Raw genomic sequence first — 71,536 nt, forward strand, 5'->3', positions numbered from 1 at the left:
GATTGATAGAGAAGAGTCGACGTTTATAAAAGTGAGACCACAAGTACACCTACACATTTACTGCTCTCTTCATTTCTTCACCTACACTATTTGTCGTTACATTGTGACATAAATCAATTATCAACCTACTGTGGCCTATAGCAAAGTTAGACCATCCGCAACGTTGTCTCTTATCCGTCTCTTAACCGTCTCATCTCTTAACTATTCATGTGTCCCACTGTACTTTTCACTCCATCTCTTAACTAAGAGACAACACCTGCAACCCTCCATCTCTTAACCATCTTATCCCTTAACTATTCATTCAATTTCATTTTTTATTTTTATTTCCAACAAATTCAATTAATAAAAAACACACTTCATTAAATAAAATAAAAATACAACTTAAAATTCAAAAAACAAAAAAAAAACACATAATTAAAATCCTAAAAAAATAAAAATTACATAATTTAAAATATAATTTTATAGAAATTAAAAACACTACTCCGCCGGCGAATCATCCCCCAAAGGCGGTGGCGGTGTACTCAAGCTACCTGGAGGCGGAATACCAATTTTTCTTGCCATATACTCAATTCCGGCAAGATGGGCTTGATATTGTGGACGTCATGCGAGAAGTGTCCGCCATCGTGGCGGTCAAGTACATGGACAATAGGGTGTTCGAGCCCGAGCCCGCCTGGCTCGATTCACTTCGGCCCCTCCTCCCTCTAGCCGCCTTCGCCACCTTGGTCCCTTACGGCTGACGGCGCCCACGGGAGGACCCCCCTGCATCGGTGGCCGTGCCCTCAACCTCCCGTGAGACAAACTCTTGTACGGCACTGCCTGAACCGCCCTCACTAGACGAGTATTGGCCACCCGCCGTGTGCTTCGTGCGTTTCGAGGTCGAGCCTGTGCTGGACTGGACACCGCCAGCCCACCTTTCCTCGTCTCTGACCACCTCCCAAACATCGACATGTTTGAATTCTTTGCCGTTGTCGTAAAAAAAGACTCGCAAAGCCGCTCTCAGAATGTCGGCTCCACTGGCTCCGCTTTGGTAATTCGCCGCTTCATTCTTGTAGTTCTCGCAAAAATTTTTGACTTCTCTGTCGACTCAGTCAAAATGACTGCGGAGCATCTTCAATGTGCGACGGCGGGACCCCTTTGGCCTAATCTCGTTGTAGGCGTCGGAGGCCTTTTCCCAAACACACTTCCGGGTTTGTTGATTCCCGGCGATAGGATCGTACGAGACCCTGACCCAGGCATTGTACAGAGCCATCGTGTCCTTGCGGCTGTATGGATGACGGCCTACATCCTCTTCCTCCTCGGCCGCCCCCTCCTCTTCCTCCATGGCGTCGAATGCGCGAGCCCTGGAGCTTCCACCGCCTCATCCTCCTTCCGGATTGGGTTCATCCGGATAATCCTCCCTAATTTGGGATAATCCCTGCGAATACCTCGGGGCGGAGGGATGAGCGTATGCATCAACATCAAAATGGGGTGGTTGGTACGCCGCCGACGTCGACGAGCCTTGGGTGCCCGGCGTAGACGAACCGGAACCACCCAAGACATTGTACATGCCCCCAGTCGCCAAACGCGTTTATGTCAAAGTCACCGGAGCCATCAGAGTTTCCGTCGCCAGACATTTTGTGATGAAAATTGGAGAGGTGAGATGAAAATTGGAGAGGAAATGGAGATGATTTGAGAAAAATAGATGTGTGTTTGTGTATATAATGAGGATGAAAGAGAAGTATTTATAGAATAAAAAAAGAAAAATAAAAAAAACCGTTGAACGGTCATATGACCGTTTTTAAATTTTTTTTATTAAAATTGAATTTAAAAAAAATAATTTATTGCGTCAGCGTGACGACGTCCACTCGCGGGCCGGCGAGTGGGCGTCACGCCTAGCGCCAGCGCGCGCCAACTGTCTCGCTGGGACGAGGCGCTCGCCGAGACCGGAACGAGACGCGGGGCTGCAACGCCGTCTCGATGCCGTCTTGTCTCGCCGAGATGAGATAGAGATGGCAACGAGACGCGTTGAGGATGACCTTAGTCTTCTATTTATTTACTTTGACATGATCTATATTTGGGATAATGTATCTATTTTATTACTATAGTCTAATAGTACATGAGAAAAAGTGACTTAGTTTGCAGTAGTTTAATATATTGATGGTGAACACTAGCATTGCCTTGTATATATGAATTGTTTATAAAGATAGCGGATTCAGAAAGTAAAACTCGTAAAAATAAATATTGTAAAATAATTATCACTAATATTGGAAGAGTGAACTACATAAAATGTCTCTGACGTTTCCATTTGTTTCACTCTAGACCTCTGATAAAAAAAATATCGCCAGAAGTCTCTAGCCTTTAACATAATCACATATCGTATATTTGTAGCCATTTTTCGGACCAAAATGCCCAAATGCCTTGAAGGGCATTTCAGTCATATTACCAACACTTGCAGGCCTACTATGCACTTTTGCAGACATTAGCTCTGCACTTTTGTCAAATCAGTACATGCAGCAGTGTAGCTTGCAGATTCACAAATAAATGAAATAAATAACTATTGCAACATATATAGTTATAAAAACATGCTGCATAATTTCCGTTGCTTCATTCACCAGATCTGAAATCTCGATATGTCGGCGGGTGCGGCCGGCGACGGTTTCCACCGCGGAATATTCGAGGGATGCATCTCCGACAGAGACATGAACATCGAGCGGCGGCCGTACCATAAGAATTGCAAGTGCGCCCTTCACAAAGAGCGCGGCCACTGCAGCCACGCCTCTCGCCACAACTCGATCTCCTATCCGATCCGAAGGACGTGGAGCGAGGGCTGCTTGGCGCTGATGAATCTCTCTTCTCCGATCACCGGCGCCGCCTCTCCGTGCCACAATTCACCATCCTTCGTTGCCACCGCGGCGTAGGGAGATATGACGAGGACGCAGACGCATTTGGTCCTATACAAGGAGGAGGACGAAGAGGAAGATGTCGATTACTTTAAAAAAAAAAATTCTCTCTTTTTGTTCTTATTAACATTGATTCGTGGCATATTTTGGGGAAATTCTTTCAATTGTTAGAGACAAGAAATTATATATTTTCATATTTTTAGAAAAAAAAAACCTTATGCATAATTTATTGAACTCGCAAATTATGGTCTTCTAATTTTGAATTAGGCAAATTTTATTGTCTGAAATTCAGTAAATTATTACTAATAAATTTAATATTAAACGTTCGTTGAATAATAAGGAATAAAATTCATGGGCTCGTCATATTCTATTTGTTCACTACCCATAATTTTGAATCTTATGATAGTTGATAAAAAACTACATTAAATACTAAACATTAATAGAATAATATAACTACTCCATTAATTATGAACGGATTAAGAATAAAGTATATTACCTTAGAAAAACAATATTTCACTATTTTAAATTTTACGTGTAGATTTTTTTTTCAGTTGGGTAAACACTAACTAATTAAACAGTTACGACTTACGAATCCAAATCATATGCAGTATTGTTTTATTTTAATTTTCGTTGCTATTATTAAGTGATATGTCAAGAATCATGACTAACAAGAAAGTGGTGAAATTTTAAGAAATAATATTTGAATAATTATGCACTCCATAAAGGAGGCTGCCTTTATTTCGACAAGTGTAACATATATTTTGAATTATACAGATATTATTAACTAATTAATAAAAATTAGTAGCATATATTGTGAAATTTTTTAAATGTATTTGTTAAATCACGAATGAAGTATGGTATACGTGGCGTGTATATGTGGTGTCTCTGTACACAGACCGCCGCTGACGCACAACCAGTAAATAAAAGGAATTAAAACTTCAAACTGTTAAAACAACATTATTCGCATAAATCTAATAGACATTAGTTCAAAATTTTCAAAAGTGTTAATATTGCTACAAATAGATATCAGTAGCAAAATCGATCAACATAGTACTTATGAAAGTAGAGTAGGTATAATGTTAACCTCAAAATAATCGATAAGGTTAATTTGTTTTGGCAAGATATTGACATGTGTTTTTTAATACTATATTTTTTTTACCAGTACGTACATATGGGTGAATAGAGAACTTTAGAGGTGAATTAGTTAAAGATTGACTTTTGTATAAATTTGTCTTATTAGAAATTGCTTGTGTTACTTAATTATAACCAAATTGATGAATTGGTAAATAATACTAGCAACTTACCAAATTTGCCTAGCTAGGTAGCAAAGTTGTTCAAAAATTCAGTTTAACCTCAGCACCTTTAAATTAAAGGAGCATAGTGAAAATAAGATAAGTTAGATTCAAATTTATATCCAACAATATATTTTTATACAAACACCAACATAGGATTAGTTAATAAGAAACTCATTTTTATTGTGAAAACTAAAAATATTATGGATGGGCTGGAAAGGAATATCTAATCTGGCCCAAGGAAGTTTAATGGGCTTTGTACATGTAAAAACTCCCACTACTTACAAAACCACCCATTTCTTACGAAAAGTTGATAAAAAAAAATTATTTTTTTAAAATAGGATTAATAAAAAAATTTATTTATTCGTGATTGTGATGACTCGAAACTTCGGCCTATTACAAATTTTTCTACAACCTCACTTAAAGCTAAAGTCTAACAACTTTGTCATCCAAATAATTGTTATATGCGTTTAAATAACACACATCATAATACAACAACACATTTGACCTTTCTCGAAATTTAATTGTCTGCGAAATATAAAGATACCAAGTTACATATAGAACTGAAAGTATCATTAAATATCTGAAGCACAACTCACAAGTAATTAATGCCTTGAGATTAATTTGCAGTTATGCATCACATGAAATAACAAAGATAAATTTGTCTTATTTTTATGCATCACATGAAATAACAAAGATAAATTTGTCTTATTTCCTTTTTCTAATACCTTCACCACATCCAAAATATATGGCTGGTTAGTTGTGACCATGACACCCAATACAGTTACAAATCTAATTTATTTGATATTGGACAAACCGACAAAGTATAGATAAACTCAAACCAGAATCCAAAGATAGTAACTACACAGTGTTCACACGATATTAAACTCAAAATGGACCACAAATTATAATGTGATTGACTGATAATCCTTCGTTCTATCTCGGCCATTTTTTTTATAATTATGTATATATAATTGTGAATTTTTGTAAAATTAATTTTATATGAAAAAATAGCCCAAATCATAAAAATAGAAATTATAGTTTTTGAAATTAATTAATTTGAAAAATAGACATAACTTTTATCAGAGGAATTCTATCAAAACAATGAACTAGAACCAGCCAATTTTCTGCATTAGGTGAAGACGAAACTAACATTAAATTAATATTGTGATATTTAGTGCATATAACCCTAAAAATAATTAATATCCATTTGGTAAAGCCTAATTTTGTTTAGGTCCTTACACATTTTCATAAACCTACTAGTTTAGGACTGATTTGTGATGCCATTAAACACGGGTACATGTATATATATATTTTAATATTTTATGGCTCCAATGATATCCAGACCTACTATTTGATCTTACAAGACCCAAAATAATTGGTTTTGATCCAAATTAAAACTATTATTCGACAGATCCAATCAGTGCAATCTCTATGGTTGAGTTTTGATCCATAAAGCTAATTAATTGATTTAGACATGCAAATTGATTTATGATTAGAAGCAAATTAACCCCTAACATTAACTAAACACGTGCAAAATGACTTGTTAAATATAAGATGATCCCTAGACATGATCTAATTCGAATAATAAAAATGTAAATGTAGGAAAGGCACAAAAGATGTAACATCTAACCAATTACAAAAAATTACACAAACTAGCAAAACAATTTTAGTTGAGGAATGAGCTACCAAAGCGTGTAAAATTACCCAAATAAATTGTTTAAATCGTTATATAATTGGAAAGCAAGAATGCAAAAGAATTTTTTAAAAATGTTTCCATTAATAATCATTACTTTTGGTTCCAATGGGTTAACATCAACTACCAATTTGTGTTGCAGTTTATTTTGTCAAAATGAATTTTAAAAATAATTTATGAATGTAGACTAAGGATATGCACATAGTGAGTGACAACATATGTCATCTAAATGTCATTTATGAATTGCTAACATTTTTTAATATTTTTATAATTTATAAGCAACGGTTGCGTTATTGTTAGACTTTTTAGAACCTTGCTTGCTTACATTTTCTAAAGTACTGTATAGTATAATTTATTTTATGGCCAGAGTTGAGTCAACCGTAGTTTGAAATACTGCTGTCCATTTCTTTAAAATTTTAGGGACTGAAATTATTTTCAAATATTTTAACTTGATTTTACAAAACCATTTTTCAAATATTAGCTTTATGATTTCGAGCCCTTTTTGTATCCGTAATTAAAAACAGGTGAAAGTTTTAAAGTGAAATATGGATCCCGATAATTATATGAAATTGCATAAAATTCCGGGTAACTAATTTTATTCAAAGAACATATAGCTTTGTATATTAGAGCATCCGCAGCGGTGAGCAGGACGACGTCCGTTAGTCTGTGCCAGTGCACGGCACCGCTGTCCGCTGCTACGCTCTTGCCGCTGGTGCGGCGCTGCTCGATACAACGAGCACGTCTGTGCCAGCGTTTTTTTTTAAAAAAAATCGGATTTTAATTAAAAAATCTGATAAAAAATAAAAAAATATATTTTCCCACTTCTCAAAAAATTATATCCGTTTTCTACCCACTTTTAATTTATTTTTCAATTTTGTTCCCCAAAAATACACATTTTCATCTATAAATACCCCCACTTCCACACCCAAAAATTCACACCACACTACACAATTCTCATCTAAATTCTCTCATTTCCATTCTCAATTCTCAATCTTTCTTTCACTCTTACTCTTACAACAAAACAATGTCCGGCCACTGCGATCACCCCTCCGGCTCCCATGGTTGGAACCCCGATTAGTTCGGTTTACAACCATTTCATAGTCCGAAAATGGAATATTCGGCCCGAGCCATCCGTGCCTAGAGCGGGAGGGGGCGGCCCCTCTCAAACTCCTCCTCTTCCTACTCGCGGTGTCCGCACCCCGTACACTCCGGGAGAGATGGAGCAATTGTTCAAAGCGTTTTTGTCAATCTCCGAAGATCCGGAGGTTGGCACGAATCAATCCGATGACCATTATTGGTGGCGCATCTGTCGCCGATACAATCAAAACCGGCCGGCTGGAACAATCGAGCGCAACGAGAGTATGGTGCGCAGTGCCATATACAGAGCTAACAAAGAAATCCAAAAGTTCCAGGGGTATTACATCCAGGAAGAGCGGTCGACGGGGAGCGGCCGGAGCGAGCTTGACATCATCAGTTCCGCCTTGGCGACCTACCAATCCATGAACTACAAGTCGTTCAAGTACCTCAACATTTGGCAGGAGACGCGGTCGCATCCGAAGTATAGGGGAGGCGTAACATCCTTCTCTAGCTCCTCCTCCAAACGGTCGAGGTCGGTATCCCTATGTGACGCTGACTCCGAAGATGTGGCTAGCCAACTTGTCGGAGCTAACTTGGGTAGCCCCGACACCGGCCCGAGCGGTTCCCAACGCCGGCCGCAAGGAAGGAAGAAGACGGCGGCCAACCGCCGTCGCGCCGCGACTCCATCCGCCCCCGCTCCCTATGTGCCACCTCAACCCCCCACCAACTCATTGTGGGGAATTTTGGCCCAACTCAATTTGGCCGATAGGTCAAATATGACCCCGAGCAATTTCGATCACATGTGACGATGATACGGGGTCTCCAAAGAACATTGGAGGTAGAACCGGATGTATAGTCATCCACGGGGGTAATTTTTATTTTTTAGGTGTTTAATTATGTAATTTTTAATTTTTAGTATTTTAATTATGTAATTTTTAATTTTTTTGTAATTTGTAATATTATTCCGGGTATTTTTAATGCATTTTAATTTTGTGTAAATGTTTTTATTTAAATCGAATAATATAATGGTGGGACCCTTGAGCTTGTCCTTGCGGAAGAGCACTGATGTGGGTATTATGCTCTTGCCTAAGAGCAGGGAATAAAAGTGAGACCGAGCCCATATCCGTGCTCGTTGGCAAGAGCACAGATGTGGATGCTCTTACAATTCAATGCGACAGTGGTAGTATATACTATCAATATATAACCACACTTAACATGCCAAAATCGATCTAATAATCTAAATAACTATGATTTCAAAAGGATAATTTCCCAACTTCTGAGTGCTATAAATATTTTATTCCATGAATTATAAGTGTTTTACTGATATGTGACACTTACCAAATCAAAATTAGACGTGACATCGACGAAAACAAGCAAATGCCATGGTCTGATAAAGTGATAATAAACCCAATTAAAATTAACACAAATTGATAACGACATACAAAAACTATTTTCTTCTTTGTTTGTGTATTTGGCAGATCAAATGCCACTTGTCTCTTGGAATATTCTCGAATATTAATTAGCATAATATTTTTGAAACACGCCATCATGATTATATTAGGAATTTAGGATCATGGTTGGAATATTATTATTTTATTCCTCAATTCGAAATAAGATCAATAAGTTATAAGTTGTTTTAGTCCAATCAAAATTTAATTGTTTATTTTGATTGAGAGCAATAATTTAAATATTCTACTAATGGAGTGTGTTATAATACTAACTTTTCTTAAATTGCTAATTTGGTAATTCATCAACGTAGTGTATTAAAAATGTCAACACGACCGCATTAACATGTCAACACAAAATATGTGTTAACATTTTAACACACTGTGTTGACATTTAAACATTAATATCGACATAATATATTAAAATATCAACTTAAGTTTATGTTGTCATTTCAGTATCATCATGTTAACATCTTTAATCTATTATATTAATGGGTTAACAAGTTAACAACTTAAATAAAATTAGCAATTAATCATGCCCGTTCTATTAGTACTATAATTAAAAAAGAGCTTTTTAGTTGGAAAATGCTGAGAAAGCAGAAACATGTGAACTGATACCAATACACGACGTGTCACATTGTGGGAATTGATCCTTTTGAGATTTTCTCTTTTTAATAGTAAAAGTATAACCGTATCGATACCTATTCCATTTAATTAAAAAAATAATTATTGATTTTTTTAAAGTGAAATAATAATGGAAAGGATCTAAAGCACTATAATAATGTAGGTTTGAAGCTTAGTCACAGATAAATTATGTTATAGTAGGATCTGGATTGTAACTGGGTCCCATGTGAGCACTGATTTTTAATTAAATATCACTATTGTTAAAAGTAAATTAATTAAAATTTTCTAGTGATCCTCTAAACTAAATAATTTTGTTACGCACCTATGTCAGTAACTAACATACTTATGAGATAATAATTGACGTCCGAAAATTAGACTTGTCGTATATTTCACGAAAAAAGCATATTGAAAAAGAGAGCACCAATTTTGGCAGGGCAAGCTACCATTGCATTGTGCAGCATTTATCATCTATACACTAATGCCTATACTCTATAGTCTACATATATTCATAAATACTAGTATATCAATTATCATAATATAAATCTTTGCCAATGTCTCGACATAATCATAATAGGAAATGAATGCTCAACATTTTAGAAAATTCACGTTTATATCTCAACAAAAAATTCTAGTGTCTGAATAACGATGCGACATGTCAGAATATCGAGTTCGAATCTGATGAGGAGTGGACATTTTATTTACTTTCGTATGTTAGTAGTGTATTTAATTTCATTTACTTCAATTTGATTTTCTATTTTAAACCCCTCAATTCTGTGTTATTCTTAAAATGACTCCAATTTTATCATAAATAAACTATTCCTTTATACTTATATTTTCATTCTTCATTCAAAACTTTTTGATATGTATTTCTTAAAAAGGTTTCCAAGTGTTAGTATTTTATTTTATAAATCTCTAAACGAATTTGTTATAAACGTGTCATTCAACTAAAATGTCTTAATAGGAAGAGGGTTATCGATACATGTACAAAAAAGTCAGGATCATCAATTTGTCGATATAGGACAAAAAGAGATTTCAATACTAGTAACATTCATCACAATTGTTCTCTACGTAAAATTCAGAAACGGAAAGTTGATTGATCTCGCTAAAGTCTTGCTTGCCCTATAATGTCGTTTCATATAGTGAGTCAGACTCTAAAGAGAGAAAATAATTTTACGTAAGTGAATATTAAAGTGTATAATATCAAAAAGGTTATGAAAACATGCCAAAAAAATTTACTAGATATTTTTATGAATATATCAAAAAAGTAAAAAAAGATAAGTATTTTATTGGAATAAGAAAGTTTGGGACACCTGTAGAGTTAGATAAAAATAAACCTATATTTATTCGTAAAATTATCTCCGTAGCAAACTCCTAGACTGTGACGAAATACTGTTGACTTCAGTGAAGAAAGGGAAACGGAAATTGACACGTATTAATAAAGTGGAAATGGAAAGAATAAATAAAGAAAAATAAAAACAATATTGCTATATATTCTGTAGCATATTTAGCACCTCAGCTTCGCATTTGCCTTCGCCTTCGCCTTCCCTTTCATAGTTTCTGCTAATATTCCCAGAATCTTTCCTCCAAAATCTACCTCTCGTTCTCACTGTGTCACTCAACTCACGCAAATCCACCGAGATCAGTGGTGAGAAATGGCGGGAAATGATTGGATTAACAGTTACCTGGAGGCGATTCTCGACGTCGGCCCAGGGCTCGACGAGAAGAAGTCGTCTCTGCTGCTCAGGGAGAGGGGGAGGTTCAGCCCTACCCGCTACTTCGTGGAGGAGGTCATCACTGGATTCGATGAGACCGATCTCCACCGCTCCTGGATCCGAGTATGTCTCCATGCGGATGCATCTATATTCTTCTTCTTCTTACTGTTTGTGTTTCCAAGTGCGTGATGTTTCTGTGTGTGATTGGTGTAGGCGCAAGCGACGAGGAGTCCGCAGGAGAGGAACACGAGGCTGGAGAACATGTGCTGGCGGATTTGGAATTTAGCTCGCCAGAAAAAGCAGGTAGTTTAATGCTCTAATCAGAGGAAAAAAGGATCGATTCAAGTGATGTTGATTTGTAGGAGATTTGATTTGTGTTATGATTTATAAGGATGTGGTTTGATGAAATGCGATGGCTGATCTGAGATTATTTTTGGTGTTTAATTGATTATCAGTGTGAAATGATTGGTGTAAATCTTACTGATAGTTGTTTGTGTTTTGCGGTGCTTTTGAATGCAAATCTGCATGCATTTTAGCATATCTAAATATTGGGGGCAGGAACATATATGAGTCGATATATTGTCCGTGTCAATAAAATAGTTGTTGGAGGAATCTGGAATGTGACGTTATTGTAGCATGCTTGTATGTGCATTTTCTGCAACCTATATGCAATACCTCCATTTTTCCTACCTCGATTCTCTGCTGTCAGCTGACTGCATTTTATGCTTCAAGCTGTTTTCCTGCACTAGTGTAGTGCCAAAGCCTTTTTGCAGAAATTACTGTGAATTGAATGTCATTTATTTGGCTGCTCATACAATATGATTAGGGTTCCATCGTAAAACTTTCTCCCAGTCCTTTTTTTTTCCATGTGTAGTCGACCGTGTCCCTGAATTTAGTGGTCATTCTTCATCAAATGTTGCCTTGATGTTTGACTTGTTACTTTCTGACTATGGAACGGTTTTTTATCTGTTTACATTTTGCATTATAGTGCACACATTTCATGCTAAATACCTAGAACTTTTGGCTCCTACTCATGTTCCATTAGTGGCTGAAAGGTTAATTGAACTTCCTTCTAATACTTTAGCTGAAATGCATAATTTTCTGACGATGAATAACCTTGCTAGCTTGAGAGCGAGGAAGCTCAAAGAGTGGCGAAACGCCGTCTTGAGCGTGAAAAAGGTCGCAGAGAAGCAGTTGCAGATATGTCTGAAGATCTATCGGAGGGGGAAAAAGGAGATGTAGTTGCTGATCTCTCATCTCATGGTGAAAGCACAAGAGGTCGGTTACCTAGAATTAGCTCTGTTGATGCTTTGGAGGCCTGGACTAGTCAACAGAAGGGGAAAAAGTTGTACATCATATTAATTAGGTACTCCATGTCAATGTGATTTCACAGGACATTTGGCACAAAATTAAATCACTCCTTTTCTTTTGTTTTTGCATTTGAACTCTTTAAATGAATGTTGAACCATTTTTGTAGAGTTATTTTTTCTATTGATTTCTTTAATCTTCTGCATATTAAGTCTACCAAGCTTTTGAGCTGAGACAGCTGGATTTGGACATGCATGGTTTAACTGATGCATGTCCAAACTTTATAACCCAATCATTTTTGTACCTTAACTTAATTGCATGCTTTGAGCTTTCTTGACTCTATTACTTTTGCAGCCTCCATGGCTTGATACGAGGGGAAAATATGGAGCTTGGCCGTGACTCTGATACCGGTGGTCAGGTAGTGTTTGGTTCCAAATATTTTCATATTATCAGAATCCAACTCTTAGTAATCAGCTTGTTTGATAGTACTTTATTTGTTGCCTCATAGAGTGGTAATTAAAACTATCATATGGTAATTTCTGCGACTTCCTTTTGATATTGTCAGTTTTGGTTGCATGTGTCCTTCAGGTGAAGTATGTTGTTGAACTGGCTAGGGCATTGGGTTCTATGCCTGGTGTTTATCGTGTTGATTTGCTTACGAGACAAGTTTCATCACCAGAAGTTGACTGGAGCTACGGTGAACCCACAGAGATGCTACCTCCACTAAACTCTGACATGATGGATGAGATTGGAGAAAGTAGTGGTGCTTACATAGTTCGCATTCCTTTTGGTCCAAAGGACAAATATGTTGCAAAAGAACTTCTATGGCCTCATATTCCTGAATTTGTTGATGGTGCTCTTAGCCATATCATGCAAATGTCAAAGGTTCTTGGTGAGCAAATTGGTAATGGACAGCCAGTCTGGCCTGTTGCTATTCATGGGCACTATGCAGATGCAGGTGACTCTGCAGCCCTATTATCTGGAGCATTGAATGTTCCCATGCTTTTCACTGGTCATTCACTAGGCCGTGATAAGCTAGAGCAACTTTTAAGACAAAGCAGATTGTCAAGGGATGAGATCAACTCTACCTACAAAATAATGCGTAGGATAGAGGCAGAAGAATTATCTATTGATGCCTCGGAAATCGTCATAACTAGCACAAGACAGGAGATAGAGCAGCAGTGGAATTTATACGACGGTTTTGATCCAATTCTAGAGCGCAAACTACGTGCTAGAATTAAACGCAATGTGAGCTGTTATGGAAGGTTCATGCCTCGCACAGCTGTAAGTACTTCATTTCTGTTTTAAACAAGAACTATGCAAAAAATTCAAATGCTCTTAAATCAGTCATAGTTATGCTTATGCGGAATATATTCTTATTATTTCTATATTGAGCAATATACTAAGTTAAGATGGCTATTATTTAGGTCAGGTCTTCTTTGAAAGTTTTCGCAGAACTGCTTACTTGGGCATTCTTAGAGGTGCCAAAGATCTCCTATTTGGCTAATGAAAAGAGTCCTAGTTCCAGCTTCATTTGTGTACAATGAAAAACGGAACTCTTCTGTGGTGATGATATTCTCACCTAGTAAGTGGGAATGTTTTTCGATACTGCATCTTTTAGGAAATATTTGAATATAATTCCAGTAGACCCTTTTAGGAAATAACATAGATTTTAGATTCAGTTAAATGCCTTAAATATGAGCATTTTACCAAAATAACCTTCAATTAGCTTTCTCTAACTGGACCTGCAGGTCCAACTTGGAATTATTAATCGAGAAAATAAAAAATCGAGTCGTTGTCCGCATCATTAATAACCTCCATTCCTACTAGGAAGTTATGGTTCTGTTCCTCTATTTCCACATCACAGTCCTGCCTCAGCTTTACCTGTCCCTCGTCTGCCTTCACTCCCTCCACCACCTTCTTTACCATCTGTGGTGGCTCCTTCCCCTCCTCCACCACCTTCTACATAACCTTCTTAGTGGATCCTGCTCTGTAATGTGTAGCTCTGCATTGTAGTAGCCGGCCTTCAAGTACACTTTAATGTGTAGCTCTGATCATGTTTTGGTCATGCATACTTGCTGGGGAAATCGAAATTCTCACTTGCAACACATTAGCCTCTCCATTTTGCCACAGCTAGACCTGTTTGTTGAATATATTCCACGTTGACCAATGACTTCATTAGTTTTGATTTTAATTTGTTCTCGAAAGGTCTAGTCATCAACTCATTGTTAATTGACTGGAAAAGGGATCTGGTGTAATTTTTTATTAAAATACTCGAAAGTTAGGTATTATGCAATTTCTAAACACATGGTTATTTCTGTGAAAAAGTTTGAACATGAGGATTACTGTTGTAATTGTCCCAATCTTTTTATTCATGTTAGAACATCCAAGACCAGTAAGAGCTTTTTTATCTTTTAAGTTTGAACTGTGGTAAATTTCTCGAAAGAAGTAAGAACCACCACCTGAGACTTAGACAAATCAGGATGTCTATCTTTTTGTCATTACAATATAGCTGCTGTACTTTTCTCGTTTTATTTTGCATTTTCTCAAACAAGATTCTGTTGCTGCATTTCTAGCTGTTTCATTGAGACCATGGGTTTCTTTTTTTAAGGTTATTCCACCTGGGATGGAATTTCATCACATCGAACCACATGATGGAGATATGGACACTGAAACTGAAGCAAACGAAGATGGAAAAGCTCCAGATCCACCTATTTGGACTGAGGTTGCACCAATCCTTTGTATACTCAGTTATCAATATAACAAGACTTAATTTACAGATTTCGACTTTTGTGAAATATGTCCAAGATTTTTGAGTACCCATAGTCTTTGTCCAGTATCTTATACTGATGTATAAACAGATAATGCGCTTTTTTTCAAATCCGAGGAAGCCTATGATTCTAGCACTTGCAAGGCCAGATCCAAAGAAAAACCTCACGACCTTAGTCAAAGCATTTGGGGAATGTCGACCACTAAGGGAGCTTGCTAATCTTGTAAGTTGCAAAATGAAAACATAAATGTTTGGTAAGAACTTCATTTTTATTTTATGGTCAGAACTGGTGCTGGAGTTCTTAGCCTTTTCCTTCTTATATTTTGCAGACTTTAATAATGGGCAACCGGGAGAATATTGATGAAATGTCGGGAACAAATTCTTCAGTTCTTCTGTCAATCCTTAAGCTGGTTGATAAGCATGATCTTTATGGCCAAGTGGCATATCCTAAGCACCATAAGCAGAATGATGTTCCTGATATATACCGTCTAGCAGCAAAGACCAAGGTACTCTCATGTTTATCTTGCAGCTCATGGGTGCCTTTGAAAGTGGTTCTTTCCAATTGCTTTTATGCTCTTTACTTAATCAAAAACTACTCTCTGCAGTGCTATTAAAAATGGACATGCCAATAATTGTTAAACTGCCCATTTGCAGTTCCAGTTAAGGAAAAATTTGAACTTCTTTGTGGTGATGGCTAGATGAGTGGGTGTCTTGCTCCTGTTGTTCATTTTGTGCTATGATTAGGTTAGTTTATGCATGGTGCAAGAGATATTGTATAGTAAGTGTACCCATAAATCAACATCTGCTAGTTTTTACTACATTTTGTCTCCTAGCAGGCTAATTTGTCTTGGTGAGTGGTTAGTGGTTGGTGGTTACTGCTCTTGACAGGAGTAGGAGTTGTGCTGCTACGGCTCATTGACTTATAAGCATACATGTGAAAAGTCAGGAGATTGATTAGTTTCCATGAAGCATTCAAATTTTACTGACAAAATGCTTGAGCCCATTGTTATATGAAACCTGACAATGACTCATCCTACTTGGCCAAAGTTTCCATGAACCTTCTCTAATCTTATTATTAACTTACTGCATATTAACTTATTATTTCTTGACAGGGTGTCTTCATTAACCCAGCTTTCATTGAGCCTTTTGGGCTTACACTGATTGAGGTTTGCCTTTGATTTACAAAATCTTCAATTTGAAATATTTTTTCATGCAACCTACATAAGTTCTCTGCCATTGTCAGGCTGCAGCATATGGCTTACCGATGGTTGCAACCAAAAATGGTGGTCCTGTTGATATACAGAGGGTATGTCTCTTTCTTTTTCTTGTTGTTTTCATGTTTCCATTTGTATTTTTTTTGTTTACCTCCTGAAGATTGATTCCCACTTTGGTTGGTCATGTTAATGACAGGTTTTAGACAATGGTCTCCTTGTCGATCCCCATGATCAACAGTCAATTGCTGATGCTCTTTTGAAGCTGGTTGCAGATAAGCATCTTTGGGCAAAATGTAGAGCTAACGGATTGAAAAATATTCACCTTTTTTCATGGCCAGAACATTGCAAGACATATCTCTCCAAAATAGCAACTTGTAAACCAAGACAACCTTGTTGGTTAAGAAATGATGACGACGACGATAACTCGGAATCAGATTCACCAAGTGATTCCTTGAGGGACATACACGATTTATCATTGAACCTGAAGTTCTCCTTTGAAGGAGATAAGAACGAGAGCCGGGACAATGTCGATGGTTCTGTAGACTCTGAAGATCGAAAAATTAAGCTTGAAAATGCTGTGCTCTCATGGTCTAAGGGAATGGCAAAGAATGCACAAAAACCTGGGTTGACTGAAAGGGTGGACTCCAATACTGGAAAGTTCCCAGCATTGAGAAGAAGGAAGCACATATATGTCATTGCTGTGGATAATGATGCAAGTGCTGGTCTTTCTGAAACTGTTAGAAATATTTTTGAGGCTGTTAAGAAGGAGAGGACAGAAGGCTCTGTTGGATTTATCTTAGCAACATCATTTAACATTATTGAAATACGTTCGTTTCTGATTTCAGAAGGATTAAACACCACTGACTTTGATGCATTTATCTGCAATAGTGGTGGTGATCTTTATTACTCATCTGCTAATTTAGAAGATAACTCATTTGTGGTGGACTTGTATTATCATTCGCATATTGAATACCGCTGGGGAAGTGAAGGATTAAGGAAGACCTTAGTGCGGTGGGCATCTTCTTTAACAGATAAGAAGGGACAAAAGGAAGAACTTGTTGTTGAAGATGATGAGACTTCTGCAGATTACTGCTATTCTTTTAAAATTCAGAAGCCTGGAGTGGTAAACACATATCTCTATTCTAAATAAGACCTGTTTACCACTTCTCATAATTTGCTGGAGTGGTAACATTTACTAGTATTTAAGTATACTACGGTTATCCTAATTATAAGCTTGACATAAATTTATTCGGTTGCAGGTTCCCGCTGCAAAGGAACTAAGAAAGTTGATGAGAATTCAGGCACTACGTTGCCATGTTATATATTGTCAAAATGGAAGTAGAATCAATGTGATTCCCGTTTTGGCTTCTCGTTCCCAAGCACTCAGGTAGTAGTTCCTTTCCGCTTCTCAGTTATTATCACATTCCTCAATTTAGTGTATCATAATTATAATTGTTTGCTCTGTCATTACACGTATTTTATTATAGTTTCATACATCTTATTATGTTAAAAGTACAGCTTCTGTTTTTAATCAACACATTTAGAAAATTAGACTTGTTTCTGCTCCAGTTTCGGTAGTTCCTTATATTAGTTCCTGTACAATTACATGAGAAATACAGAATACAAATAGGCTGCGAAACCTAACACGAAGAACATACTCTTCAGGTATCTGTATCTTCGCTGGGGCATGGACTTGTCAAAGGTGGTGGTTTTTGTCGGGGAGAGTGGAGACACTGACTACGAACAATTGCTTGGCGGTGTTCACAAATCTGTAGTTCTGAGCGGAGTTTGTAGCAGCCAAGTCGATGCTAGCAGAAGCTACCCACTCACAGACGTCATAGCTTACGACAGCCCTAATATCACCACAACCAGTGTCTCCGATCTCCGAGCATCACTGGAGGAGCTGAAAGTCCTCAGTGGCTAATGCTTCCAGTTACCACCACACCCTGTTGCACCATATCCATCTAAAATAAATTAAGCATACGTGTTTTCGTTCATGCTACTTTACGATAAATGGCAGATACACACTACTGCCAGTCTGCGAGGGAGCTTATAACTTGGTTCCTTACGTGAAATAATACATTTTCTTCTTTGTTGGGTCAAATTGAAGCATAAAAAAAGTTACCCGTTTGCTACTTTGTTGTACAAGTGTTAGTACTAGCAAATGTGATATTTGTACAGATCTTCCGATTTTCTTATTAAATCACAAATTTCTCATGTTGCTTCTTTTATTCTTCTTATTTTTTTGTAGTTACAGGTAATTAAGTTTATAAATGCATTCTATCTTTTATATGCTCTTTTGTTTTGTTTTATTTTAGTTGAAGGACATTGTGGTGCAATTAAAAATCCCACAGTGTTAATTAGATCTCATTAGCGTCGGTACCTAAATACTCCATTCGTCCGCCATTAGGTGTAATGTGAAACCCTATTATCTTTTATGGTAAAAGTGAATCGGGACTCCTATTTCCTGACGGACTTAAATAGAAAAACGAGACTCTTATTCGCAAACGGAGGGATTAATTTTTTGTGAAAAAACCAGGTACAGTTGAAAGGCCTAGGGGTTAATAGTCAATAACAATTTAGTTCTTTTAACCAAACTAAATAATTAACATAGTGCACAATAGGCACTATAAATGTAAGATTTAATTAATTTAATCTAATCAATATAAGATTGATTCGAGCATGTAATCTTACTTTAATGCATTCCCATTTCTTAAATATATTTATTCAACATTATCACCAAAATATAAAAAACATAATTCTCGATTCGGCCAAACGTTAGAATATGATTGTCTTAACCGAGGACCTCTCAAAGGGCATGAAATTAAATCTCAATTATAGCCTCTACCACATCAACTACTGTAGTCAATTAAAATATGCAAAATGTTACAGTTATATAGATTGAATTATTGTACCAACTCAAATTCATTATTTTTGTCATTATAACTGATCGTACCATGATAAGAGAGCTTTGCCCTAATTATTTTTGCCACCATCTTAAAAAATTATTCCTTTTCGATTTATTCTTACATAATTTCGTGTCTTTTAACACAATTTTCTTACTAAAATATTGAATTTTCGATTAAAAAAATTCCGAAATTACTCTTAAGAGGTTAACTAGTCAATCACGGCATGCCTTTATGAGATAGTATTATATTGTTATTGTTAGTTAAAGAAAAAATGATAAATTGAAGTGAATAATGAATGTAGGTATAGATATTAATGAGCAATAAAGAAATTAATGGTATGTGAATAGCTGTTTAAATACAACGTAACTCACCTTCCTGCCCTATTCATTCATGACTCATAATAACTCTCCGATTACAGCCTCCCACCAAAAATTTAAATAATTAAAATTTAAATTCCACTCTAAATATAATTTCGTAAACACAATTTAATTCGTAAAAATCAAACGATGCTCCTAGCGAATGTTAGGGAAATTGGATATTATAAATTTTATGTTCGTAATCTATAGTAACTTTGGCTCAACTATTCGTACAAAACGTTGGATTTTACAAATTCTAGAATAAAAAAGGTATTTTTAACTAATACCAGAATTTTCTAGGAATAATGTTAACTGCATGTTCCAAAAAATATGTAAGTAGTGTGGTTCTTTAGTCTGGTGTGGTTTTTCTTTATCTTGAAATATTGATAAAATGTTTTATTTTCTTTGAAAAGGTATGAAGTATAATATGAAAATTATTGGAGACCATCCTTTTACATATGAATGCACATGCACAACAATTAAAAACCTTTAGCTCTCTTTAATAGTATAAATTACATTAAAGAAATTCCTCTACAAATATTGATGTTATCATATTTTATCCTCTCTCTCTATATATATAGTCCTATCGTTTTAGTATTGTATTGATCAATTGAGTATCTTTATAAATCAATAATACTAATAATTATTTATGTTCTAATATTAAATTGCATACTTTTCGTCTGCGTCGAAGATGAGTAGTAATATACTTACTTACATAAGTACTCCACATAACTGATTAATTTCTAATTAATTAAATTTCTAAAGCTGTCTTCTGTAATTATGTTGTAACCATCATGGTTTGCAAATTGTGAACGTCAAATTAGACGTTGACTGACTTTATTGTGGTTTCGTGACGGTTTGATAATGATTTCAAGAAACAAAACAAATTACCGAATCCTAGATTTATTTTGTTTCGAGTTTTAATTAATAACTGCACCATAGAGTACAAAGTCACTACTTAGGGCACCCGCAATGGGGCGCCCGATGGCGTCCATCGTCCTCGGGCGCGGACGATGCCCACATTATGGGTGCCCGCCATCGTCCTACGTCCGCGCCCGATGCATCGTTCGCTCCCTACGTCGCGGACGATGGCCTATCCTCCGCGCCATTATGCGCTCGGCGGACGATAGGCCATCTTCCGCGACGTAGGGCGCCCCATTGCGGGATCGACGGACGATGGTCGCGGATGATGGCACGCGTTTTTTATGGCTATTTAAACCTCGTTTCTCATTCACTTGTTCGTACGAACATCTCACATCTCTCATTTCTCTCATCTCTCACAATTCTACCTCTCTCAAATACCAAAATGAACTACGACGATGACGCAACTAGTTCTAGCTCCTCGGAGTAGGGTAGTTCGACCTCGGCCACCTCGTAAGCCTTAGATGCAGCCGTTGAAGAGGCCATGGTGGAATGCTTAGCCCAAATGCAGCGCGAGGAGGCTGCGGCGGCGGCGGAGCAGATCCACAAGCTGTGTCCGACGCGACCACGAGGCAACTCACGAACGTCTGGTTGCAGACTATTTTGCCGATCAACCACGGTGGGGACAGACTATTTTCCGCCGTCGGTTTAGAATGTCGGCGTCGGCAGACCTGGCCTTACACCGTTGCAAAAGTGCACGGCCGCACTCCGTCAGTTGGCCTATGGCACCACGGTGGACATTTTCGACGAGTACCTCCACGTCGGGGAGACAACAGGCCGGGAGTGCCTGAAGAGATTTTGTAGGGGAGTTGTGGAGGCCTACGACGACACATATTTGCGCAAGCCGACTGCCGCTGATTGCCAGGGCCTGATGAAGATGCACGAGACGGCGCACGGCTTTCCTGGGATGATAGGGAGCATCGACTGTATGCACTGACAGTAGAAGAATTGTCCGACAGCGTGGAGAGGACAATTCACTAGTGGATACAAGGGCAGCCACCCGACGATGATCCTCGAAGACGTCGCTAACCATCGGCTTTGGATCTGACATGCTTACTTCGGCGTAGTCGGGTCGAACAACGACATTAACGTCTTCAACTCATCCACCCTCTTCACCGAGCAATGCAACGGCAACAGCCCGGCCATCGAGTTCACTGCCAACAGACGCCAATACCACATGGGGTACTACTTGGCCGATAGCATATACCCACGGTGGCCTGTTTTTGTGAAGACGATCAGCTGCCCAATTGGTGAGAAGAGGGCTTTATTTGTGCAAAAGCAGGAGTCGGCACGGAAGGATGTCGAGCGGGCATTTGGTGTGCTCCAAGCACGGTGGGCAATTGTGAGAGGGCCGACTAGTCTCTGGTTCAAGGAAGTCATCGCCGATGTCATGTATGCGTGCATAATCATGCACAACATGATAGTCGAGCATGAGGGTGAGAGCATCACCGACTGGAACGATGATGATGGTGCATCTAGCTCGTCCAGCACGGCGACCGAGCCCCATGCTAGAGGATTACTGCCGGGCTTCAATGAGGTTCTAGCTAGACAGGCCTCAATGCGCAACCAACATGACCATGTTCAGCTCATAAACGACATGATTGAAGAAGTGTGGGCCCGTAACGCCGTCGCTGAGTTTGCGTATTTTTTTAATTCGTATTGTAATCTATTAATTTCTATAAATGAAATGAAGTTTTTTCCCAATTTTTGTAGTTATTTAAATATTCAAATAAAATGAAAATGCATATGGCGCGCCATAGGACGCGCCTTAGGCGCCACATTGTAGGTGGGGGTAGGAGGATAAAACTGATGACATGGCGCGTCATAGGGAGCCCCATGCCTTAGCTACAAATCTACAATCGCCCGATTGCTAATGGCCTTAGCTACAAATCTACAATCATAACAACTAAACCAACTCCTCAAATTAAATTAATATAAATAAATCGCGAAATAGAGTTTCAACTAAGTTTCCTAACTAAATAGATCGACAATTCTCAACTACCACTTAATTTTGCCCAGACAGAAAACAATCTAACAGAATTCATTAACTTTTTATTACTTTAAAAAAATTAAGACTAATAATGATTAATAAAATGCATACGTTTCCCAAACCAAAATTGGTTAATATTACTTTCAAGACTCTTTAATTAGTAAAAGAGCCAAATCCAATTTCTTCCTTCAAAATAATTGAATATTTAATTTAGAAATTCCCTTTATCATATGTTGCTTGATAATTGATATCATCGATCCCAAAAGCATAATATAAATAGCATATATTGTAACGAATGATAAAAGAAACAATATATTTTTCTATGTATAGTGGTAACTTGATATAGTCTCCAAATCAACAAGAAACAAATAACCCTTAGATCCAATAATTTTCTTAATCATAAATGATCAACCACCATGAGAATCCCAATAACTTCACCTATGTACATAAAAAGAAATATAGAAGCAATTGATCTTATCAATCTATTTGTATATAACTATATATTATGAAAAAAAGCAAACAAAACCATGACTTTTACATGTAATAAGATGACACCAACACATTATATATAGAATCCTATCGATGACCTAACCACATGTAATTAAAACATACATGTGAGGGTCTATTCATTTGTATTTTGGATGGACTGTGGATGTTATGTCTTGTGATTAAGAAATTTGGCTTTAATTAAATGTGTGTGATTTGGAATTGGAATAGGTTGTTGTAAAATGTGTGTATTTTGGATGGATTATGAATGTGTATTTGATTGTCCGTACTTCAGCAGAACACATGCTCAATAAATGCTCCCGTCACTCCAACTAAATATGCATCGACACCACATGTCGCAATCACGTCCGTCCATAATTCACACCCAAGGACCGATATCTAGTCTCGGTTATAATAAAAGAAATGATCTAACATGAGCACAACTTTCTCTCCATATATGTGCAACTTTTCTTTTCTTACATGAATCAATACTCATTCCTATATATCAATCCCAAAAAATGTACTATACAACTATGAAGTTTCTATAGATTTTCTAGAGACCTCAAACATATACTCAAAAATCTATCAAAATTTCATACTTCAAATAAATAAATAAAATAAAATAAAAAGAATTCATACTTTAAATGATGCTTGTTGGCACAGTTGATGATCAGCCTCTTGTGCAGTTATTACTCCAACCTAACCACCCCAACCCCCAATCTCTCTCAAGAGCTATGAATATGGTTTCCATTCTGTGGCTGAATCCAAGAATTCATGCCACCAAATAACACCATGACCACCCGAAGCAATCAACAAGGCTGCGTTTTGAAGAGAAAATCCAAAGCCACTATGGATCAAGACAGAATCATCACATGTTGTTTGGACAGCAAAAAAGATGAGAACAAGAACAAAGGGAAAACATTTCCTCTCTTGTCTTTTCATGAATTGCCAGATTATATGAAGGATAATCAGTATATATTGAGGTATTACAGGTCTGAGTGGCCTCTTAAACTCGCCTTTTTCAGCTTGTTTCGATGGCATAATGAGACACTTAATGTTTGGACGTGAGTACACTTTTTCTCTTTTGTTGTCTTAATTAGTACTACTACTTTTTTTTTATTGTTTTATGTAAGAATTAATGTTGATTTGATTGATCTGTGGTTGTTGTTTTGGTGTTGCAGGCACTTGATTGGGCTGTTGTTGTTTGTGGGATTGACTCTTGCTAATGCTATGCATGTTTATGAGGTTGCAGATTTCATCACAATGTTTGCTATGTAAGTCCCATTGTGACGCCCTTCCGATGGATCTGTAATGATTATTTTCGTATGACTTTGCTTGCTATACTCGCCCCTGTAGCATTATAAACTGTATTGTTACTCTTGCTTCTATCGGTGATACGATGAAAAGGGATTTTGTGTAAATTTATATACGAAACTGAGATAATTACCTTTTAGAAAACCGAGATATGGGATTTTGGGAAAAAAGATAAAAAGGAAATAAAGCTGATCATTACTCCAAATTGAGGTACGAATAACCAACCATCGTACTGTAAAAAAGGATATGTTCGATCAGGGTCAAGGGGCTTAAGCCCTTAACATCCTCTATCAATGATCTGAATAACTCAAAAGATATATTTTCGAATAATATTAAAAAAACATAGCCTCTATCATTGTTTTTTTTTGCGTCCGTCCCTGGTTTGATATATTAGGGCTTTCTGAAACGGTCTACTAAATCCATCTGAGTTGTAACTATTTGCACTTGAAGGCTTGATTCCATCCCAAATTTCTCAATCAATTAGCCATTTTCTTGATCCAATGTTCATGTACATTGATAACTCAACTTATGTACTATGATCCAATTTCAAGAATGTTTATGTTTCTTAATGTAGGCCTTAATCAAGTTTTGTAATCCCATTTCATGACAGGCAATTCCCATCAAGTGCAGAAGCCAACATCTCCAACAAATTCTCAGCTGTGAGCCTTCACCTTCACCATCGCCATCGCCATCACCATTTGCTCTTGTTTATTTTTCTTACAAAGAAGCAAAATAGACTAACAATGCATTTGCAATAGCAGGGGACAAAAAATGTAATAGAGTTGAACCAAAAAATGGACATAACAAAATCAACAACACCAAGCTGGCCTTTCTATGTCTTCCTCTGTGGCTCCATGTTCTGCCTCCTCTGCAGCAGCCTCTGCCACCTCTTCTGCTGCCACTCGCGCCGCCTCAACACGCAGCTCCTCAACCTCGACTACGTGGGCATCACCGTTATGATCATCGCCTCCTACTTCCCCCCCATGTACTACATCTTCCAGTGCACCCCTCACTGGCAAGTGGTCTACCTCACCGGGATATCCGTCCTAGGCGCCTGCACCCTCCTCACCCTCCTCACCCCGGCCCTCTCGTCTGGGAAATGCCGCTCCTTCCGCGTCCTCCTCTTCGTCTCCATGGCTCTGTTCAGCATCATCCCTGCTGTCCATGCCGCTGTGGTCTACTGGAGTGACCCTCACCGCAACGTCATACTCGCGTATGAGGGCGTCATGGCGCTCTCGTATTTAGTCGGGACCGTGTTTTACTTGAGCCGGGCGCCCGAGCGGTGGAGGCCCGGGTGGTTCGATTTGGCGGGGCAGAGCCACCAGATATTCCATGTGTTTGTGGTGATGGGGGCTTTGGCACATTATGGTGCTGCTGATATTTTCTTGAGGTATAGGAGTAAAATGAGGTGTGACAAACTTGGTTATTGATGTATTATTCTTATTATTTGCCATATACTCCTATGTATGTGGCTATAGGTTTAAAAAGGTCTAAAGTGCAACTTTGAGTTGCGTGAGAATTGGGTCGGGTCGGGTCGGGTTGGGTCGGGTCGGGCAAGCGACGATAATTTGATCGTCATTGGCAATTAGGTAAGGTTGGAACACATTTGATTAGCCACAGATGTATTTGAGTTGCAATTTAAAATAGTGGACTTTTTCTTGTCGTTAAATATTCTAGCGACAACGATTAACATTGGATTTTATCACTAATTAATACCTCTAGAATTTTATGGTGGAAAAGAAATGTTTTACATGCTCATTTCATTGATTATTTTGTATATGCAAGATTATATTTTACGAGAGAGAATCATATAATGATCGTATAACCGTGCACGGAATAAATAAAATAATGCCATTTTTAAATAAAAGCACGGAGTCACGAATGTTTGTAAAAATACCGATAAAAAAAGCAAAAAGAGATACACTCCCCAAAAATCTTCGCACAATCGTAACAAAACACAAAAAAGAATTCAACTTTGATCAGATTCCTCACTGAAACACTCAAATCCATCGATTCAATCCACACACACAGCTAAAAATTCAATAGTTATCACACAATCGCAAAACTCACTGCAATAACCGATCAGAAATTGAAAAGGAATTGAAGAAAAATGTCATCTTGGATCCCTCAACTCTTCAATCCCTTCACCGACGGCGATGATAATCCCAATCCGCCTGAACATCCCCCACCCCAGAAAAGCGCCACCGCCGCCGCTAGAGATGATCTCTCAGCCGTGTTCCGCGGCGTCGCCGCCTTTCTTGCGCCTCCCCCTGCGGCGGCGGCGTCTTCGTCGTCTGAGCCGGCTTCCTCGTCGGAGACAATTGAGGGGATTAAGAGTGATTTGGCTGAAATTCAGGGCACATTCAGATCGGGGCTGTCGTTAATTTCGTCGAAGATTAGTTCAAATCTGCTGCAGCTCCAGAATCAACTCGGTGATAGAGATGATGGGAGTGATGATGCGGAAGAAGAGGAGGAAGATGGATTGGGCATTAGTGATGAGATTTTGGATTTTGTTTCGAAAATCTCGAGGCGGCGGGAGCTGTGGACTGATTTCCCTCTTTCCTTGCCTGATGATGGTAATGCTAATTTTATTTGGAAAGTTGTAATTTTTTATGGTTTTTACTTGTTTCCATAGTTATAAATGCTATGTTGTTTGTTATTGATGTTACTCCTATCATCTTTGAGGAATGATTTTGGATATTTTTGGGGTCGGATATTAATGTGTTTATTCTTGTGAATCTTTCTTTATGTCATTATGTGTTGTTTTGATAAGGGGAGACCTTGAGGTTAGTGGATGTTGAGCTTGCTCGAATACGTCTCTATTCAATTGTTTCGTGAGATATTAGAAGGTTAAGAAGTCCTAAGAAAAGTGTGAGAGATTGCCAGTTTATATGTATAAGCATATATAGGTACATAGTGGAGGTAACTGACACGTGCATTTCGATGTTCATGTGGTAATTGCTTTTCTAATAGTTTAGAATCGTGAACTGATTGATGAATTTAAAGTTATGAAGTCGCGGATGATGGTTTGTGTTAAAAAAACATGTAAATTTGTTGGCCAGTTGCGTGGTTCTTGTAACTTGTTGTTCAGCACAGAGATTTTCGATTGTTGAGGTCTAGTTGGTGCATGATCAAGATAGGGTAGATTCATCTATATCCAGCTATGAGGTGAATGGATCAATACCTAACTGTTTGGGTTTTTAATAGGTTAACATAGCTTGGGATATTAGTGCCATTTGGCTTTGGCTTTAGAAGATGATGATTTAGTTATAGTACTAGGTTTGTAGTTGTTAGGAAGGACGAACGAATTCCAATTGAATTTTTACCAAGTTATTTGGGCTGGAAAATGGTAAGCATATCTGGACTGGGATTTAGAAGGTGATGATGCGGTTATGTAAAGGTATGTAGTTAGGAAGGACACACATATTCGGGTGTCAGCTATGTGGTGTTATGATATCGATGAATGTGTGTGTGACTTAAATAATTATTTGAATAGACCAATGGCAAGGTATCTATACTAGTGGTACTCACACAAATGTCATAAAATGTTTGTGTGTGTATGTTGTGTGTATTGAAAAGTTGGAGCCTTAACCTTATAAGCTCAACCTACCACTTTAATTTACTAAGGTGGAATATGATCCTTGTGCTGACTAAGATACTCTATTACAGATTTTCATTTGTCGGATTATCAGAGAGAACATGCGGAAAATATTGAACATTTAGTACCCGACTTTGAGACGCTGAGGCAAATAATCTGCACTCAAATGAGAACGGAGAAGTTTTGGCTTATCTACTTTATTCTACTTCTCCCCAGGTTGAATGACAAAGATCTGAAGCTTCTCTCGACTCCACAGGCAAGCCTTAGAGTTTTTAGTTAATATGGAGTAATTTACTTTCTGTTGAAAGCCATGGAACCTGCATCAGATGATCATAATGTTTAAGCCATTAGAAGAATCATCAAATTGTGTTTCTAGGGTCATTACTTATAATATTTGTGATGCTAAGAAATTAAAACCATGTCATTTATTTAGCTGTTTCGATTCTTAATATGGAAAAGAAAATTTGAGATGTTTGAGTTGGCTATGCGTATGGAATGAGTGATTTATTATGTGCTCCTTCCGTTTCCTATATTAGTCATTACATTGATTTGCTCAGTTATGTGTAGCAAGTGACGCGATTAGAGCGAACTTCCCTCTTTCTACTCTTCTCTTTTCCAGAATTAGAAATGGATTAAAGGATCATTTCCATATTTGAATCAAAAAGATGCTCGTTGTTCATCATTGACACACTATCTTCATATTTGTCGGTTACAAAGTGATTGGTTTTCTGCAGGTTGCCAAAGCAAGGGAGACACTTTTGAAGCAGCTTCAAAATAAGAATGATCAAGAAACCGCCGAAGGCCCTGCATCATCTGATGCTAAGAATACATCCACTGAGACTGTAAATCCAACTAAACCGGGAGAGACTGTTGAAGAACCTGAACCTGAATCCGGTCATCAGCCTGATGCAGTTGAGACACATCTGCTGACTGATGCTAAAGAGAAATCCCCAAACGAGGATGATGTTTCGTTTAGTGATCTTGAAGATGACGAAGATGATGATCCATCGCAGAAGCTATCATCAGCACCTAGAGCATCAACGAGCGACAAAACATGGGTTCAACTGGACGAGAGCTCTGGATCTCAGGGGCCTAAGCAGAACGCGGGCCATGGTGTCTCGAAAGATAAAGATTCAGAAGGTGAAGACTCGAACGACTGGCTCACCGTTGATGATACCGATTTTGATAGCTTGGGAGCAGTGTGAAACTTCTCATGTGTAAATTTGTTTCTCCATTCCTATTTTTTTTTTACCTTTACATTTCTGTGTATTAATTAGCTACCTTGATAATCAAAAGGTGGATGTGTGTTATCACAATACATGTCAAGAAATTGCAGATTCTTTCTTTCTTATCATTTTAATGTTGCTTATATTTGTCAACTGTGATATATATGTATTTGTTAAATTTGTATAAAATCATCAGTTTTTAGTGTAGTAGATTGATTGTATACGTATTTCAAAAAATTATAAGTTTGGTAATTGATTTGCCTTCCTTTTTAATAATAGTTAGAATTCTTTTGGGGAATGAGGAGTTTGTGCTTTATAAAGCTAAATTTAACAGTATAATTTGATTGGCTAAATATTTGTGCATTAACAATTTAACATAAATAATCTGGTAAATCTAGATTAAACTTTTTATGAAATTATTGGATTCAATGATCTAGGCTCGACCTTTTAGAATTCTCCCCCTCTCAAGGGTAGCATCTCACCATTCCGACACCGTAAAAACACCACTTCCCGTCCGACTTACATGCAGTGACGGATCAAGAACGCAATTTTGGAAAATTCGTTAAGTAGAAATTATGATTTACAGTCCGAAATGAATGAACAAAAAAAGACCGGTGATTTTTAAAATTTAATAAAATGTAAAATTATATTAATAAAAATCTCAAAACAACGTTTTCTTAGAAAAAATTGCAGACTATAAGCAGGAGGTAGACCAATTAAATTATTTTGAATATTTTTTTAACTACAGAAAATTTTGAAGATTGCTTTCTGGATGGATGAGGTTGTTTGCTATTTGCTGTTTGCTGGAGCTTTTCATCCATGATCTAGTTTATTGATTTCTTAGCTACTGTTGTTAGACGCCACTAACTGGTTTACAATATGGATATGTTGTTAACTATGTCGAACGCTAGTGAATATTTATTTGTGCTCCCAGTTATCAACGTTGCAAAAATTCTAATTCTGTTTTATTAGTATGTTGATGCATTGATTTTAGGCTGCTACTCTAACCCTTGTCTAATGTTGATTCTCTATTGTATCATGATTCAACAAATTTGTAGGTAGTAGATAATACACCCTCCGTCCATAAAAAATAGTTTCATTTGAGGACGGCACGGTTTTTAATGAGAATTTTGGTAAAGTTGAGCCAGATCTTGATTTCATGGTGGACACCAAAGTTGAGCCAGATTTTGTGACGTTTTACACTTTGATCACTGGATATTGCAAGAAGGGCCTATTGGATGAAACATTTCCTCTCTGTGGCATGCTTCCTTCTCACAAAATGGCGGCCAACACAACCACTTATACTACCCTCATACATGGACTCTTCAACACAAACAGATATGTGGATGCCTTGACACTTTTCAATGAAATGAGAGATAAAGGAGTACACCCTGATAGGGTGACATACAACGTCATTTTGCGAAGTCTGGTGAGGATAAATGAGTTGATCAAGTTGGTAGCAGTCCTCGAAGATATGCACCTAAGAGAAATCCATGTGGACATTTCTACTTCGTCGATGCTAGATCGATTGGGATGAGAATTGAGATGAAGAAGATATGATTTGGCATCGTGGATCAAGTTGCTAAAGAAAGTGATACATGAGGACAGAAGTTAAGTTAGCATCATGGAATACAATTGACAAGAGGTACTAAATTGAAATATTGTAAAAAAATAATTGATTTTGTCTTGGATTTTAATATTTTGAATATTTTTTAATTATAGAAAATTTTGAAGATTGTTTTCTGAATGGTTGTTTGTTGTTTGCTGGAGCTTCCATCCATGATCTACTTTCGTGATTTTTTAGCTATTGTTTTTAGATGTCACTAACTGCTTACAATATGGTTATGTTGTTAACTATGTCGAATGGTAATGGGTATCTGTACTCCAAGTTATCAACGTTGCAAAAATTATAATTATGTTTCATTAATATGTTGATGCGTTGATTTTAGGTTCGTACTCTAATGTTGATTATCTACCGTATCCCGATTCAACAAATTTGTAGGTGATAGATAATACTCAACTCCGTCCACAAAAAATTGTTCCATTTGTGGACGGCACGGATTTTAATAAAAAATCTGGTAAAGTAAGAGAGAATGAGATAAAATAGGTAAAGTAATAGAGATAAGGAGAAAAAGTAAGTAAAATAAGATAGAGATACGAAGACAAAATAGGTAAAATATAGGAGAGAGGAGAAAGAGTGAGTAATATATGAGAGAGACTTTCCATTTATAGAAATGAGATAATTTTTTGTGGACATCCCACAATGTATTCACATGAGTGCTTCAACTAGATACCTAGCTAATTTCTGAGCTCGGTGGTCCGAGCCAGTGACGGATCCACGTGAGAACAAAGGGGTACGAGTACGAGTGTATCCCCAAAATAGTACCAGTTAAGTGGCGCAGTGGACAGTGGTAGAGGTCTCTCTATTAAACATTAGAGTCGGGCTCAAATCTCTTCAATAGCGTTTTTTGTTCCATTTATGGATTCTGAATCCTTGTTTTAGTTCCGGTGTAGGTCAATTTTAGCTTTTTCTCGTATATATTTTTTACTTTTCTTCTAATTAATCCATTTTTCTTCCATTCCTTAATTTCTTTTGTGAAGAATTTTAATTATTGTGCATTTAGTTTTTATCTTTTCAGTTACTAATAATTTTAAAATGTGTATATTATTCTCTCCGTCCCACAAGAATATGAACTCTTTCCTTTTTAGTCCGTCTCATAAGAATAATCATTTTTCAATTTTGGAAACTCTTTTCACTCTAATGAGGTCAGACCCACTCTCCACTACAATATTTTAATTACTTTTTGTTTCTACCTTGCACCGGAATTTAAGTTACGAAATCTTCACTATATTGAGCTTGTTCGCTATTATTTCTCTTGTTTCACTTTTACTATACATGATAAATATATAAAACACATAGCAATATATTTCATTAGTATATTTAGCTCGTATTTTATAATCAAACTGAGACTTAAATTCTACTAGGACTTAAAAGTTGACAGTTACAAAAAGAAAGTAGATGATTGAATGGGGACTTGTTTTTATATTTAACTACAATACTACATGGAACAAAATAAAAATGAAATTACAAAAAAAAGAAATACAGAGAGAAGATTACAAAAATGACAGATGATCTACCACTAGTATGAGTTGTTAGCATCCCCCCACCCTAAATTAATCAAACACTTCATATCATCATATGTATTATTGTGAACATATATACATATACAATATTAAATTATCATAGGATGTAAGTGGGCCTCAAGCACATGCATAGTCACGGACTGAAGTTGCATACATTATTATTTTCCATTTATATGATATACTACTCCATAAAATATTACTGATTTCCATTTATATGTTTTGAGATTTAAGATTTAGGGTTTAGAATGTAGAATTTTTACTAAACGATTTTCTGAAAATATATAGAAAAGAATTTTAACTAAATCCAAGAGAGTGTTAATTCAAGGAAGCATAAAGGCGTTTTATCAATAAAATAGCATAGATATATTTACAAGCGAATAAAATATGCTACAAAAGTTAAAAAATAATACTACTATTACAGTTATCGAGTGAAAATTTAAATTGAATAAAATAGGTGCATTTATGTCATATTTATCATGCATGATTGATAATCTTAACAATTATATTAGCATATCTTGTGGATAGATAATATTATATACACATTCATGAGGGCCCAATATATGTCAATATATGCATGTTGATCACTTGATGCATCCAACCAAAAAGCTAGATAGAAGCAATAAATTAAATAGGGTAATAAGTTATAATTAATCATAGTAAGGAAACTATGAGTTGTTGGCTTATATCAGAATAGCAAAATCCAAGAAAGATTGAATCAATTGCTAGCACCCAAGTCTTACTAGATGTTTGTTATTGTTGTTACTTTAGTTGTTCGAATATATTTGTAAGAATAAAAATGTTTTCTCTTTTTATTGATAAATAAATAGAAATTTTAAGGGGTCGTATAACGATGAACTTAAATATGAGACATTTGATCTCTGACATCAACCACTCTATCACTAACCCAACTCATGCATACAAAAATACTTTCCTTTTATTTTTCCTATATCTAGTACTTTCCTATTATTTTTCCTAAATGTAGTTATAATAGATATTAAAATAATATATGCTATATACAAACTGGTTTTTATACCATACGTTGACTTAATTAGTTAATTTGATTTATTTAAACAAATTGAACTTCACTTTAACAGAAAAAAAATGATAAAATGAAATTAAAGGTCAATTGTAGAATGAGCGAAGATAAATTAATTAGAACATGATGAAAAATTGAAAATAGAGGCAATGTAATTATTTGGGATGGAATGTATGATGTAACCATCAAGATTATTCTGGCATTGCACATAACAATCATGAATTTCTTTTGTTTTTCCTATCCAATATGGGTACCTTACTATTTTCTAATTTTAATCATGAAAATAACTACTCACGATCAATTATTCAAATCATCAAAGTCAATCAAATAACTATATATATATACTTCGATTTTTTGTGTTTATGCGTTTTTGCAATCACGTTCATACCTTACCCATGCATCTCTAATCTATTAATTTGAACCTTTTCAAAATATTCAATTTTCCACTGATACAATGAATATTTTTTATTGAACATGTTTTATTGGTTGATACGAGTTGAGTTTTTGTTAGGGTAAATTGATAATATATAGCCGCGCGTTTAATTTATTTTACAAGGCTTCACGATTGAGTATAAACTTTATAACTTGTCTAAGCAAGAGCCTAAATATAAAATAAATAAATGTAACGCGTTGATTTGGTTTTTTTCGATTGTTATGACTCATTGTTTTATAATTATCCATCTAGGATTGAGTTGTGAGATTATTATATGATTATTTATTTAAAATTAAGTTGTGAGATTCAATCTCATTAACCAAACACAGTACATATTTCATCATGAGATATCATTTTTATAACCAAACGAACTCTAAGACTATGGAATTTATCAAAGAAGAGGAAGTGAGAAAAACCATAAAAAAATATGGTTCTCGAAGATCCATGCATGCTACACAAAAATAGAAACACGCTGAGCAATGTCAGATCAAGGTGAGATCGACGGGTTTAACCAACTCCACCGTCAACCCATATCAAAAAACTCTATAAAACTCCATTTTTGAAGTTGTCGTAAGCTCTACTTCAAAACTTCAAGGTTAAGGTTCACTTACGTTTTTCGTCCGTCATTGGTTATAATCCCACTCCCACACACCTCCTTTTGACGCCGGCGATGACATGTGTTCAACCCCAACAGTTTAATATTACACGACACTAGAAAATCAAACAAGAATTAGGAGAGATAGTTGATTGATAATGAATTAACATGACATTTGACAACTAGCATGTTTTGGCATTGGTTATATGCCGTCACATGCTATGCTTTTAGGGTTTGTACTCTCCCAACACTCACTCTTTCTCTCTATATATATAACACACCACTCCTCTCTTCATCATCCCCATCTCTACTCCATCTTCAACCATGGCCTCTTTGAAAATCATAGCCCTCCTCCTCCCCCTCCTCTCAATCATCTCCACATCCTCCGCTTCCCTCCTCAAACCCGACTGCGGTTCCTGCTCCGAACCCTCCCCCACCGCCGACCCTAACCTCCCCCTCCCGCCAGTCGGAATTCCCAAACTACCCCTCCCGCCAGTCGGAATCCCCAAACTACCCCTACCACCCGTCGGCATCCCAAAACTACCCCTCCCGCCCGTTGGAATCCCCAAATTGCCCCTCCCGCCAGTCGGCATCCCCAAACTGCCCCTTCTGCCGCCAGTTTTGGGGAAGCCGAAGGGCAAGGGCAAGGGCAAGGGCGGGTGCCCTTCGCCATCAAAGGGAGCGACATGCCCCATCGACACGTTGAAGCTAGGCGCATGCGTGGACCTTCTAGGAGGGCTGGTTCACGTGGTGTTGGGAGACCCCGCCGTGAACGAGTGCTGCCCCGTCATCTCCGGCCTGGTGGCGGTAGAAGCCGCCGCCTGCCTCTGCACCACCCTCAAGGTGAAGGCGCTCAACCTCGAAATCTTCGTTCCTTTAGCTCTGGAGCTATTGGTCACCTGCGGCAAGACTCCGCCGCCCGGCTACACTTGCTCTCTCTAATTCATCCCATTGTAAGATTTTTAATACATAAAAATCTCCATTTTATGAATTTAGCTATGTTTTTAATAATATCTATATACTTACATTAATAATGCAGATTTGTGGGAATGTTGAAGTATCTGACATGAGAGGATGTCACATTAATCAATTTCCATTTCGTTGATTGCTAGATTGGGATGTATGTTTGTTGAATTGTTTAGTTTGCAATTGTTCATCTTGATTTCATTATGTAAAAGTACTAGCTCCGCACTCATATGCGAGGAAGCAATTATTGAACATTATTTTTCGTGCAATTGTACAAGTGTATTGTGCTTGAGAAACATGCACAAAAACATGGTTTGGAGAAATTTCTTTATATCGTTTTTAACCTTTTTATAGTATTATTCATTACAAAAACACATGAAAAAAAAACATCATTAAGATCACTGAAAATGAATATGAAGGGTTAGCCAAATAATTGTAGTTGGATTTTCCATAAAAGTGGCCCCATGAAAGATTGATCGTGATGAAATTGATTGGAATCAGTATTGTCAGACATGCATGGGGTATATATACTTTGTCGTTGCCCCTTCACCATGTGTGGTGCCTAATATTACGCTTTCGATTTTCTTTTTCCATTTTCTTTTTTTCTTTTTCTACTACAAAAATTGAACCTGCAATACAAAATTGAGTGAAAGTTTGAATACACGTTAAAGATTTCAACAATTTATAAATTTGGGTCTTAATTGCAATTATTCAAAATATGAATCAACTTTAAATAAATTTATTACTCCATGTAATTAGTACAGTTTCTGTATTCTGCTATTCGTCCGTGATCTATTGACCCAATTTGCAATTTTTAGGTGTCCAATAAACTATCAACTCATTCTTTTTTTTTTAGCCCCACAAAGTTCACTTAATTATGTCCCTCATTATTACCCTATGTACACGAAAAATAATTTAAATATTAAATAGTTCACTTTGACTTGTTACAATTTTATGAAATGTAAAAAGAAAAATTAGAACTCTTGTAAACATCATTGACAATATTGAATCCAGGTCTGTTATATTGCTAACTCTTCTTAAATTGCTAACAACAACTAAATTATAGGTATTAGATTTTTAAATCAATGGTCAATATCATTCAGACCATAAACAAAAAATGTTTATGTCAATAACAATAAATTAGTTGTAACTAACTTTTTAAAAATATCTTAAAAATTCAAAAGCATATAACTATTTCGATTTAAATTAGTTTTTCACATAACATATATCAAAGTAAAGATAATTTTATAAGAATTCTAACGAGATCCTACATGCATATGTTTCGATGTTAAAATTTGTTAATACTCCCTCCGTCCCCGATTAAGAGTCGCTAATTTCCATTTCGGGACGTCCCCCATTAAGAGTCACTCTTCCACTTACCATTTTTGGACATCAAAATTACCCTTCATGTTAGCAAAATTTACAAGAAATGCCATTACTTACCCTCTCAACTTCCATTTTTTGGACATCAACTCCCTCACTCTCGATTCAACTCTCTCTCTCTCTCACTGTCGACTCTCTCTCTCATTAATCCTCCCACCCTCTCCCCCTTTGCCTCACTCAGTCTCTCTCTCTCTCATTAATCCTCTCACCCTCTCCCCCTCTGCCTCACTCAGTCTCTCTCTCATTACGACGCAATTGGTCGTCGGTCCGTGGTTCACGGTGTTCCACCGTTCATAGGCGACGATGGGGCTGAAGGGCCGACACCTCCCGATTTGGTTTTTTACGGATCTGAAACTGAAGCTCGGTCCGACGCTCTCGACGGATCTGAAACCGAAGCTCCGGCTATGGGTTTCGACGGATCTGAAACTGCAGATCCGTCCGAGGGCTTCTACGGTTCTGAAACTCTACCTCCGTCCCCATTACTCGACGGATCTGACACCGAAGCTCCGGCTAAGGGTTTCGATGGATTTGACACTCAACCTCCCTCCGTGGGCTTCTACGTTTCTGACAGTCTACCTCCGTCCCCATTAACCAACGGATATGAAACCGAAGCTCCGGCGGGGGGCTTCGACGGATCTGAATTTTGGCTTTCCCTCTCTATTTTTTGGCGAGTATGAATTTGACTCTGCACTTTTGTTTTTCCATTCAATTTTGCAATGACAGTGCAAGTTGATGTTGAAATTGTCTATTCAATTTTTTGTTTCCAGTCAATTGGCTAATCACGTTGACAGTGAAATTGGCTCTTCATTGCAATAATAGTGCAATTTTTTTCCATTTAATTTTGCTAACACAAGATTAATTAAACAAGTGTAATCGATGGAATTTAGTTAATCACTACACCATTATCTAATCCTCCGAAGTTTAATTGGATATTGAATTCATTCAATTAAATTTATTACACCAAAAGTCAAACAGGTCCCACATTCCACTACCTAACTTCATTTACTACACCACACATTCAAACACTTCATTAAAACTCGTGCCGAGTCAAAGAACGACTCCTAATCGGGGACGGAGGGAGTATAATTTTCGTGAATTTTCATATATTTAGTGAAGTAGTTTTATGTTAATATAACTAACATAATATGTCAATATGAAACTATATTGACATACTCAAGACATTGTGTTGATATGTTTAATTCACAATATTGACATTTTGATTCAAAATCCTAAATTTAGAATTGTTATTATCTTTTTAATATTAAAAATTAAAAACGAAATTACAAATGACAATTTATAGATCATTAGACTTTTAAAACCCTATGGTATTAAATTAGTCGTAGTTAACAATTAAATGATGAGTTAGCAATTGATCATATCTTGTTGAACCATCACAACTAGTATTATAATTCAACAACAAAAAATTCTTATTCAAATCAAAACACGTCCAATTGAATTAATCAATTACAAATTAAAAAAATGGGTGAATTTATCACATTACTGTTATCCTTCAGCTGAATATATAATAAATATATATTCATATCATCCCAAGTTAATCAAGACATGTTATTTCACCAAGAAATTTAAGAAAATAATATTTAATAAATTAATTAATGAAAATAAAATAATTAAGTGAAGATAATAAAGTGAGAGAACAAAATAAGAGTTTAAAATTATTGATTTTTGGATGAAACGACCTATTTAGTTTGGGATGTCCCCTAAAAAATGCGAATACCTTGAGACGGGATGAAACACTAAAAATAGAAAACCTCTTACACGTATCAATATAGAAAGCAAACGAAAAATTAGCAAAAAAAATTGTACTCTCGATCGCCCATTTGCAGAAATAGTTGTCTCAAGATGACATTTCACAGACTCAGGTAACAAAAATGTATATAATTCTGCACATCCCAAATTACGTTTACAACACGATTAGTTATATAAGAGAGAAAAATAAGGTAACCTCTTTTGCTTTGGTGAAATAATTGCTGAACAGCCTTCATGTATATAAATCCACATTAAGTGAGAGCTTAGACTCATCTGAAATTCAGCTTCTGGAAGTAGCATCTGATGCAGTTACATCGTCCCTGCTTGTAGCAACTGTATCCCCGACTGAACCACCTGCATTTGGTACAACATCTGCCTCCTCAGCCGGGGAGGCTGCAGTAGGTGAGGTTGAACGTGTGGTCAAACCAGAGGTCGTACGTGTGGTCAAACCAGAGGTCGTACGTGTGGTTAAACCAGAGCCGTGCTCGGAGTGCTTTGGTTGGTTCAAGGCTTGGCAATGCGGGCAGTAGTAAGTAACAAATGGATAATCTTCTTTCCTTGCCAGACCTGAATGTAGGAATGCAAAAGATTGTTCATTATACAATACCACATTGATTCAATCTAGATGCTATTTACATGCAAAGACAAAAGTGGTTGCTGTTTACCATTGTGCATGTGGCAGTTTCCACATATTAGTGCATATGACTGTGCCGGATCCTCTCCCACGAGTAAAGCAGCGAATCGAGCAATCCATCCCCCATCGTTCGTTGAACCTGTTTGAGTGTAATGCTGTACAGTCATCTGGTGTTGCTGGGGCATCATAGTGCCATCAAGTTCACCATGGTAGGACATCTCTTCCCCAGTATGAGCTGTGTATGCATTTTCCGTACTGGTATTCCTGGCGGATGGTTTCCTATTTCGTAGTCCACTAGTTCTTGCAACTTCCATGTCATTGTCCTTTCCAGTAGAAACAATGTGATTAGACTCATCTTCCATGTATAGTTTCAGACCAGAATCTGCACTCAACTTGGACGCCAGCACTGTGGCGGCGGCAGCCTTGGCAGCTGGATCAGTGTCGTACCTCTGCATTGAAGAATTTATACAATGATGGAACACATATGTGATGAGATAGTACTGGAGTTGGACATGCAGTCCATTATTTAATTGAGTTTTTATTAACACTCAGATTGTGTGAACAAAGTTTAAGTAATCAGCATACTGTCACCCTACCTGTATCAGCTGTTGAGTAGTATAATAATTCGTCTTCTCTTTCAGTTCGTCTAATTTTGCTTGCCTCTCAGCTCGAAGCTTTTCAAGTGTTTTTTTGTCTTTCTGATCAACTGTAAGATTTACCGATGATGTAGAACAGTAAATAAAGGCAGATCATATCGACATTACTTTTGCTTGTAATACTCATTTGAAAACTAACGTAGAAGCACTATCAGTGATAAGTGAAGCGTGAAGTCTAAATAACAGATTATTTATAACAGAGGCAAGAGTTTCTACAAAATAGTAAGAGTGGCCAGGGTACCAGAAAAAGCTGAAACCAGACCTGGAACTGTAGCTAAATCAACATAAGGATCAGGGTGTTAATTTGAATTATAGCCCCCTAAAGTGTCTAGGTTTAATCATTGACGAAAGTAGAAACCATAAGCTACTTAAGCCAAACAATATGCTGGGAGCTTTAGTTTAATCCCCGCATAAATCTCAAGTTGGTAATCCATCACAACCTGATGAGCATTTTGTATGTTTTACACAAAAAGGGGAATAGAATAGGCCATCCAAGCCAATGACTCCATGCAAACCATACATATTTTCCTCTTACTGAAAAAAGCAAGCACATAGGTCAACCATACCCATAGGTCAACAGTCCTAAACTACAAGAGGTGTATAGTCCAATCTTAAACTGACCACCACATCAAATGAAATCTTGAACCATTAACAATTATACAATGGTAAATCTTTAAGCCAACTATTGCAATTAGCTAGACTATTATAACAGGTGTCTACCAGAATCATGCCGATAATGCCATTGTAATATTAACATGTAGGACACATTTACAGATATCTGAAATGGGACACTTCCATTCCAACAAGCATAGAACAAAAGCTAAAAATACTAACACACATACACACAAGCAAACACACAAAGAGAAAGATGCCGGGAGAAAAGAGCAGTAAAATTCTTACACATCCTTGTGAAGCTTCTAAGAGTGAAGTAAGTAATGGAAGCTAATGCTGGAAGCAGAAACACTGGTAAGACTCGCAATGCCCTTATTTTCCAGTCCAAGTCTAAAGCTTTAGTGGTCATAATAGCATAACCTAATGCAATTGCCTGACAAGTTATGAAGAGTCCATTATAAGTCATAGGAATTATAATGAAAGACTGCCAGTTAGAATGAAAGAACATAGGAATTATAATAACAGACCGCCAGAAATGAATCCTCCTCAACCCCAAACAATAGAAGAATTCCAAACCAGACAATCCCCCACAGTGGTACCAAAACACTGATAACCATAACAAATAAAAGCAATTACCTCAAGAAGAAGTGAGAATAATATCAGGTTCCTAGTCATTCTCCGCCAGCTATTTGAACGTCTAGCAATTCTCGAAAGAATAGTGGCTTCTTCTTTGGATATATATTGCAATCTCTTTTCAAAATCATCCCCATGTAATCTAAATATCGCACCCCACAATCTTGATAACACTCCTTTCTTCTTCTTCACCGGTTTTGTTTTTACCTCAGCATCTGTCGCCGTGGTAAACGCAACATCGTTCTTCGAATCTGCAGCCATCCCCTGCTATACAGAAAACCAGAATTTCAACTTCCAAGTCATTGTGCATATCCTTCCCCAACAATTACAAAAGAAACAAACGACCCCATTGCAGCCAAAGTTAATTTCAACAACAAAGTCGATACACGACCACTCACTCCAGGGAAAAAAAATAAAATAAAATTAAAACTCTTCCACAAAACCGAGCAAGAACAATGATTGAGCTAATATCACTTATTTGAAACGGTCTAAACACAGGAATCCTGGAAGAAGCAACTAGAGATTCCACAAGGATAAAACAGAAATGGAAGGAAAATTTTAAAAAAAATTGAACAATATTGAAATTAGTCCCTAAATTCAAACTACTCGGTGAAATGTAAATTTAACAATCACTCAAATTCCAACGCAACTAATCATAAAACAGACGCAGACGCACGCAGAGTGTGGCGCGCATAAAATGTCCCGATCGAACAAGGATAGGCAAAAAACGAGCAAAAAAAACCCTAATCAATACGATAATCTGAATTCTCACCTTTGCGTCGATTGGAGCTGGCACTGAATTGCGATGTGAAGACAAAAGCCTAAATCGATGTGAAATTTGAAGTGCGTGATTTAGGTTGAAGATCTTTCAATGGAAACGGTGCGGAGAGAAATTCAAAGCAGCAATAACCTGTTTTTTGAAATCGGAGAACCATGTGCCAACTGCTTAGCATGTAATCAACAATATAAATTAAATATAATTGTATTACTTTAAAATTACTTTTGGGAAAAATATGATTATGATTATTTTTACTTGAATATATAATATTTTGAGTTAATATCCTAAATAAATGTGTTCAGATATCACTTTATTCCGTAGAATTAAAGAATTCCTAATTTAGTAGCAGTAGTAATCATTTTCAATGTTATTTTCAAAAATAAAATTTAATACAAGAGTACAAGACCGCCGTGTGATCCATTTATATAAATTCATAAAATCCATTCGCTTAGTTTTTCAGATTTACAAAATTCTAAAATTTACTCGATTTTATATTTAGAGATTGTAATCAACCGAAATAGTTAAAAAAAATTCTACCAAAAAAGAAATAGTTAAAAAAATCGATAGATTCTTTGAATTGTATAAAATTGATTAAGATTCTTTATATGTTCAGATAAGATTTTCGTTTACTTTAAATTCAAATTTTCTGTCCAAATTAATTTATTTAAAATTAAAAGTTTAAAATTAAAAGGAAAGTGGATCATCTGGGACATTAATTTATTTAAAATTAAAAAAAAAGTGGATCATCTTTGACAAGACAGAAGGAGTAATACAGGCTCATCACTTGCACCATATAATACTAATTATTAGTAGTACAAAAAACCATGACTCTAAACGAATGGAGTATTTATTATTCATTGTAAATCGATTTAAAGAAATACTACGATTTTACCAATGTAGTATGTTATTAAAAGTAAAAAATTTCTCATTTTATTAAAAGTTAACTCATTTTCTCATTTTATTAAAAATCATCTCATTTCTCGTCACTTACTCTTTCCTCTCTCACTCTATTCTCTCTACTTTTTCTTCTCTCCTACTTAATTTTTTTTATTTAATACATTAAATACATTTTTCTTAATCTCTATGCCAAAAAGTAATACAGTATGGAGGGAGGGAGTACTACAATTATAATTTATGTAGATCGATCTTGTATGGTTTAATTTCATAAAATTAAATTCTTTATCACTCAGATTAAACTTCTTTGACTGGACACAATTCCAATATATTATTGGACATCGGTGCAAAAGAAATCTCGTCACAAAAGAAATTCAAAATTGAAGTCGAGTTGCGACTCTTGATAATTAATTATATATACCAGGAAAGTAATAAACTGTAAACTGAACTGAAAAGATAGAAGTAGGAACATTTGATTGCACCCCAACATAGCCAAAATATATATGTATTAACACACCAAGACTACTAATTACACCCTCCATCCGTCATTACTACTAAGTGTAACTAATTTACTTAATACTCCAGCTCCCAATCTGCAACAATGGTTGAAACAGACATAAGAAAAGCTTTGAAAGTATGCATTGGTCTCATTTAAATTATACATTTTCGTTTTCTAAGAAATATTATAAAACTGCATAAATTCGAATAAAAAGTGCTCCACTGAACTAGACGAAGGAAGGGAGTATTCAGTACCCAATCAGGACAGGATGATTTATAGTTGTCAGCCAGTTTCTTGCAAGCTTCCGCGCCGCCGCCCTTTTCCTCCACGCACCTCTGATACTCGTGGTATGTCTCGTAGCAGCGCCGCCTCTGGCTCGGCGTGCTCTCTGCCTCCTCAGGGGTGGTGGTGGAGGAAGGGGGCGGAGGGCGGGCGACGTTGGGGGTGCGCCGAGGAGGGCGAGGGGCTTGCTCTCCTCTCGCCACTTGCGCCCTCATCTTGTCATGCGGCCCCATCGTCGATCCTGACATTTTTCTTTTCTTTCTCAGTTTCTTGATTGAATGTTGCTGATGTTTATGGAAGACAGGTGGATGATGATTTCTTTTGTTTTCAAGCCATCTGGCCCTTTTCCATCTTAAACGTGTCACTTACCCCATGCACCCTTCTTGCATATTCCAAGGAGTTACTCCATTCGTCCGTCATTAAGAGTCCAATTTCGATGCGGCACAAGTTTTAAGAAGAGTTTTAAAAGAAATGGATGAAAAAAATTAGTGGAATATGAATCTCACTTAGTATTAATTTTAAATGAAATATGAGTAAAATAAATTAGTGAAATGTGAAACCCTATTACTATTTATGATAAAGTGAATTGAGACTCCTATTCGTGGAGGGAGTAAAATGGAAAAACGGAACCCTATTCGCGAACGGGGAGTAGTTTATAACTATCTTAGTAAAAAGACTCCTTTGCTACAAACATCAATCAACACCATAATCAAGGTTAATCATCACCACAACTATCCATTTTTAATTACTTGTATCATCACATTTTCAGTATAAAAAGATGTTGATAAAATAAATAAAATCCACCCAATATCAGAGAAGCTATGATATAAAAAAGTCTGCAAATAGCAGCATGCATCTATGTAAGAATGTTTCTGCATGTTCATTTCCAAATTAAGAGCTCGACTCATTTCTCTCTGTGTTACTACTCTAAGGCACCCAAATCTACCTCTAAAAGCACATCACTATGAATCAACAAAACTACACCTTCAACTCTATCAAGCAGGATCTTGCATCGGACCAACTAAGCCACCACCACCATGGCTAAACTCTACCAAACAACTACTCAGAAATCGGAAAACAAAATATAACATACTTATTTGCTGAATTCGAACTATATATATGGTACAAATCCCTATTCCAAGGATTCTCAAAACTTACCTGCTACCTGCTTCAACAACGAATCGAAAACAACAAATACAACCCCATCAACAGCTTCCGTTCAACGTCAGATTCCCAGGAACAAATCTGACTCCTCTGTGCTGTCTCAACTTAACAAGAGCATCATGAGTGTCACCGCACTTTATATCAACATAAATCGCAGTAAGAATAGCTTGGGGACTATTTGGTATATCAGAAAACGCCATGGTTAGAAATCGTTGAGCCTGCTCAAAGTCTCCCAGCAGCGCAAAATTGGCAGCAAAATTTGCACAAAACAGTCCCCGAGCTTCCTCAGGGCTGGAAAACACCGGGGCTAGGGATTCATCTGCTGTTGAGAGAGGAGTAACAACGGGTGTTGTGCCACCATTTGACTCTTCGGTGTCAGACACTTTTTCCACTGTCCAGTTCTCACAGTCCTCTTGGCTATATGGAAGCTTGACATTGTTACCGTCAGGCATGTACACCAGCAAATGCTCAGCAGCTTCATTTGGCCTATTTAACAGGCATAAAGCCTCTGCAGCGTATATGGTGCCTAAGAATATGTACATCTTCGAGCAGTCAGGAAGTTCTAGTAGAGATCTTGCTGTTGAAAGGGCTTTCAAAGGATCTCCTAGTGCCAGCTCTACAAATGCTAAATCAGCCAGCACAGCTTGTCTTATCATCAGGTTCTCCTTCATGCGAATATGTTCGTAATCAAGGACGGAGTTGGCCAATGTGCCAGCCAGATTTTGTCCACCCTTGTGCTCTTTCGCTTCACCATTGGCATTAGCTTGACATGAGCCAGACGCTACAGTAGCTGCTTTGGAATCACCGCCAGTGGCATTCTTGAGATTTGAACTCTGCGATAAAGGTGCCTCTCCCAACCCTTTTTCCTCAGAAACAGGAGCCTTATCAGCCTTGAATACTTCCGAAGAATCTAATAAGTACAAAGCATTGACAAGAGACTGCCAGGCAAGAGCCATCGAGAGATCAGGCTGTCTGCCATCACCTTTAACTGAACTGTTTATTCCAACATATATTCCATGGCCATTGGATGGGCCGTATCTTAGAGCAAGCTGTCGCCATTTCCCCTTGCCAATGACATTGACTCCAACCTCAGAAATCGCAGATGCAGAGGAAGACTTTATCAGTCCCTTGTCTAGGGCCATCAAACAGCACTCAGCAATTCTTAGCCATAGAAGAGGTCTGTTATAGAAGATAAGGCTTGCCATTTGAAAACAGCGAGCTGCATGAAAAGGTCTGCCACAGGCCAATGATTGAATACCACAATTATACGTAATCAGGAGGGATTTATCCTGAGACAAAGTTAGAAGATTTGGAGACTTCTCCTTCCGCACAGCTGAGCTATTACTTAAGGCTTTGGAAAAAAGTACTCCTGATGTATGCTGCTTACCCAGCCGGTAGTAGATGCAGCCGAGATCATTGTAGTACATACTAGAGATTCCCATCTCGATGCTGTTACTTGATGCCATCAACAGCTTGATTGCTTTCCGGTGGTTTCCACGAGCATATTCAAGCTGTGACTTTAGGTAGAGAGCCAGGGGATAATCTTTGCCACGAGCCAGATTCATAGCCATCTTCACCTCGCGTTTGGCTGCTTTCAGGTTCCTGGTCAGGAGCAGAAAGCGAACCTTGTAAAGGTGTAACTTAAGCCTTAAATCAGCAGTTGATATTGAACCCTCTGGTTGGATTCTTTGAAGATCATTAGCAGAGACAATGCCAGGTCTTTGAAGATTCTGTCCACTTATGTCAAGAGAGGATAGTACAGGCAAAGGTTCATCTTCAAGTGCTTCCTCTGATAATGTTCTGGTTAAGGAATCATTTGGAGTAGAATCATGGTGAGAACCATCATGAAGGGTCAAATTGTTGGGAAGTGACGTAGATTTTGAAACTAATAGAGGTTGTTGGTGTGCCGAGGATCCATTATCTGCTTGATTGCCCGGACTACTGGCAAAAAAAATCCTTTCTATGTAGCTTATCACATCCTGGAAAAAAAACAAAAAATCTTACTTACTCACAATCAAGTTGCAAAGATGAGTATCGAATAAAGACAGCTCAACCAAGGGAGAAAGTGCCATTTAAAAAGGTAAATCCCAGTTCAACCAAAAGAATTCATACTTTGCAGAAAACTGACAAATCAGGAGGCAGACTGCATGTCTTACACCTCTCTTATTAAAAATACTGCATTCTCATCATAGATATTTACACAAAAAAGTAACTTAAATTAGAGGCTTAACCATACAGCACAAAAAAAAACAGATTGGCCAAACGAAAATGATCTAACCATGCAGATTCAAATTATGATATAGTCATATATTCCAAACAAAGAACATCCAATTGGAAAAGCCATCAGCTCATAAGATGTTCCTCCTCCATTAAGCACCATTCAATCACAGTGTAAGTATTCCTCAGCATCAGAAAGGAAAGGGAAAGAATCTTGTAACAAGAGAGCTACATTTACATTTGGCCTCTATCTCTACCTACAAACAATCAATTGTTTCATAGGCATAGCTGTTCTTAAATTCAGTAAAATATATTCGGGAATCTTTGATCCATGATTATAAGTTTCAAAACAACTGCAGCATTACTGCAAGAAACATCAGAGGCAGATACATAATATTAAAACAGGCATTTACTAAGTGTTGTAGGAGATACTAGTTGCTGGGCTCATAGACAGATGATGTAAGAAAAACACAAGCATCTTTTCACTTCAGATATATTGCACCTTCAGAGACATCTAAACAATGTTCGAGCCATCTACAGAGAAAAAATTGTCCTAAAAAAATACTATCATTTCCCAACAATGCATATAGAAATGTTTTCATATGCATCTTCCAACCACAAAATACAGTCTCCATGTCCATGAACAATATCCTGAAAAGAAGCTGGATATAAAGCAAAACACAATGATGCACTTTAAAATTGAAATTTGAAAGAAACAACTAAAAGATACATGCATGCACAGATAGAGCAATTTTTATAGGAAAAAAACCAGTTTATCATGCAGATATACCAACAGTAACTTTTGTTTTAATAGCTAGCTAGAACTCAGCTAATATACTTATAAGACATATTAGGGTGTCTTTGTGGTCAACGGGAACAACCCTATCTAAGAGACTTCAGTTTATACAAACTTGAAAATTCTGATGTTTAAAAGCATAGCTTTACAGCCCATTGCTACATTTGGCATTTCAACTACATTTAACAAATTTCAGCACATCATATGATTAAGCATTAACTTCAATAAATATAGAGCATTTCTCACAGTCGGTTAGTAAGTTGAACTGCAAGATTTAGTGTCGAACTAAATTCCTTTAACCTTAAATATTTTCCATGAAGGGTTAGGTAACATAGGTTTTAAATTGAGATCAATGAAATGCCTAATCATATTTACACGTGTATAATTAAGCACAAAATTCTGAATTAAAAATGAAACATTAACTGATTATGACTATTTCTGTTGTTTTAATTCATTTTTTCCAAAATCAAAGAACACTCGGCCATTGAACACTTGTTGCTTATTCCCCTTTAATCTTAAAACTGAAACTATTTATTAATACGTTTGTACCATTTATAGAGAGTTCACATTCAATTCAATGTAGATTAAACTTACGGAAGATCTTGATGCATTATGAGATAGTAACGCGACGTCAAGCAGTAAAAGACAGATACGGAGAGCTGTCCCCTGCGTGTGGTAACATAAAACTTAACCAGGAGAAAAAAGGCATCAAGATATGATATTTGAAATAAGTTTACAAGTGCTACCTCGTCAATAGGTTCAATGGTCTGATACAAAGTGTCCAAATATGAGAACGATCTTGCGTATTCATGAAGATGGTACCAGATGACTGCCTGCAGTCAGATCCATGAATGGATAGGTGAAATTAAAGCAACCTAAACTTCAGGAACAAGAAAATGCCAATATGAAGTATGAACATAGACATACTATGTTGAAAGTTGCCACTGAGGTATCTAATTCATCATTGTACACAATTGACGAAATAGGATGCCGGGGAGTATTATTTCCTCTAATGCTGGAAGTGTGTTCACTTCCATTGTTGCTGGAAACCTCTTGTTCTCCAGATGCACAAGCAAGTTCTTCACTTTGTTCCTAAATTAAGGGCAAAACAAAATCAATTGTAGATAAAAGAAGTAAATAGAACATGGATAAAAAACAAAAGTAAAAAGAACAAGGATAAAATCATAAAAACCCAAATATGGAGGTAACTTCTATATCTATAGTAAAACACCATATAGAAGGGACCAAACCGCCTTGCAATATGAGAAGATGACGATCTGTAACAAGTTTAAAAAGATGAGTTACTGTGTCCAGTATGGCAAAATGCAAAGTCTGCAGCACAGGACTTTATATAGAATAATAGAACATTGTAACAAGTGATTTTTGTTAAATTTAGCACACATACATAAATTCAGATAAATTGACATGATATGCTTTTCTGTGCAAGATAAGACAATCTAAGCACCACAAACAAATGCAAAGCATATAATACACAGACAGGTGAAACACCCTGTTGGGTGCATTTTCATGTTTACATAAGTATTCCAGTAAAATCACTCAGAATAGCGCATGCATGAACTAACGCGCCAGTATCCATAAATATATATAGGGTGACCAGTAACATATCTCAATCAGCCATATAATTCACATCTCAGCACCTGACCACATCCTCCACATATCATAAAAAATATGTTGCAAGTTGCAACCATGAAATATTATCCCCGAAGTAGTATATCAACAAAGACATCCACCAACCCACCCACTCCCCATATCCAGCATAGGAAGTCAGCTCGTCCAATTGAAGTGAGTAGCATGTGTAACCAAACTTCTACAAGGTCAAAAAACAGCAACCAGGCAAACATCTAATTCTCTGTAGCACTACCACTGCGGTATAACTGTATAAGACTTGAAAGGTGACTAGCCAAATACAGAAAGTCACATGGCTGGAGCCTTTAACTCATGCATGCAGGTTAATCATTTCATCCAAGTCTCTAACTCTTGAATACGGACTTCAAACCCCAGATTGCATGGTGTGTTTTGTGTGTATGACAATACCAACTGAATTTTCAGTACATGTCACCATGGGAAATTTCCACACCATATTTATTCTGGTAGGAGTGAATCAAACCCACTTTACCAGAAAAACGAAGTGGGTTTACTACTTTTTTTAACTAATGGCTACCAAATTAATAGACAAAGAGAACAGTCTTGAAATGCTGATTTCATCTAACTGAAGTGTCAGTATCACTCATGCTTCATGTAACAAAGACCTTAGCACAAGTGATCCCATGCACTTTGTAAGGACCAAGGAGGATGGTGGAAAGTGTCATTTAAACACGAACCTTGATCTTTTCGAGTGCTTTGATAAGCCTTCTAGGATCTGAGCATCCATCTTGTAAGCTCTCCACAATGGCAACATTATGACATACCTAAAATGTAATAACGAAATTAGAAATCAAATAACACAAGAAAAAACAAATGCACATCAAACAAACTGAAATTTTGGTTATACTTTATTTCTTAATCTGTTAAAAGTAAACTCAGGAATTCTTTTTCATATGATCTCCAGGTAGAAGTGTTCCCATAATTTCTTATAAAATTCAGCAACCCACTATCAAAAGTACAAGATAGCTGGTGAGCTACCACAGTTTGAACAACAGGCTATTCAATACGAATTATTAGTGCCATTAAGAAAAAAAGGTTTCTCCTCCATTCTCAAATCGACTTCAATTAACCAAAGGGAACAGGAATTTCCTATCAATTAAGTGCACCGAACCCATTCTTTAATAAAGAAAATTTTAAAACTAAACCCAAGCAATCAGAAGCTTAACCCAAACCCAAGCAGTTAAGCGATAATCATTTCATCTAAAAACAACAACTTAGAAGAATCACAAGAATGTAATTAACCTTCGGATCATTTTCCTTCTGCTGCAATATCTGATTCAAAATTTTCAAACAATCCGCGAACTTTCCACTCTGAAAAAGCACAGCAGCCTCCTTAGCAAGACCCTCCGCGAACAGAGCACCGTCGTCCTCACCCACCGCCGCGGACGGCGATCCGTCCCTAGTATTCAATGCCACTGACGCTGAGGGGGAATCCATTGGGACGCAGATCGATTAGAAAATCCTAGCTGAGTGAAAAACCCTCAATCACTACTGCAGAATTCGGTTGCGAATTCGAAATTCAACTCGGAGTGCGTCTGAGCTGGAAATGACTAAACCCTAGCGATGAATGCGGGCTTCAGGAGGTTGCGAGAGGAAGATATACATACACAAACATGGTTGTATGTATTTGTATTGAGAAGTATGGATGTATGTATCGATTGCGATTTGCGATGCGTTGATTTTGAGTGAGAGAGAGCGTGGAGGCAGAGATAGATTAAGCAAATTGGGGGTGTTGTGAGAAAATCTAGAAAGATAAATCGTGGCACTTGTTCTCATTGAATAGTGAATCCTATTTTCTTTTAATGGTCATATTATTGAAATAATAGCTTACAAATCATGCTGATTGACATATTATTGGATTTATGACATAAGTCTTAAAGGTTAAATTCACAATTGAGAAAATTTACAATCCAAACACAACCCTAATCTTCTATAATCAAATTTACCCACGACTTGTTAACGATGCGATCTTATTTGTGTTGATACGATACGACAACAATATGATAATGGCAAGGCAATAAAACGAAACGATTCGAGTGTGCTGAAAAAGAGATAATGATCTAGTGGCGATGAGGTCGTCTCGTGGCAGTGCCGGTGAAGGCAAAGAATATAGGCGGCACAGACTTGCAAACTATGGGGGATCTAGAATTTTTTTTATTTAAGAGGATGAATCTTGGTGTCTGTCAAAGCAGCTTATGTCTCCATATAGATCAGCCACTATCGAGAGCCAACTCTTCTCTTGTGCTAAAATAGTCATCTAAGCACCGTCCTCATTACAATGCATCTCATCTGACTAATAAAATGGGTTTCATGATCCACTAATCCTACCAAAAATTTCAGAACTCACAATTTCTCTTTGTTCTTATAAAGAAAAATTACAGTATACTATCAACAAAAGCAAAATGAACACAAAACCTAAGAACATGCAGGTAGTCAATTTTTTGAAGTGAACACAAATCAGTCGCTAATAATAAGGGTGTGTTTTATAAGGTGGATGAGAAATAGACAGAGTGGATTTGGGAATATATTGTTGTCAATGGTAATCGAGAGACTTAAATAGGCTGTGCATATTGAAAGCTATTGGAGTGAAGAATGTGTTTATTTCAGTGTGTGTAGTCCATCGGTTCTTCCTCTATATGTAGGGAAGATTACAAAATATTTTAGGAATAAAATCAATCTATTCTAGGACTTGCTATTACAAATCAATTTCACATCTTTCTCCATTAATATCGTTCTTCCCTTACCTTTGGTATATTTGACACTCCCCCTCAAGTTGAGCAATGGTATCTCCGATGCTTAACTTGCCCAATATTTCTTTGAAGACTTTTGGGTGGACGGCCTTTGTCAAGATGTCTGCAAGTTGTTCTTCTGAACGGACAAACGGGAATTCCACAATACCTCCGTCCAACTTTTCTTTGATAAAGTGCCGATCAACTTCCACATGCTTTGTTCGATCGTGTTGCACAGGATTTTCTGAGATGCTAATGGCAGCTTTGTTGTCACAGAACAACTGACTCTTCCGAGTAGGTGGGAAGCCAATTTCAGCGAGCAGTCTCCTGAGCCACATGATTTCCATGAGTCCACTCTTCATTCCTCGGAACTCTGCCTCGGCACTAGATAGAGCTACCACCTTCTGTTTCTTACTCCTCCAAGTAACCAAGTTTCCTCCTATGAAAGTAAAGTAGCCTCCCGTAGATTTTCTATCCACCGGGTTGCTTGCCCAGTCAGCATCTGTGTATCCATCAATCTCCAAGTCTTCTCTCTTTGCTAGAAACACCCCATATCCTACAGTTCCTTTTAAATAACGCACGATCCTCAATGCAGCTTCCATGTGACTCGCTTGAGGTAGGTGCATGAACTGACTTACAATGCCTACGGCGTATGCAATGTCGGGTCTGGTGTGTGAGAGATAGATAAGTTTTCCGACAAGCCGTTGATATCTTTCTCTGTCAGCGAGCTCTACTCCTTCCTCTATCTTCAGACCATGGTTAGGGACCATTGGAGTGTCTGCGGGCTTACATTCAAGGAGACCTGTTTCCGCCAATAGATCTAGAACATACTTTTTCTGCCTTAGGAATATTCCGTGTTTGGATCGCAACACTTCTATCCCCAAGAAGTATTTCAGTGCTCCTAAATCTTTCATCGCGAATTCTTTGAACAAATTCTCCTTCAACCTCTGGATCTCTTCTATGTCATCTCCTGTTATAATCATATCATCAACGTAGATAAGCAGACAAGTTACCTTGTTGTCTCTTCTTTTTGTGAAGAGTGTGTGATCGGACTGGCTTTGTTGAAATCCGTGCTTGAGCATGGCTTGGCAGAACCTGCCGAACCAGACCCGTGGGGACTGTTTCAACCCATACAAGGTCTTCCGCAGCCGACATATCTCTCCATCTCCAAATTCTCCAGAAAAACCTGGTGGAACCTCCATGTATACTTCCTTGTTCTCTTCCAGTTCTCCATGGAGGAAGGCGTTAGTCACATCAAACTGGTGTAGATTCCAGTCTTTGCATGCCGCAACAGATAGCAGTGTTCGCACAGTCTCCATTTTAGCCACAGGGGAGAATGTCTCTTCATAATCTACCCCATATACTTGGGTGTATCCTTTTGCCACGAGTCTTGCCTTGTATCTCTCGATTGAACCATCTGCTCTTCTTTTTATGGTGAATATCCACCGGCATCCAACTGGTTTTTTTCCTTTGGGCAGCGTACATTTCTCCCATGTGCCATTCTTGACTAGAGCGTCTATTTCTTTCTTCATAGCTTCTCTCCAGTGTTTGTGTTTGCTTGCCTCCTCAAATGATTGTGGGATGTCTTCTTCCTCATATAAAGCCATCTCAAAGGCCCGGGCCATTTCTGATAAGTGACCCTGCGCAATATTGGAAACTGCGTATTTTGCCTTTCTCCCTTTCCAATCTGGTGAGTACCGTTTAGGAGGTACCCCGCTTGTTCTCCGTGGGGGCAGTTCGTATGGATCCTGTGTATCTCTACTAGTTTCACGGTCGTCACTGTTCCTGTCAAGATTAGTACCAACATCTGAACTGATTACCTCAGGAATCGAAGGCGGGGTTGATGGTTGGGTAGTGTCACTTTGTTCCTCGTTTTGCATTACAGGACTTGACGGCCCGGCGGTGTTGCTAGCTTCCTCAGTTGGACCAACGTATGTGACAGGACTTGACTGTGGATCTCCCCCTATCTGTGGTTCCCTTGTCTGAGGTTCTCCCCCTAACTGTGGTTCCCGTATCTGAGGCTCTCCCCCTAACTGGTTATTTTGGATACTTGGCAGCCAATCTAGGAGGTCGTTGTGAGGACTATGGTCTGAAGGTTGTGTCTCCCCCTGACTGCTAGATTGGGTGTAGAAATATTCTCCTTCCACAAAATCGCAATTCATGGTGGTGTGTATCCTACGGGTTTTTGGGTCATAGCATCTATAGCCTTTCTGATTTTTACCGTAGCCAAGGAATACACATTTAAGGGCACAAGGGTCGAATTTGGAACGGTCTTGCTTAGGAATATGAACAAAGACCGAGCACCCGAACACTCTAGGTTCAAGAGATAGGGATGATGGGATTTCAAAATGTTGGGAAAAGGTATCGAGGGGAGTTTTAAAGTTGAGTATTCCGGTTGGAAGACGGTTTATGAGGTATACGGAAGTGGCGACAGCTTCGGGCCAGAAGGATTTTGGTACTTTGAACTCAATTAAAAGGGCTCGTGTGATTTCTAGGATGTAACGGTTTTTCCGTTCCGCAACCCCATTTTGTTCTGGAGTGTAAGTGCATGAGGTTTGGTGGACTAGCCCTGTATTCCTAAAAAATTCTTGCATTTTATGATTGACAAATTCCCCCCCATTATCGGATCTAAGGATCTGGATGGTGTGTTTATATTGGGTTTGAATAAGGTTATAGAAGTCTACAAACTTATCAAACACGTCATGTTTATTTTTCAAGAAATAAATCCAGGTCATGCGGGAGTAGTCGTCAATAAAGAGCACAAAATACCGGAAACCTTGCCCCCCAGTGATGGGTGCCGGACCCCAAACATCGGAATGGACTAAAGCAAAAGGAGATTTCACTCTAGTGTTGTTTATCTTGAATGAATGTCTATGGTTTTTAGCTAACACACAAGTATCACAGTGAAAAGAGTTCAATGATCTAGCTAACTCGGGAAAAAGAAGGCGAAAATACCCCAAAGATGGGTGTCCTAACCGACGATGCCAAAGCCAAGCCTGTCTGTCCGTCGGTCCGGGAGTCAGCATCAACGCAGCACTCTGTTGGGCTATCTCGTCTACATAATACAAGCCGTTTCGCTCAGTGCCACGCCCAACTATCGTCCCCGTCTTGATATCCTGTAACATGCAAAATCGAGGTTGCATTAGTAATTTGCAATTGAGCTCCTTAGTCACATGACTAATAGAGAGGAGCTTATGTGATAACGACGGTACAAAAAGACAGTTAGATAGGCGTAAAGTGGGTGAAATATTGATTGTGCCGGCCCCTTGGACCCGGGCTAGGTCCCCACTGGCCGTCTGGACATATGACTTAGTGGATTTTGAGATCGTCAGAAAATCAGAAGCATCAAACGACATCGTGTCAGTTGCTCCGCAATCAAAAATCCAATTGGTATCTTTAGGGCCTGTTTGGGACATAGAGGAACAGGCTAAGGCATCGAAGGAATTTTTACATGGTATAGAAGGTAGGTTTTCAAAATTTTCAAGAATTTTGGGTGCAATCTGTAAGGTTTTTGCAGTGTGGGGGTCAGAGTTGAATTTTAGGAATTTTTGGGGGCCAATATCAGGTGGTTTTAGGATTCTGGGGTGGTTGTGTAATTTATGGGATATATGGGGGTCAGAGTGGGGTTTTGAAGAGTGTGGGGGTGCAAAGTGGGAGACTTTGTTGGCTCGGGGGTCATAGTGGAATTTCGGGATTGTAGAGGGGTCGGTTTTGGGTTCTTGAGACTTGGGGGTTTTAAATGGAAATTTTCCATTTCCTCCAGAAACCACAGTCGTTTTCGCCCTTACCGCCGCCGAGTCCTCTCCAGATTCGACTTCGATTGCTTCCTTGTCTCTGTCGCCGGAATGAGATACTATTTCGGCATATGATGGCTGTTGGCGACGTGTGACGGCGGGCAGGGACGGATCTAGGAATTCTTAGCAAGAGGGGCAAAAATATACATAGAGAAATTTTAAAAATTAAAGAAGGGGCAATTAGTGGAAGATTAACACAAAAATCTCTATAATTAGTTATACATATATCTAAAGAATGGAAGATGAGCAGGGGCATTTGCCCCATCTAGCTTAATGCTAGATCCGTCTCTGACGGCGGGGATAGGTTTCTTCCCGGTGTAGGCAGCCGCTGTCTCTCTCCTAGCGGCGGCGGCTGCTGCTTGTTCCTCGCTCGCTGCTTCCAGAATATCCTTGGCAGGAAGAGCGGCTGCTCGCCGGCGCAGGCGGAGTCCGTCTGCCCTACCATGTCGTCGAACCTCGCGGCGGCGTTCTGCTTCGTCCGGTGATCTTCTTTCGGTGGCTGGAGGGGCTGATTCTCTCCCGACAGCAACATTGAGGGAGGATGTTGATTCCCTCCCGACAGCGACGGTATGTTGTTCGTTGCACCGCTGGTAGGTTGAATTTTTGTATTGAGCAATCAGCTTTGATATGCATTCAAGGATTGATTCCGAATCGAGAATCTGTGGTATTTGGATTTTACTCACGATTTTTGTATTTGTGAAATTTTCTGCGGAAGGTGTCAAGCTAGTGACCGATCCACGGGATCGACACCGCTCTGATACCATGTTATCAATGGTAATCGAGAGACTTAAACAGGCTGTGCATATTGAAAGCTATTGGAGTGAAGAATGTGTTTATTTCAGTGTGTGTAGTCCATCGGTTCTTCCTCTATATGTAGGGAAGATTACAAAATATTTTAGGAATAAAATCAATCTATTCTAGGACTTGCTATTACAAATCAATTTCACATCTTTCTCCATTAATGTCGTTCTTCCCTTACCTTTGGTATATTTGACATATATAATAGATTCGGATTTGGTAATTGCCAAGGTAAGACTTTGTTGTCAGTATGTAACTAGAACATCAATTTTTGTGTAATCCTTTTGTTGTTACGAACATGGGCTTATGGTTGATGTTGGAATGCATGCGTGTTTGAATAATGAGTGGGTCTTGATGTTCAGTTGTATTGTAATGTTTATATATGTGCAAGTTGTATGAAAATGGTCGAAGGTTTAAGGGTTTATAATATGGAGTTGGTTGCACGTGGACGAAAGGTGGGATTTTGCATTGAATACTTATTTAAAGTGGAAAAGTCTAGGAAGAAAAAAATTCTAGGTACTGATTTGAATGTTACCCTCATATTCAATCGAAGATTCACATGTGGAAGAGAAACTACTATAAGCTTTCTCAAATATTGAGGAAGTGGGGTAGACGTAAATAAAGATAATAAGATCGATGTTGGTGATGCTCAATGAGGCCAAATAGTGAAGGTGAAATTGAAAGACCAACGGCATGCACTCAAGAAATGTTTTGTTTCTGGACATGTGGTTACTTAATTCTTCAACTATTTGTTTAATCAAAACCTTATATATGGGTGGGGGGTTAAGTTGACTCCAACATGTAAATATAACCAAATCAATAGTTCTAAACATAGCTAATCTCAAACGTTAATAAGAACATGAAATAGGGAGTCCTACAAGTCGGGTGCAACCAAGTAATCAAAACCAAAAATAGAACAAAATCTGTACAAAAATCACTAATAAGATCTCATCCATCTCTATGATGAAAACATAAATTATGATAACTCATTTGGTCCATCCTAACAAACGTCTTCAAATATAGAGCCGATGAACGAAAATCATAAATAGTAAGATTGAGGTTTGGGCCCTTTACCTCCAAGAAAGGCAGTCGTACGATTTTCTCTTTGTGGATGTGTGAGAAGCAAACCCGCTACTCTGAGATCATGCTACAAATGAGGACCATGGAATGTCTAACATCCGAAGCACAAAGCTGTCCTGAAGATAAGGTGGTAACAAAATGAGTTTTGACTAAAATTTTATAATTATGGTTAAAATGTGATTTATTAATGTAGCAATCTATGCATATATAAAATGCGAGTTTTGGCCTTCTATTGAAATATATATAAGTTTTGTCCTCATTCTATAATATTTATAAGTTATGTGATCAATTTGATTATTTATATGTAACTCTCTTGAATATTTATTTGGATATTTTAATGAGCACTTTACTAATTCTTAAAAGTACTACAATGAAAAACATGCGATTACAAATTTTTAAATGGGATAACGAGCATTTAACAAATTCTTAAGACCACTATACCATAATTCAAAATATACGTCACATAAAATTCATCTAATACTAAATGTTATACTCTATCAGTCCCACAATATAAGTCATATTTGGTTTGTGCACGAGTTTTAATAAAATGTAAAGAAAAGTGAATTGAATAAATTAGGGAACGTGAGTCCTACTTATATATATTAGGTTTATAATAATAAAATGTGAGTGGAATAAGTTGGTGAAATGTGAGACATAAATATCATTTATGATATAAGTGAAATATGACTCTTATTGTAGGACGGAAGTAAATGACAAAATATGATTCTTATTGTGGGACTGAGAGGGTAGTATATTTTGTGTTAAATTTATGAATACTTACATATAATTATCGTACTCATTAATTGTTTAAGAAATTAATTATATAAATGTATTAATCTTACAATTGTAGCATCCCTAACATTAAACATGCATCATTTTCTATAATTACATATTATATTATCATATGCATCATTTTCTATAATTACATATTATATTATCATATGCATCATTTTCTATAATTACATATTATATTATCATTTGCATCATATCACAAAGTAAATATACCAAATAGTTTTACTAATTGTAAATATTATTGTGTTTTAGAATACACCTACACAATAAATAAATTAAAATATATCAATGTGTATATTTATGCACGATAATGTTAGATAAATATATAGTATCTATGTATATGTATACAAATGGAAATGAATTAAAGTGTGCAAATAATATTTTTTTAATATAATTTATATGTTTTTAAGTGACAATAATCATCAATTATGAATTCCCATTATTATGCCACGTATTATATGTTCCTATACATGCAAGCATATATGTGTATGCGTGTAATGCAATTAGTAGGCCACTTTATGCGTGTAATGCAATTAGTAGGCCACTTTACACCATTAGAGTATCCACTATAAGGCGGACACGCCCAATAGCTCCGCCCCAGTTTTTGTCCATAGCCCCAATTTTGTTGTCCATAGCCACAAAATTCTATTTCCGCCACTATAGTGGACACCTCCAATAGCCCCAAAATTCCAAATACAAAATTCTACATTTTCACATCCCTCCAATAGCCGCGTCCTCGCCGCGAACGCGGCTATCCCGCGTCCCCCCCCCCCAATAGCCCCAAAAGTTGTCCGCCCACCGCCCCCAAGACGCGGCTATAGCCGCGTCCTACTATAGTGGACGCTCTTAGTTTTGTAGTAAAGAATTAAGGCGGTTAAGATAAATAAGCGTCCATTTTCACAATATGAAATATAAACATAAGTACAGTAGACCAAAGCAGAAAGTTAATAGACAGAAAGCAAAAGAGCTGTCCAAAGTAATTACTCAAAATTTCGTAGATCAGTGGAGTATCGAGAATTATAGATCGAGAAGCAAGAGCTAAGTGCTCGACCAGATTATCTATCTTAATTAAGTGTTTATAAATCACACTTTTAATTTTACATATTTTATGTGATTGATTGCTATGTGTTAAATTGGAGTGAATATTTGAATTATATGAGGTGAACCTGAAACGGTTATGTGTTATTTGATATTGATGGTGTAATATGATGTGGATATGTTTATCTACAGTATTGGAGTTATTGATGGAATATATGGATATGTAATTGGTGCAATGAATATGTTTGATGTATGGTATTGGAATTATTCGAATCATGGGATTAAAGATGATATGTGACTGTCTTGCTCTGGATCTGATATACAATGACAATAGACCTACGGGTCATATACAATGATAATCGACCTACGGGTCAAAGCAAAAGAGCAAAGAGGGACCTTTGTGGAAAGGTCTATACAAAGAGCAAAAAGGGGCCTTCGTGGAAAGGTCAATACAAAAAAGCAAAGAGGGACCTTCGTGGAAAGGTCAAATAAATATAAGGGACATACGGGTCGTATACAATGAAAATCCCAGGCAGATATGTCACGCTCGCATTTTCTAAGGATAGAAAACACGGTTGATCGCGACTAGTGGAGGATTAAAGAAGTGGGGAAAAGGGGGAAAACAACACAACTCGACCATAGCTCGAAACAAATGGGAATAGCTCGAAATAAAATTAGAGTATCTCAACAATCAACAACTCAAAAAACGAATATTATCTCAGCGATACAAGAACTCAAAAGAAGGACAACTGCTCAGCGGAAGCATTTGAAAGAAGGAATATGCCACTTGTGAAGACATGACACATTCTAAACACTTAAATTTCTTCAATGGTCTTGCTCAACACCCACCGCACCCGTCACGTTCAACCTGCACATTTTTAAAAAAGAAATGCAGGGCTGAGTACTTGATACACTCGGTGAACACATGCCAAAATAATTTTCATAGAATATTGTGTCAACATTTAAAAGTGAACTCGGGGTTTTATAAAGGACCAAGTCACCAAAACATTTTCTCTCTCAAAAGTATGGTTGCAGCCCATTTTTCTCTCTCCTCGTACCATATTTGAACCTCATATGTGAAACGAGAACGTGGCCACATTCTCGATCACTGGATCGGCCAACTCGAAAGATAGCGCACGATCCCCTCTGTGTACACTAGCTTGAATAGGGACTCACTCTCTAGACAAACCCGAATTTGATTAAACTCATAACTTCTAGTAGGGACTCACTCCCCACTAGGGCGATCATATAGGCACATCCCACAAAATAAAATACGGCATGGCACAATATATTTGGAATTTAATCACATAACTCATACTTGAAAGATATTGCTTATATTTAAAAGTAAGCCCACAAATAATGTAGGATAGAAAAGCCCACAAAATACTTAGTTAAAAAGCTCACCTCATTCGCTTAAATTCCTTAACTTGAAAATTCTCACTCCGTCCTTAACTCGCTTGCGAAAGAAAATCCTTTTGAAATAAAAATAATAATTTCATCAAAACTCGAGAAATATCAAATTAATTTAGAATGCATGTATCCTGTGTAAATGCTCATTTTGCTCTTCATTGATTTGGGTATTAACAAACTATCCAACAATTAATTGATTTCGCCCATCACGTTAGTTGGTCAAACGATTTCCTCCTCCAAACCGAAAAAGAAACCTGGCTGCCCATCCACACTAATCAAATATCATAAAAAAAATAAATCAAATATCACCAAGCACCATACTTTCTCTCTTCTACGTCACTCTCCCTCTCTCTCCTATACTCCTCAAAATTCCCAAATCAGCACATTTCTCAATCTCATCTTGCCTTCACTTCCGTCGTTCTCTCTCGAATCACATCTAGGACTGGGAAAATATACCGAAATACCGCACTTACCATATCAAAAAAATATCGAAAATAACGAATTTTAGGTATACCGTAATTTTCGGTACGGTATCATACCGTACCGACAATTTGAGGTACGGTAAAGGTATGCATTTTGTACATACCGCGTTATACCGCATCATACCGCAATTGCGGTACATACCGGAAATCACGGTACGGTATACCGACAAAAGCGGTACGGTAACGATATCTAAATTTTGGTATTACGACTTTTCGGTATACCGCAATTGCGGTATACCGAAAAAAGTGGTACGGTAAAGGTATGGTTTTTGGTCATGCCGCACGGTACGGTACGGTATGCGGTATGGCCATTTCAGCGCGGTATACCATACCGTTCCAACCCTACACATCTCTTCCTCTTTCTCACAGAAAACACAAGTCAGAAACAAAACAAAACCAACTCCCATCTCTCTCGTCCCAAAAGCTTTCTCCAGCAAAAATCGGCACCGCCTCACGTCCCTCCATCGAAGACCAGCCGCTGCTTCTGCCACCGCCGCGGCGCAACTACCGCTGGCCGTCGTAAGTTCCACAGCCTCACCCCTGTCGCTACTCTTTTCTCCCGGCAGGTAAGCCCTCTCCCCCCAAAACATTCTAATTCTAATTCTAATTCTCCTAATCGATTTTGATTTGTTTCTCGGATGATTAAATTTCAGTTGAGACAAAGGCTAAACTTAGAGATTGAAACTTTCTACATAACACGATGATTCAGAATTATCCTAAATGAATGCAAGGAATTCAAGTCTGGGAATTGATCGGTGATTACCTTCTTAGGCGGCAGAAAACTCTCTTCTCCAACTCGGTTCTGTCTCTAAATTTTAGTTCCCGATTTTTCTAGGTATTGAATTTATGTATAGAAAGATCGTGGGATTGATTGGGTATATATATAGACAAAACTGATAGATATTGAAGGATTTGATGGTTGGAGAGATTTTAGGGAGTATAGATATGGAGAAATCGTTTGGTGATGGGGTTTGGAGAAATATATTTGACCAAGTAGTTGACTACAAGTTTGGAATAAATAATTAATTTTTTTTGGCTTCTCACATTAGTCCCAACTAAAAGAAATAAAATGGGTATAAAAAGTTGGGGTGTTACAAGATACCAGGCTTGATTAGTCAGATAATATTAAAAATGATCATAAAGGCATATGCATATGGATGTGAAATTGTTTATGATATTTTTTGTTTCTAGTTATATATATATATATATATATATATATATTATATATATATATAGGGATGTATTCATTTCCTTTTCATATATTTCCTCCTTTTTCCTTCTTAATATCAGCCATTAGATTAGAGAAATGGACGGTCCAGATCAACATTGGGTAATTAATCCCGTGTTGCATTATTTGTCCTATTTTGTGCATTATGAGGGTACAATAGTAATCTAATAATGGCTGGAAACCGCTACAAATAATGCACCACATGGTCACGAGTAATGCATATAATTGCCTATATAATGCACAATATGTGAACTGCAATGCATACGAACAAGATGTGCTGTGTTATGATGTTTGACACACGTTTCTTGTTTCCCCTAAGAGTTTAATAAGCTTAGGGGCTAGGGTATAGTACGTAGACATGTATGTAATCTTCACATGGTAACGAGTAATGCATATAATTGACTATATAATGCACAATTTGTGAACTGCAATGCATACGAACAAGATGTGCTATGTTATTATGTTTGACACACGTTTCTTGTTTCCCCTAAGGGTTTAATAAGCTTAGGGGCTAGGGTATAGTACGTACGCATTAATAACAAATTATAAAACGATACGAATAATTCACCAAATTGTCACGAGTAATGGATATTATTAACTATATAATGCACAATATGTGAACTGCAATGCATACGAATAAGATGTACCATGTTATGATGTTTGACACACGTTTCTTGTTTCCCTAAGGGTTTAATAAGCTTAGGGGCTAGGGTATAGTACGTAGACATTACTAAATGCACGTATGTAATCTTCAATCCGTTGATTAACCCATATACACAATACCTCTAATAATGCATAATATACTGAGATAATGACAATTAACAGCTACATAATGCACTACCTAAACCAAATAATGCACATACGTATATTCCAATAACAACAATTTGTTAGTAATGTCTACGTACTATACCCTAGCCCCTAAGCTTATTAAACCCTTAGGGAAACAAGAAACGTGTGTCAAACATCATAACATGGTACATCTTATTCGTATGCATTGCAGTTCACATATTGTGCATTATATAGTTAATAACATCCATTACTCGTGACAATTTGGTGAATTATTCGTATCGTTTTATAATTTGTTATTAATGCGTACGTACTATACCCTAGCCCCTAAGCTTATTAAACCCTTAGGGGAAACAAGAAACGTGTGTCAAACATCATAACACATCACATCTTGTTCGTATGCATTGCAGTTCACAAATTGTGCATTATATAGTCAATTATATCCATTTCTCGTTACCATGTGAAGATTACATACGTGTCTACGTACTATACCCTAGCCCCTAAGCTTATTAAACCCTTAGGGGAAACAAGAAACGTGTGTCCAAACATCATAACATGGTACATCTTATTTGTATGCATTGCAGTTCACATATTGTGCATTATATAGTCAATTATATGCATTACTCGTTACCATGTGGTGCATTATTCGTAGATACCAAAATGTGGCAGTTACTTTTCCGTCAAATGTCAATAATAACCCTGTAATGCATACAACCACCTTCTATAATGCAACACGGAACCAGTTTTATAGAATCAATCTGATCCGTTGATGCCTTAGATCTAACGCGTAATATTAAGAAGGAAAAATGATCTAAGATGTGAAAAGGAGAATAACGCTCCCATATATATATATATATATATATATATATATATATATATATATAGTGAGATTATTAAAATAAAAATGCATTTAAATCCAGAAATGCAGCACAAATCTTGGCCCTAGGATTAGATGATCTAATGGTCAATAATTAACCAAAAACACGGAAGGTCATAATTAAGCAATTTTAGGTCATATTATAATATTTGGGTTTAATGTCATGCTAAGATCATTTTATGTCATGTTTTGTTAGCATGACCTAAAAATGAACTAACTATGACATAAAAATGTCATATGTATGATATTGTTCTGCGTTTCTGTATTTAAATCTAGTTTTGCATAGATCAAAACCCTATATATATATATATATATATATATATATATATATATAGGAAAATGATCAATACAAAACTTGATCTCAATACAAAATCCAGATCAAATCCTGACCATGAGATTTGACAATCCAATGGTCAATAATTAAACAAAAACACGGAGGGTCATTGTAAAGCAGTTTTAGGTCATATTATAAACTTTGGGTTTGAGGTCATGTTAAGATCATTTCATGTCATCCTTACTATAATGACGTAAAAATAAGCTTACAATGACCTAAAAATGACTTTTGTATGCTTGGTTCTGCATTTTTGTATTAAGAATGGTTTTACATGGATCAAAACCCTATATATATATATTATAGTTAAAGAATTTGCTTGATATTTCCGTGATGTGAAATTAATGGTGAAATTTATACACACTGAGTTATGGCTCATATAAACCACTTTTATTTTTCAGGCAAAGATATCGTTGATGTTTTGGTTGATATGAGTTTTAGAAACTCCACGTGTTATCAGGGTTAGCGGCTAACGCATTATAGCAACCTTCTCTTCCTTGTCATTTTGCATGTAGACCAATGTACTACCTCCGTCCCCCAAAATTCGTCCCAGTTTGACCGGACACGTGTTTTAAGAAATATAATATAAAATGAGTTGAAAAAGTTAGTGGATTGTGGGACCTACTTTTATATATTAGTTTTATAATAAAATGTGAGTAAGAATAAGTTGGTGGAATATGAGACCTACTACTAAAAATGGAAAAAAGTGAAATGGGACAAGTTTTGGGGGACGAACGAAAATGGAAAACTGGGACGAATTTTCAGGGACGGAGGTAGTATAACATATAGAGTGATGAGAGAGTCTCAATACAGTTCAAAATGTTTTGAAATATGTAACAGTTAAATGTTGATTTCTGAGTTAATCTTATATTGGTGTTTTACGAATTTTACATTTAGGTTTTTGCTTAAAAAATTCATATTTATATAATTATGGAATTTACGGCAAAAGGGTTGGTCGGGGTGTGACAACAATGGACATCTAAACTTCTAAATATGTACACGTTATCTTAATACCCTACTTATCATAATCGATTACTATTTATACATACATATAATAAAAGAGGAGTTTTAGAAAATGAAAATATTTTACATATTTATTTAGATATTTTAATAAGCAATTTGACTAATTCTTAAAGCACTACAATAAGACGGTTACAAATCTTTAAATAGGATAATAAGCATTAAACAAATTTGGTAACTTCTATTCTCTTAATTTTATAATTTATGATATTTTAATTCCATTATCTCTCATGGAGTAATTTTGTGCCTATAAAAGGCATAGAGTTGTGGATGAATTACACGCCAACAAAAGGATTCTCCATTATCTCTCAAGCTCTCAACATTTTATTGTACATCTTAGGAACATTGTATTACTCAATTTTTGGAACCCCATCAAGTTCATCGGTGCCTAGCGGGTTTGAGATGTTATATACGCTAGGAGGATTTCATTTTTGGAGATACTACGTCAATCTGAGAGCATTAACCGTAATGCAATTTGTCTTGCAGAAATAGGGGTTTTCTCAACTAGACTTATAGTTCAGTTTATTTTATAATTTTTATTGTAATTTTCATTTCATTTATTGTTTTTTTCTTTTGATTGCAATAGTTAGAGTACTGCGTGTGTATATGGTTCGAGACTTATATCCTAATATGGTTCGAGTACCGCATGCATAATATTTATTTTCATCTTTACACAATTTATTATTTTTGTATATCTATATCGTCACTGCCGCTATAATTATATTAAGTGGTGTCACAAAATATTGTATTTGATCACTTATACATGATGAATTAATAAATTCATGTATATTTTAACAGGACCATATATGTATATTTGCGATGAGATAATTAAACATAGCAAAATCGAGTTCATCAAACAATTAGTTGTTCAAACAAAATAAAATAGTCCACTACCAAATTTTGATTTACTAATAATACTATGGTTGAAATTAGAATTTAGCACTTATTTATTATGTGATATACAACTGATTTTATATGGGATATCTAATTATCTTATCTATAAGTGATCATGCTGAATAAAATATATAGGTATATATTTACAAAAAGAGAATTTTCAGTATTGAGAATCATAAAGTAACATAAAAAAATGTCTAGATGTTTCATGTTCTAATAGGCCACTTTTTAAAGTGCAATAAATAAATATAAACGCTCCAACATTCAAAAGGGCTATCATTATTCATTAATGTAATAATGTTAATTAAACCAATTAATCTAATATTATTTTTGTGTGGTTTATCATTTGAATATTTTTAGGGTCATAAATTTGACGTTTTGAATATTATGAGTTATTGATTCATTATTTTGTTAAAATTGTGATTTACATTATTTTAATAGAGAGATATGAATAATTGTTTTAAATATATTTTTCAAAAGTGTCAACACTTCATACTCTCTTCTTCGTTGTCCAAATAATTGTGTTTGTCTTGGTTCCATTTAAATAGTAATTTTATGTCTTTTAAGTGTAAAATGAGTGGAGGAGTATATATTTAATAAATTGTTATTTATAGTATATTTTTCTACTTTCAATCTTATATAGTTATATTATTTCTTATTTTAATTAATTAATTAATAACTTAAAACTGTATGATGAAAATATATTCCGTCATGGTTAATACTAGTTAATTAAAAAATCAAGTTGCGACTATAATGAAATTAAAAAATGGAATCATGGATATCCGATCCTAAGAGATGGAAATGATTCTGAAGTCTGAGTTCATGATCAAATAGATAGTTTAGAATAATTAAAAAATAAAATAAAACTTGGGACAGAAGACTATAAAAATAAGAGAAGACATACTTTTGCGGCAATTCGAGCACGTACAATGTTAATAACTGTGGCCAGCCTCTCAATATATAGATTGTCAGCTAACCTAACTATATAAGTGGTCCAATTATAGGTTTAAAATTAATTTTGTACCTTATGTTATATTTTAAGTACTATTTTGATACCCAAAGGTGGTGTTCGGTTTCCAAGATAAAATAGTATCAAAATATAATCTAGGGTTGAGTTGTGATTTTTTTTAGTCATAGGGGGTTAACTATGACTAATTATCTCATGATTATTCATCTAGTATTGAGTTGTGGGATTGAATCTCTTGAACCAAACACACTACAAATTTAATCTCGGATACAATCTTTCAAACCGAACACCCCAAAATAGTTAATTATATATGTGGTGCTGCAACATCGATACACTTAACTATTGGTTGTTGAGCCTCCATTACTCATTTCTAAATCGAAAAACGCTAGAATTCATTCGATAGAGTTTTACAATGGTGATAGGAACACAAATGCATACATTAGATAAAATTAGTAATAAGATGCAATATGCTAAATTAAAAAGATATTTATCTAAAATTAAATTGAGTACAGAAATGAAGATAAGATGAATGATAATCTAGATATAGAGACCAATCCAGATATATTGTCATGTCCCAAACTTTAGATAAAAAATACTAACTAAACAAAAATTAAAATTAGATATAATCTTTAATCATAAATAAATAGTAACCGAACAATCTTATTTGCTATATATACATTACAATGATAGATATAGCAAACTTGGTTGAACAAACTTTAAAAGCCAAGTTGATGAATAGAAATAACGAAAATCAAAACACATTAATATCAAGAGGGATGCTTAATTTCACACAAAATTAGCACATTTAGTTCTAGGGATTGATGTTGAAAATTTTAGTACGATTTGTTAATTAGTTTATCGACAAATTTGCACTCTTATTTATTAGTTTCTTAAATGAACCTAACAACTTTTATAATCATTATTCTAGCAAGTGCTGCAAAACATACTCATTAATCAACAAACAAGTAATTAATCCATTGACAGGAATGTAAATAATACTACTTCATTAGCGTTAATTACGTTGTCCCACCCTTTTACACTAATATATCTATTCAAGAAGATCAAATATTCAAATGAAATCAAAATTATCGTTTGTCATATACCTACAACATTTAATCAGTCCATAAATTTTGTGGGATAGTACAATGTTTATCTATGATGATGGATCCAAAAATCATATCTTAAGTTAATTATCTTGCTATATCTAATCTAAGCAAAATGATGAACATGAACAAACAAATAAAACTGAAAAAGAAGAGTAGGGTCCCAATCAATTAATTATTAATACTCCTTTACATTTGGTATACATAGTGATCTTTTGATTTAGATATTCTTGTAATTTATTTCAATATTCTAGCTAAATACATCCTCCGTAAACGATCCTACCCCATTATTGAAGGGCCAAAAATTATTCTCTCACGATGCAATCTCAACTAGTACATATCTACAAAAGCATGAAAACAAATAAACCCACATGTAAAACATAAAATTAAACACAGACACACACTACATTTATATGGAGTAGTAGTAGTATTTTTTTTTACCGTAGTAGTGTGACCAGTTGTCACGTCAACATTGGGTACTAAGCTAACAAAGAGATGAACGTGTGTACACAGAAAGAACTTCAGAAGAAGACGTAAGAAGTATTTTTGTCATCATCTACCTCACTCCCACTTATTTTTAGCAAAGGTAATATATATATTAGTATGTATGAAGCACAAAAACACCCATGAATTTGGGGGGCCATAAACCACCCCATACCCTTTTTGCCCAAATAAATTAGTGCCAACTGCCAAGATTATGCATGCCCACATGCTTCCATGTGATGGGGAAATGGGATGATATTTCCATCGATCTACTTCCTTTTATTACTTCCATATTTTGTAATGTTAGAGATTGCATTTCATAAAATCAATAAATACTATGATGAGTAATTGTATAGCTTAAAATTTGTTACCAGTATATAAATACTTCATTCGTCCATAAGAGATTTTCCTTTCTTGAGCAATCATAACCGATTCACGTTACTCTTTATCTACGAAATAACTACTCATGGTCCACTATCTCAACCCACTATTTTCCTTTGATGGGACACTTTTTCCATTAATCAAATATCGACCTAACACTTTATAAAACTCATGCCATCTCTAATGTCGCACGTCCATTGTGGACGGGTGAAGTTTCTATTTACACCGAATTATTACCGACAGTGGCGGATCCAGAAATTTATATTCGGGGGTGCGAGTCATATGATAAATCATTATATAACATACCAAAAATAAAAACTAATACTAAAAGCAATATATTTTGAAATATACAAATTTTAGAGTCATACATTTCAAAATAAAAAAATAAACTACATTATATCTAATTTATTTTTCGACGAGTCTTCATTTCTTCAAAACGATTCACTATATCATCATCGGATACTTGTAGAAACACATCTTTCTCAATGAAAGTGACCAAACAATCGTTCAAAGGTTGATCACTCATTCTATTTCTCGCAAATTCTGAAAGTCTTCATCACTTCTCATATCACCAATGAATATATCAAGTTGGCACTCAAGGTCCATTAAATCAATGTTTGAAAAATCGGAAGGATAAAAAGTGGCAAGTTTGAGTACCTTTTCCTTGTCAAAAGAAGAGAAGCCATCTTTAGGATTGAAGCAAGCCATACATCTGAGCAACTCCATATTAACTTCATCGAATCGATTATCAAGTTCTTGAAGTAATAAGTCAATCACTTTGATAAACACATCAACACGAAAATGATGAAGATATGAAACTTGTTGAACAAAACGTTTTGATCTTCCATGAGGGCTATAGTGAGCTTTCATATCTGGAACAACAATGACATGTTTATTGCAAATTGAGATTACCTTGTTCAAGTGAATCTCCCATCCATCCTCCCTCATTTTCTGTAGTTGATCTTTGGTTAAAGTGACCATTCAATTCTAATGTTGTGCATTCACAACAATTATAACTAGACATAAAAAACAACTTATCATAGAAGTCAGAAGATCAAATTTTTAAAATTGAAACACAATAATTTAGAATCCAAAACAACAATTAAGTTATTTAAAATTAAATACTTGTGCATTTAATACTCTATAATCCCTAAAATAATACATAATTGAGAATTTCTCATCCACAAATAATTGGAAGCACGGTTGTTTTCAATTCACCCCAATTCCAAGACAATAAGAGAGAGTCATAAAGTGTAAAACATTATTCTATTTTGCACATGCTGCCAAAATCCCTAAATTATTTAATGAACTAAACTTTTACACCTAAATTCCTAATCACTCACATTTTCAACAAAGAACAAAGTGTATGATGAAAATTGAGGCGGCAAGTCACGGAAAAAGGCAAGAAACCGGAGTTGGAGAGCGGTAGTCGGCGGCGAAAGAAGGCAAGAAGCAGAAGCAGTCGGCGGTTTTCAATTGGGGATGGCAATAGGTTTGTTATTTTTATTGTGTTATGTAAAAAATGCTTTGAATTAAAATTGAGTTTTACCATTTTTGATTTATTAAATGTATTTTATTTCTTTTCCAGTATTTATTGGAGGAATAGCCAAATATGGATTAGGGGGACATTAGTTTTTGGCCGCGTAGTTTTAATATAAACTCAGAATTTATATTTAAATATATAATACTACTAAAAAAAATTTGGGGTTACACTCGTACCCCCTTTGTCCCTACTCCCTCCGCCACTGATTACCGACACGACTGATCCGTCAATAATATGTCGATAATCATGATTGCCGACTGAAAAATCAGTTGATAAACTATGTTTGTTTTAGTGGTTGTGTTTATATCTAGTGCAAATGCATATAGTGAATTGGTCATATAAATGTATATATCCAATTCACTCTGGACGGGTGAAGTATCTATTTAGACTAAGTTGTATTTATATCAAGCGCAAATTTTCATGTAGTGAATTGGTTATTCAAATGTACCCATTTTTTAAAGAGTGTAAATTTTTAAAAAAAATCCTCCCTACATGCCCTTTCGCAGTACACCTGATTTACAAAAATAACACTCATGGTCCACTGTCTTAACTCACTATTTGCCCTTGACGCGACACTTTCTTCACCAACCAAATATCGACCTAACATTTCATCAAAACTCATGTTATCTTTAATATTGCACCTCTTTGTAAAGTATCTCTATTAAATGAATTGAATTTATATCAGACTGCAAACTAATGGTATCTTTTTCAAAATGAAAAATAATAGTACTACTAACATTCTACTTATAAATTTTCTTAACTTGGGGTAGGAACCCCACACATCACTTGGATGATAAAGCAAGCTAGTGGAGAAAATTGGCCTTGTCTG

The 71,536-nt window shown here is 36.6% G+C and overlaps 7 protein-coding genes across 7 annotated transcripts; 4 read left to right on the forward strand and 3 right to left on the reverse strand.

The window, feature by feature from the left end:
• The first annotated feature begins 10,523 nt into the window (after window positions 1-10,523).
• Window positions 10,524-18,234, forward strand: LOC121796179 (probable sucrose-phosphate synthase 1). The gene is made up of 13 exons (XM_042194940.1): window positions 10,524-10,848; window positions 10,939-11,028; window positions 11,850-12,091; window positions 12,388-12,451; window positions 12,622-13,317; window positions 14,645-14,758; window positions 14,895-15,026; window positions 15,133-15,309; window positions 15,916-15,969; window positions 16,047-16,109; window positions 16,214-17,140; window positions 17,277-17,404; window positions 17,683-18,234. Exons 1-13 carry the CDS (start codon window positions 10,666-10,668, stop codon window positions 17,939-17,941), a joined length of 3,129 nt encoding a protein of 1,042 aa, XP_042050874.1. The 5' UTR covers window positions 10,524-10,665; the 3' UTR covers window positions 17,942-18,234.
• A 5,102-nt stretch (window positions 18,235-23,336) lies between these two features.
• Window positions 23,337-25,683, forward strand: LOC121793510 (heptahelical transmembrane protein 1-like). Its single transcript, XM_042191529.1, has 4 exons — window positions 23,337-23,743; window positions 23,861-23,953; window positions 24,604-24,652; window positions 24,755-25,683. Exons 1-4 carry the CDS (start codon window positions 23,454-23,456, stop codon window positions 25,421-25,423), a joined length of 1,101 nt encoding a protein of 366 aa, XP_042047463.1. The 5' UTR covers window positions 23,337-23,453; the 3' UTR covers window positions 25,424-25,683.
• A 191-nt stretch (window positions 25,684-25,874) lies between these two features.
• On the forward strand, window positions 25,875-28,978 carry LOC121793367. Its single transcript, XM_042191364.1, has 3 exons — window positions 25,875-26,569; window positions 27,663-27,847; window positions 28,326-28,978. The coding sequence occupies exons 1-3, from the start codon at window positions 26,104-26,106 to the stop codon at window positions 28,794-28,796; spliced, it is 1,122 nt and encodes a 373-aa protein (XP_042047298.1). The 5' UTR covers window positions 25,875-26,103; the 3' UTR covers window positions 28,797-28,978.
• Window positions 28,979-34,313: 5,335 nt separating this feature from the next.
• On the forward strand, window positions 34,314-35,334 carry LOC121793475 (36.4 kDa proline-rich protein-like). Its single transcript, XM_042191487.1, has 2 exons — window positions 34,314-34,978; window positions 35,065-35,334. The coding sequence occupies exon 1, from the start codon at window positions 34,350-34,352 to the stop codon at window positions 34,965-34,967; it is 618 nt and encodes a 205-aa protein (XP_042047421.1). The 5' UTR covers window positions 34,314-34,349; the 3' UTR covers window positions 34,968-34,978; window positions 35,065-35,334.
• Window positions 35,335-38,211: 2,877 nt separating this feature from the next.
• Window positions 38,212-41,628, reverse strand: LOC121793368 (uncharacterized protein At2g24330-like). Its single transcript, XM_042191366.1, has 6 exons — window positions 41,449-41,628; window positions 40,680-40,940; window positions 40,332-40,476; window positions 39,372-39,481; window positions 38,807-39,224; window positions 38,212-38,708 (listed from the first exon to the last, which is right to left on the reverse strand). The coding sequence occupies exons 2-6, from the start codon at window positions 40,935-40,937 to the stop codon at window positions 38,422-38,424; spliced, it is 1,218 nt and encodes a 405-aa protein (XP_042047300.1). The 5' UTR covers window positions 40,938-40,940; window positions 41,449-41,628; the 3' UTR covers window positions 38,212-38,421.
• A 1,220-nt stretch (window positions 41,629-42,848) lies between these two features.
• LOC121796181 (putative cytochrome c oxidase subunit 6b-like) lies at window positions 42,849-43,847 on the reverse strand. Its single transcript, XM_042194942.1, has 2 exons — window positions 43,102-43,847; window positions 42,849-42,941 (listed from the first exon to the last, which is right to left on the reverse strand). The coding sequence occupies exons 1-2, from the start codon at window positions 43,375-43,377 to the stop codon at window positions 42,918-42,920; spliced, it is 300 nt and encodes a 99-aa protein (XP_042050876.1). The 5' UTR covers window positions 43,378-43,847; the 3' UTR covers window positions 42,849-42,917.
• A 109-nt stretch (window positions 43,848-43,956) lies between these two features.
• LOC121796180 (CCR4-NOT transcription complex subunit 10-like) lies at window positions 43,957-50,743 on the reverse strand. Its single transcript, XM_042194941.1, has 6 exons — window positions 50,214-50,743; window positions 49,649-49,735; window positions 48,234-48,398; window positions 48,053-48,139; window positions 47,901-47,972; window positions 43,957-46,272 (listed from the first exon to the last, which is right to left on the reverse strand). The coding sequence occupies exons 1-6, from the start codon at window positions 50,406-50,408 to the stop codon at window positions 44,335-44,337; spliced, it is 2,544 nt and encodes an 847-aa protein (XP_042050875.1). The 5' UTR covers window positions 50,409-50,743; the 3' UTR covers window positions 43,957-44,334.
• Between the last annotated feature and the right edge of the window lie 20,793 nt (window positions 50,744-71,536).

Source organism: Salvia splendens, chromosome 3 (assembly GCF_004379255.2).
Source record: "Salvia splendens isolate huo1 chromosome 3, SspV2, whole genome shotgun sequence".
Taxonomy (NCBI): domain Eukaryota; kingdom Viridiplantae; phylum Streptophyta; class Magnoliopsida; order Lamiales; family Lamiaceae; genus Salvia; species Salvia splendens.

What these genes read in the sequence shown, in the direction of transcription:
- LOC121796179 (XM_042194940.1), top strand. Translation starts at nt 10,666, where the DNA reads ATGGCGGGAAATGATTGGATTAACAGTTACCTGGAGGCGATTCTCGAC. An exon ending in GTCTAGCAGCAAAGACCAAG is followed by an intron (nt 15,310 to 15,915) that starts GTACTCTCATGT and finishes ATTTCTTGACAG; the next exon opens with GGTGTCTTCATTAACCCAGC. An exon ending in GTCCTGTTGATATACAGAGG is followed by an intron (nt 16,110 to 16,213) that starts GTATGTCTCTTT and finishes TGTTAATGACAG; the next exon opens with GTTTTAGACAATGGTCTCCT.
- LOC121793510 (XM_042191529.1), top strand. Translation starts at nt 23,454, where the DNA reads ATGCCACCAAATAACACCATGACCACCCGAAGCAATCAACAAGGCTGC. An exon ending in GAGACACTTAATGTTTGGAC is followed by an intron (nt 23,744 to 23,860) that starts GTGAGTACACTT and finishes TTGGTGTTGCAG; the next exon opens with GCACTTGATTGGGCTGTTGT. An exon ending in TTCATCACAATGTTTGCTAT is followed by an intron (nt 23,954 to 24,603) that starts GTAAGTCCCATT and finishes ATTTCATGACAG; the next exon opens with GCAATTCCCATCAAGTGCAG.
- LOC121793367 (XM_042191364.1), top strand. Translation starts at nt 26,104, where the DNA reads ATGTCATCTTGGATCCCTCAACTCTTCAATCCCTTCACCGACGGCGAT. An exon ending in TCTTTCCTTGCCTGATGATG is followed by an intron (nt 26,570 to 27,662) that starts GTAATGCTAATT and finishes ACTCTATTACAG; the next exon opens with ATTTTCATTTGTCGGATTAT. An exon ending in AGCTTCTCTCGACTCCACAG is followed by an intron (nt 27,848 to 28,325) that starts GCAAGCCTTAGA and finishes GGTTTTCTGCAG; the next exon opens with GTTGCCAAAGCAAGGGAGAC.
- LOC121793475 (XM_042191487.1), top strand. Translation starts at nt 34,350, where the DNA reads ATGGCCTCTTTGAAAATCATAGCCCTCCTCCTCCCCCTCCTCTCAATC.
- LOC121793368 (XM_042191366.1), bottom strand. Translation starts at nt 40,937, where the DNA reads ATGGCTGCAGATTCGAAGAACGATGTTGCGTTTACCACGGCGACAGAT. An exon ending in CTACTCAACAGCTGATACAG is followed by an intron (nt 39,225 to 39,371) that starts GTAGGGTGACAG and finishes TCTTCAATGCAG; the next exon opens with AGGTACGACACTGATCCAGC. An exon ending in AAACTGCCACATGCACAATG is followed by an intron (nt 38,709 to 38,806) that starts GTAAACAGCAAC and finishes TCCTACATTCAG; the next exon opens with GTCTGGCAAGGAAAGAAGAT.
- LOC121796181 (XM_042194942.1), bottom strand. Translation starts at nt 43,377, where the DNA reads ATGTCAGGATCGACGATGGGGCCGCATGACAAGATGAGGGCGCAAGTG. An exon ending in AATCATCCTGTCCTGATTGG is followed by an intron (nt 42,942 to 43,101) that starts GTACTGAATACT and finishes CCATTGTTGCAG; the next exon opens with ATTGGGAGCTGGAGTATTAA.
- LOC121796180 (XM_042194941.1), bottom strand. Translation starts at nt 50,408, where the DNA reads ATGGATTCCCCCTCAGCGTCAGTGGCATTGAATACTAGGGACGGATCG. An exon ending in AGAAGGAAAATGATCCGAAG is followed by an intron (nt 49,736 to 50,213) that starts GTTAATTACATT and finishes ATTACATTTTAG; the next exon opens with GTATGTCATAATGTTGCCAT. An exon ending in AAGCACTCGAAAAGATCAAG is followed by an intron (nt 48,399 to 49,648) that starts GTTCGTGTTTAA and finishes CCCTTAATTTAG; the next exon opens with GAACAAAGTGAAGAACTTGC.